Source organism: Astatotilapia calliptera, chromosome 2, assembly GCF_964374335.1.
Source record: "Astatotilapia calliptera chromosome 2, fAstCal68.1, whole genome shotgun sequence".
Taxonomy (NCBI): domain Eukaryota; kingdom Metazoa; phylum Chordata; class Actinopteri; order Cichliformes; family Cichlidae; genus Astatotilapia; species Astatotilapia calliptera.
The window spans coordinates 37,450,489-37,522,577 of NC_137423.1; the positions used below are offsets into that span (position 1 = coordinate 37,450,489).

At 39.2% G+C, this 72,089-nt stretch overlaps 2 long non-coding RNA genes across 2 annotated transcripts; both read left to right on the forward strand.

Annotated features, from left to right (window-relative positions):
- The first annotated feature begins 9,933 nt into the window (after positions 1 to 9,933).
- Positions 9,934 to 15,253, forward strand: LOC145420543 (uncharacterized). Its single transcript, XR_013901867.1, has 2 exons — positions 9,934 to 10,661; positions 14,756 to 15,253. It is a non-coding gene; the product is annotated as an uncharacterized LOC145420543 (long non-coding RNA).
- Positions 15,254 to 38,555: 23,302 nt separating this feature from the next.
- Positions 38,556 to 38,917, forward strand: LOC145420545 (uncharacterized). The gene is made up of 2 exons (XR_013901868.1): positions 38,556 to 38,799; positions 38,882 to 38,917. It is a non-coding gene; the product is annotated as an uncharacterized LOC145420545 (long non-coding RNA).
- Positions 38,918 to 72,089: the final 33,172 nt, after the last annotated feature.

The window sequence follows — 72,089 nt, forward strand, 5'->3', positions numbered from 1 at the left end:
GCAGAAAACACAGCTCAGGCAGATAAGGCTCAAGCTGTCAGATCATCGCTTTTGAAGATTGTGCACCAACTTGAGTTCATAGTGCAGGTGAAGCTAGAAAGTGACTTTTGAGATTTCCTTTTATCTGAGCTTAATGCTTTCCTGGGTTAGTGCGTGCTTTTCTTTAATTCCTGGTATAAAACATTAACAGACAAACAGAAACACTGACTCAAACATGACCACACAAAGCACAGCAGAGCTGAATGTGTGCTGCTCTTATCTTGTGGATTAGAAACTGTATTTGTCCATTAACCAGGTTGAGAACTTGGTCTTTTACACTAAAATGTAACCATATCCAGATTCACACCCATTCCTCTATTTGTAGCTCCAGAAACGAGACCAATAAATGACGTTTTTAGGTACTTTTTAGATAGAAATGATGAATTAATCGAATGCTGATGTACATCTATGATTAAAGATAGAAGTCGAATTCATGCTCAAGCACGTGCACACATTTTTACAATGAGTAGGACTTATAAAAGAGAATGAGGAACACACGCAGCTTAACGAATCTGACAAAAACACTCATGAAGCAAATCCATTGCCTTTGTGCATTTGAGACACAGTTTCAGCTACAGAGTTCTATGCTTGTGGCCTCTGGTCATTCAGGTCATTCACACCAGTTCCATTTCCACCCTACAAGTTTTCTTTTGAGGCAAATTTGTTGTGCTTGTGAGTCCTCAAATTTCTCTCCATATTTTCTTAACATCAAGGTAACCATTAATTTGTGTTTATTTTTACTTGGATATGGCTCATCTTGCTTGAACTATAAATAATCTGTTAGATTAAATCGCAGTAAATGCACCATGTTTTCTTTTTGTTACAGTTACCTTACTTTTGCTGCATAATTCTGTTGATCGCACAGCCTGCCACTTGTACTACGCCCTTGTGCTGATGAGGCTGATTGTAAAATATGAAAGGTGGTTGCAAAACAAACTCAAACCCTGAAGACTGACAACAGGAAAACATTAATAAAGTGAATAGGCTAAGTGTTGCATCTTTAGCAGTAAGATATAGTGTCAACTAATACAGATAAAATTGCAATAAGTCAAATCTTTGAACACCCCACACTGACACAGAGATTCAGATTTCATGGAAAACAGTACATCCTGGTGTTCCATAGTTATAATTGGACTGGATGTTAAGACTGTGTGTTGCCTTTGCTGTTTAATTGCTGCATAACTTCTCTCTCTCCCATGTGATCCATCTTCTACTCCTCCGCCTCACAAGAAGAAGCAATTCATCGCTCTGGCAACCGAGCAATGTTTTCATTATCAGATGCCTCCTCTCCCTCTGTCACTGGGCTAAAGACGGATGTAGGGGTCATCAACAGGAGATCAACCGCAGTATCGCCAGTCTTCATCTTTTGGGAGTTTAGTTGAGCAGCATAATGTCCCTGATAACTTTTTTCATCACTCTACTACTCTACTGCATAATCGAACAAAAATTCTCCCTCCCTGTCCTCTCTCAGCTCCTAAAAAAACTTAATTCCAGTCCTCTTGAGCATAGCATATAGCCACATGCACACAGTGGTTTCCTTTTTCTGCTGCTTTCAGCTGCAGGTGCAGAGGAGATTCGTGGGAAAGGGCAGTAAATTCCATTTCACTTCTCTGTGTGTTCCCAAGTATGGTCCAAATCAGTACCTGTCAATATACCCTCTGCTTTTTGTGAGTTTTTTATGATCTTACAGGTCAACATTGAAACACTGAAGAGGAAGCAGAAAAAAAGTATGTACGCATTTTGTCTTCCCTGACAGAAAATTAGGGGTTCAAGACAGAAAGAGAGCGGGAGAGAGGGAAAAATCAGAAAAAAAGACAAGACTAAATAAAAATAGTTTAAATATTCATGTTTCTTTAGATGATTTATTCATGGGTAGCTGATATTCTCAGTTATTTATAAAACTGCTTGTGTGCCACCATTGTTGACAGAAGTCTAGCTGCTTTGTGTTCATGGAGGAAGGACACAATGGAAAATTGAACATGAAACATCAAGCATGAGCTCAAATGATGCCAGAGTGAAGGCTAGCTGTGACTGAATGTCAGCTGAGGAACACAGGAGCAAATTTTCTTAATGTGTGTGCATTGCATGCCACTGCTTTTCCAGCAGCTGCTGAGTTACTCAGTATTTATTCTTATCCATGTTTCTCTCCTGGCTTAAGATTTTGACCCCAGTTTCAGGCTGATGACGGGCATTGACCCCATGAATCCCCCGATACCGGCTTGGGTTTGGTGAGATCATCCACTGCAAGGACTGTGCAATTTTTTTCCCAAACCCCTGGTAAGTGCTGTTGTAAGTTAACTGATATAGGCATCACAGAAACACTGCAGCCAAACCTTATTCAGCAGCCCTCAAGCACGTTTTATTTAACAGTGAAATAGTAGACATTATCTATCTGTGTCCTTGTCCTCATGCTGGGGCTCAGGACAAGCACATACGCACAGTCAGATACTCTGTGACAACAAAGAGGAAGTGAGTATTCTTTCTTAATATTACCTTCAATACCTGCTCTGCCCAGCAGAGCATGGCCAATCTGCATTGTGTAATCATCACGAAGGAAGGGAAGAGAAAAATTAGAGGTGGTGTTAGGATGTCTTAGGATGTGTAGGCATGCAAATGACCTTTATGAACACAGGGACCACATGGACAACTATCTACCTACAAAGGAACTTGGATCATCCAAAAAGGTGAATGTTTGACCCTTTTTTTTTTTTTACATAGGTTTTAAATATTGCACCAACATCTGAGGAGGATGGTGGTTTGTGGTAACTAGAAACTTTAAATTCAATGTGAAATAAAAACTTTTACACTTTATTTTTTTTCAAAATTCTTGTTCTGGTATCTTTGGCCTCTACAGGTGCAGAATGGTAACTGTGTAATCTTTTCATTATGTTATGAAAGAATAGAAGATTTCCGCTTGGAACACAGCAAGCTTTCCACCTGAACCTTTTATAACCAGGAACATATCGCTTCTGCGATTTAAAGATGGACAGCAGCACAGTCAGCGATGAATAAATAATAGCACAAATACAAACAGCAAAATAGTGAAAGTAAGCGTCCAAAAAAGTTAAACGTCAAAGCTAAGAAAGCACAAAGCTTCAGATACAAAATGCCACACAACAAAGTGAACAAAGACAAAAATGTGCATTATTGTTGCTGAAAGCACAGCTTGTTTTGTATGCATAGGAAACTGTAGTTGTCTCCATTTTACGAGCGTGCCCCTATCCCATTAACAGTGACAAGCTGCGCATGGCAATTGTGTATAAACCTCTGGTCTTTGATGGTGAGCTGGTGGGACACCAGCGTGTGAGCCAACCTGCCTTACACTCACTTTCAATGCTCAGGTATGGTCTGCAGGTAACATTAGCAATTAGCAAGTAAATGACCTTCAGTGATTTTTCACTGAAACAGATGAGTTTCCTCTTTCTAACCACCTTGGCCAACATGTGTGATGTAGATAAGCTGGAGTGTGTAAAAGTTGTTAACAACACTTTTAGTACAGTACATCAGCAAGGAAAGCTCTGACGGTGATTGAAAGTGAACCTCAGCTCTGACCATGTCCTGTCTAATAAAACAGGCAAGTTGCCAAGCTGCAGGCTCAGCAGCGCTTTCAGATTACCGTCGATGAGAAATCACTTGGATGACTCAATGTAATAAATGTAACCAACTGTTCAAAAAAGAATTTTTATTCCCCCTAATAAATATTGACAGTTAATCATGTCACACACGGTTCAAGTCTTTTAATTTGTTATTAACGTATTTAAATGAAATGTCTCGGTTTGCCTTTCTGTATAGGTCACTACAAGCCGCTCGAGCTGACTACTACAGTCTCAACAACAACATCAAATGAAAGGGAGACTCCAGGTGATGGCAACATCAGGGCAAATGTTTCACATTATATTAACACATTTTCCCTTGCAAAGAAATGAAATTAGAAAGTAGGTGATATGAAAGTACATACTGGGAGCGGATTTCTTATTACGGTTCATACTAATAGCTTTAATTTTTAATATCTCTGACTGTACAGGAACATTGATAATAATATTACAGAAGCAAGGTCAAGGCTGCACAATTGGAAATTAGGACCTCCGAGTCTTACATTTTCCCACTTTTTGTCATTATTTGACCTTTACACTCACTTATTATCTGTATGGAAATTAGAGTTGGACAACTGTTTCAAAGGAAATTTCAAGTAGAAGATAAGATAAGATAAGATAACCTTTATTAGTCCCACACGTGGGAAATTTGTTTTGTCACAGCAGGAAGTGGACAGTGCAAAAGTTATGAGGCAAAAATTTGAATACAATAAGAATAAATACAGTACACAGCTGTACAGAATAGAATAAAATACTATATACAGTAGAATACAATAAAATAAATATACAATAAGATAAAAATAGAATACAAATACAAATACTATATACAACTGAGTAAAAATACAACGATGACAGAAAGGATTATTGCACTTAGTATTATTGCACATGTATGTGCTTGATCAGTTAAAGTCTTTATTATGGAGTCTGACAGCAGTGGGGAGGAAAGACCTGCGAAATCTCTCCGTCCCACACCGTGGGTGCCGCAGTCTCCCACTGAAGGAGCTGCTCAGTGCTGTCACAGTCTGCTGCATGGGGTGGGAGATGTTGTCCATCAGGGATGACAGCTTAGCCGCCGTTCTCCTGTCACTCGGTCGGTGATGATGCTGATTGTAACAAAAAAATTCAAGAAAAGAAATTCAAAACCAGTATTGGTTTGTACTGTAACTTGAATTTCAGTAAATATTTCAAATTTGTTCAATATCATATAATTAACTCAAAATCCATCCTGAAAAAGCATTTCCTAAAAAACACATTCTGCACTCACGCTTTTCTTTCACACTTGCATTCTGTAAATAATTCAGCGTAATCCTGTTAACTTCCTCCGGGAGAAACTTTTTCTCTACTGTCTATCTGAGGGCTCCTTTCAAGGCAGCCTCACACGTCAGATGGAGAACACATTTCCAACCTTATAGACTATAGTGAGAGCGCTACACTACAACCAGCGTGGGAGTATGCCTTTGATACCGATGTGTTTGAGTTTGGTGTTCACCCCTGGTATAAAGCATCACTGACATGGTTTAATACAGAAAGAAAAATTTATTATACACTATAAATAAATTATAAATTCTTCACTCTGCACCTTTACACAAGCACATGGATAAAAGTCACTGTAACTTAGTAGCTTATAGACATTATTCTATCAATAAGACTGGATGAGAAGTTGAGCTGCTAACTACTCAAAGTCACAACACTAGAACCTGTCACAAACGCTCACGGTGTTAGCTTGCCTTTCTTTACCCGGGGTGAGTACTTTTACGCTTTATCTCCTTTTTTCCCTTGATGTAGGCTTGTACACGACCATATCCATGCCAAGTCATCAAGACCTCTGTTGCTAAGATAGCTATTCTTGAATTCAACTCCATAAGAGTCTCTTTAGAGTGTACATGACAAATGAAGTACAAAAAATCAAAAAGCCTAGACGCTAAAGAGAGATTAAAAAAAGTTGTATCAGGGATTCAGATGCAGTTCAGTGTGGACAGATGGCACATAGACTGCTAAGGTTGAGGACTCCATCTCCAAAGGGCCACTCACAGTAAAAATGTAAGTACTCGTTCTACTTGTAAAGCACTCTGGATGAAAGCATCCACCCAGTCATGTGTTAAGATATAATGCAGCACACCCATTAGGTTCCTGAGCAAATCTCTGATGTTAACCCTTCCCTCTAACTTCAGAAATAGTTTTGATATTTCCTGCTGCAATTTCATTCCTTCTCACCTTTCCTTATCATACCACCCATTTTTTTCATCCCTCTCCCTTTATGTCACCTTTAAGGCAAGCAGTGCCATAGATGAGAGTGGGTTGGCTTCAGAGGAAGCCAATTTACTTGGAACATAAAAGAGTAGCACTTTTCTTTTCATTTGAAAGATGCCGCTGTTGCATTCTACAATAGACTGGAAGGCTGTCAAAACTGTCCTTTGAAACCAATAAGAAGACATTTCTCAGTAGCAGACATCTTTAATGGGAAAAAAAGGAAAAAAATCAGGCTAAATATATGTCATTTCAGGGTATGGATTTAATGCAGCAATTTTTTTTTCTGAACAGATGGAAAAGCATTCACCCAGAACCAAACAAAACTATCTGAGGAGATTCTTTTGGCTTGGTAGTAGAGTTTCTGCTATAATTGAAGCCATTGAGGATCTTTAAAGGGGGTCACAGCGTGATAAATCCTCACCAGTGAAGACAAGTGCAGGGGTTCACAATTGAAGCTGACATGTAGCTTTCCTTAAATATACCTTTCAGAAGCAGAATCAGAGAGTATTTGTTCATGGTGGTCGTGTGAGGATACAAAAATAGATCAACAAAATTGAAAACAGACACAAAAATGTTGTTTTCAAAAGGATGTTTTTTCCCCCCATGCGCTCTGTTGTTTTTTTTGTGAGGACGATTGTGAGTCATTGTGCTATTTCCTAAGCTCTTGGTTGTGTGTCCAGCGGGCAACATCGGTGTGTGCTGGGAATAGAGAGCTGCAGGTTACATATGGCAGCTATCACAGGAAGCAGGACCCCTAGCGACTCCACCTGGAACATTACATGCAGCTTCCTCCTCACTGACCTTTAACTGCACTCAGCATCCCGCGCTCTCTTGCCATCAGGCACTCTGTGTAACTTTACCCCCCCCCCCTTAGCTTTGGTTTTCTCTTGCTTAAACAAAAATAATTTTATAAGAACTAGTAAGTTTAAAAGAGAAATGCTATTCTGTCTTGCTCATTCATGCATCCCTCCATCCATCCATTGCACTTATTCAGCTGAGGGTTGCAGAGGGGCCTGTCATAGGGCAGGGGGGGTTCGGTGAATATTAAATTTACCTTATGTGAATTTCACCTGTCATCACTTGAAGTGTTTATTAGCCTGTTGACATAGTTTTTTTTTTTTTTAACTTGATTAGACTTTAAGGGTGAAATGCCAAAACTCTATATAGGTTTCAAAAAATAATTGTACTGAATACAGCATGGAAAGCTTTTGAAGCTCCAGTGGGATATATGTGGAGTCTGATAACAGCTTGCATGATTAATAATGAGAAAAACATATACATCTTGGCATATGATGTTAGAAAAAAGTGGATTCTCTGACCTCTGTACCCGATCTCTCATCTCTGAATGATGCAAGTGGCTTGAGGCTCCATTATAAGGTCTTAACAAGCACATCCAAATACCCAACCTTACTATTGTCAGTTGAGTTGGATTGCAGGTAATGTTGACATAGAGTTTAAGAGAAAAGAAATATGACAAGTTTTTTAAAAAGACTATAACTACTTCTGCTGTATCCTTTGTTTTGGTTTAGACATGGACACGGAGAAGCTGCATTCAGCTTTTATGCTCCATATATCTGGAACAAACTCCCAGAAAGCCTCAGATCAGCTGAAACACTCAGTTTATTTAAATCCAGGTTGAAGACTCACCTGTTCTCAGCTGCATTTGAATAAAACACCAAATCCACACTTTAAGCTTAAATTTCAAAACTTACATTTTAACTACTGATTTTATCTACTGTTCTGATTTTATCTACTGTTTTTAATCAATTTTAAATCATGCTTTTTATTTGTTTTTGTTCTTTAATGTCTCTGTAAAGCACTTTGAATCACCTTGTTGTTGAATTGTGCTATATAAATAAACTTGCCTTGCCTTATTTACAAGACCAACCGTGTTGGTGAACTATTTTATTAAGTAGTTCTAGTTTTATATTTAACCTCCTAGGACCTGGAATCCACATATGTGGACTTCACATTTTGGGTTGTCTCGACCAAAATACTACATTTTGCTCTACAAGGGCCTGATATCCACTTACGAGGATGTTATACTGTCACTGTTCTATCGAAATTTAAAGTGAATGTCCCCATATGTGGATCTCATTTTTGTCACAAACAAACATCAGGTTAAAAAAAAATCAACAAAAAAAAAAAATCACGCAATTTTTTGGTTTTTACATTCGTCAGGTCCCAATCAGCCCAAAGACAAATTAAAAATGCATGCCATGAAAGAGTTCGGGTCTTAGGAGGTTAAAGTTTATTAATTATAATAAATATTGAAAAAATACACTAACTAGTTAAACAGTAACAGCAGGACTTCATTAAGGCAGTGATGAAAATGTGAAAGTACAAAGAGCATGCTTTTTGTCTTCCTTCGTCTACACGGGAGAAACATAAGGCTTGTTCAAACATTGTCATTGCATCTTTTTTGTTTTTGTGTATGGCGCGCGCACACACACACACACACACACACACACACACACACACACACACACACACACACACACACACACACACACACTTTTCCACTCTAGCCCTTTAGTGCTGAAGACCTACATTTCATTTACTGCATTGGGGAATTACACTGAGTGTCTTTAATGGCCCTCACTTCCTCTGGCTGCCCCCCCCCCTCATACTTTTTCTTGTCAAGCTTGTCTGCTTGTAATCACCCTCAAGTAAAAGCCAAAGATGCCCTTTGAAACCATCTTGACTATGTGCCCCTAGTATGGATTTCATCCTACTTTCAAAGCCAAAAGTTCAGTCACACTCGTAGTGTGTCTGAAAAAAACATTGTATTTTAAGTTGTCTATAGAATAAAAAAGTCATAAAATGTGATATTACTACCTTCTTGTCCTTCTATATTGTTCTCCTTGCTCAGACAAACTTCTCAGAATTTGTAATTTAATGCTGAATCGTGCAATAGATAGCAGCATGTTTTAGCTGACTGTAAAATAAAGGCAGGCAAAGTATCACCTTGCTGCTGTCCTAGAGCTAGTGTGTGTGCGTGTGTGTGTTGTGGCTTTGAGTATGAGGCCGAGAGCAGCCGTTAGTGTGTGCATGTTTCAGTTTTAATGCCATCATCATCTCCAAGGTCAGTGGACGGAGGCATTTGGGCCATGCGCCAGAGCAAGCTGTGACATGAGTAGGACAGAGCCATAAAGTACATTTGATGCCTTTTACCATAACTTTGCTACAGGCTCTTCAGCACTAAAGCTACAGGACTGGATAATAGCTCCTCTTGGGCCCATAATTCAAAATTTCATGTCCAACCCTTTGAGTACTGAATGAAAAATGTACTGCACTTTTTTCTAATTTAGGAGATGACTGATGGAAGGCTACAGCTTTACAACCATAGGGAAGCGATTTTAGTTGTGTACATGAATGAGTACTTCATTTAAACTCTGCTTGAGGTACTTTCCAAATAACTGCTAGATCCAGTTTTTCTGTGTGTGTCAGAAATCAAGCATCAAGTATAATGTAATGATGGTTGCTGTAATCATGTCATTTTAATTTCCATCTTGTTTGCCTATGACACATGTATACAGTGCAATCAACCATAGTCATAAGAACCATTTACGTTGTTATATTTCAATCCTTTTCTTGTCTAAACCAGTTAGAATTTGTTGTTACCACTGGCATGCTTTGTGTTCATGCTGCCTTTTAAAAAATGAAAGAGGTGCTAAGATGATGTTATATAGTCTGACTTTAAACTCGTTCATTGGACAGTGGTGCGTCATTCTGCGTCATTAGGGCCACGCAGACCCAAATCAAATTCTAGTGACTCACAGCAACTCATGCAGCACTTTATTGTGCCTTCTGTGTTTGTTTATTTTCTCCAGAAACAGCTCATGAAAAAATAATGTGGGAAAGAGCAAGGACTGCAACTGGACCAAATATAATATGTCATAAATAATGACAAACAGGACAAAAAAAAGGCATACTGTGGCTGAATAGTTACTGTTCGCTTGATGTGTTCGACTCGGTTTTTTAAGATGGCGCTTGACATTTTGTAGAAAGCCTCATATTAGACTACACGCCGTTGGAGCAGTATGGGGCGTCTGTATCCAGTAAGGGTCCTAAGGCTAGACCCCCTATGCTAAGCGACATGAGCGAGACAGATAAATATGAAGGCATGCCGGCTCGTCGCCCGGATCAACAAGGTCAGTGTCAGGTGTTGAGGAACCAGGGCGCCTTGACGAGAAGGGTGGAACAAGAAGGCATCGGTGGGCAAGAGACGAAAACAGGGCGTTGTTGGAATGCTACTATGCAAGTAACCCTGGCGGAAGGGGCTACATGAATAGGATGAGGGACCTATGGATTCCTCGATACCCAACATCCACAATGACGGCGAAACAACTAGTAGCTCAGTGTTCCAACATTCTTGAAACCTGGACCCCCCCGTAGCCGGTTACCAAGATTACGTGAAGTACCCTCAGAAGATGATGCAGCACTACGGACGATACCTACAGCCACGATTACCGACACTAACAAGCTGATCTGCAATACGCAGCAGTGATCAGTGAGATGCTTGGCTACAAGTTGAACAGCCACAAGGGGCAGTACCCTCCATGGAGAAGGAGGCTAGAGGCTAAATACAGACAGACAGACAGACTATGCTGAGGTGTGCTGACCATTTTCTGAGTGTTGCAAATGAACGGAAAATCAAAGACAAGCTAACCACGAAAATGGGTTCGTCAGAAGGGAAGGAAAGGAGGTGGAGAGGGGAAGAAACTGAAAAAGGAAGAGGCCATTATCAGAGATAGACATGTAGCTACATACTGAAAGGTAAGTCTCAGACACCAGTTTAGACAAAAACATTGCTAAAATATAATATGTTCAATCTCAGTAAATGTTTTCTGTGACACTTGAATGTAAACACAATTTAAACATTTCAGAAAAGAATAGCAACAAAGAATTAGAAGGCATGCATTTTAATTAAATAACAAAGCAATACTTTAGTGTCCAACAGTCAAAGGAAAAAATACAAATTATTGCATAACATGGCTGAAGGACAAAAAGTCTTATAATCAACTAATTTGTATATAAGTCATTATATCATAACATGATGGTTTATATTATTGGCTAAACTTTTCCTGAGCAGTTTCATTTCATAATAAATAACTAAACCAGAAATATCAATGTGACTCTTTTTGTCCAGCCCAGCTTGTTTAGCATGCAGTTCATTCAATATAGACTTAACCAGCCCCTCATATCAAGCATAGCAAGCCTGATCTCTCCGAGATTACATCAGTCCACTTTTATCTTTGCAAACTCAGTAATGTCCTTCATGCCTCTGACCGTCAAAATGAGAGGACCAACCTCTCTCCGACCGGGAGGATTTGATTTTTATGCTAGACATGGATCAAGGCGATTATGTCTGTAATATAAAAGGGATAATATGAAAAAATATTGTTTCATGTTATTGCTCATACTATATTTCAATCATGATATGGTTTAAGGGAAGTCTTTTATAGAGGGGGGCTAACAGCAGATTAATAAAGTATTCTGATTCCTCTGCCACGCAGGCTGTCATTGTCAATGCGGAAATAAATCATGTCATGAAAACACATTTCATTCATCTTAAATAGTCCTTATATTTGCATAGAATATTCCTTGAATGTGACTATTGGTGACTGTTGTATAATTTCATTGAGCTGTAAAGTGCCTGATGTCTTTGTTTGTTTGCAGTCTTCCCTGTTTCCCTGCACCTCCTCCCAGCCTCCCGATCAACCTACACACTTGTTTTCCTTGTACTCACCACAAGATCATCTGTCTCCTTGCTTATAATAATAATCTCTTAAGCTTTTGCTTAATTTTTGAATCCTTGTGCATTTTATCTGTTCGATTAACTGTCCTGACATGCTATTCAAAGGTTTGCCAGTCTGCCTTGCTCTCCTCTACTCCAACCTCCTTCTCCAGCTCTTTCGCTCAGCCACAACTCACCCAGCCTGCCACGTACATTTCCTGTCCTGTTCCACTCCGCCACCTGCCTGCTTGCCACTCAATCAAAAGCCTCTCTCCCTCTCCAGCCTACCACTCCTCACATTCTTCCACCCTTAGCGTCACTCAACCCTATGCCTTTGTCAGAGTCAACCCTAATTGCTCCCATTCCCTCATTAGAGTCTAACAATAGACTGTCATTACCTGTCGCCAGTCTGAGTCTATGCTTTTCTTTTAACCTCCACCAGCTAATGACAGCATGACCAGTTTATGTAAAGCAACTCAGGACAAGCTCTTACGTGTTTTTTGTTTGTTTGTTTGTTTTTTGAAGAGTTTCTATTGGTTTACCTATGCACTTATCACTTTCAGTCATTAGGAAGTGATAAACATTGGTCTCAGCCTGAACATGGAACCCAGAGGTGGAGCACAAAAAACACAAAACAAAACAAAAAAACAGAACTAACCGTAAGATTTAATTATATTCACTTTACATGGTTCTGTTTGTTGGGCTTTTGTCTTTACTAGATTTTAGCAAGGGCTTGGTGGTTATCAAAAAATATCAACGAAAGACTTTAAAAACATAAAAAGCAAACAAATGAACTTTTTTTTAAAGTTCATTTGTTTTAAAAAACTGAAGAAATGAAATACATGTATATAAAAACGAGATGCTAAGGACAGCTAGATTTAGAAGATCGATGATAACCTTTCATTTCAACCTTTTATATAAAAACACATCAATATATACACATTCACATATGTACACATATGCATGTACACATGTATGTACACGCAGTACACACATGTGCTTTAAGAAAATAAAGAAAAATCTCAATGACATGAAATAATTACCTAATCATCAAGTCTGAGATGGAGCAGGAAAAGTATGTACATTCTTATTAGTCCCTACCCCACGCTCAACACTACTGATTTACCATATTCCTCATTAACCCCACGTCCCTGTATAAACTACCCCCACATGGATGTCATAGATATACAATAATTCAGATATAAATTAACATAATTCATATTCTTCCAGAAGCAGGTTTCTTTTTTTTGACTAACATGATGTTAGTTTGATTTGTTTGGTTTTTTGTTTTTTTAAAATCTAAATTTAAGATTTTGGACCGTTAGTCAAGTATTTGCAGTGGGAATATTTTTCAGAGATAATCTAGAAAAAACAGTGAATGAGACATTTTCTGCACTTGGCCAAACTAGAAACTTGACAAAGTTGTATGAATGGCACAATACTACAATACTAAAAAATAATACAAATATTTAGTCATGCACTCATTCATCTATTTTGATAACATTACTTTCAAAAAACAAAAAAAAAAGAAAAAACCTAAAGATGCTTGATATGTTTCTGAAATCATTACTGGCTGAAATTACATGGTGGCAGTGACTGAGGAACACTCATGTGTATTACAACTCTTTTTAGTAAATTTCCTCAAGCAAAATTAATACTGTGTAAGGTTTTAACTACTGTATACTGTCAAATCTGAGGAAAAAAAGTTAAACTGTCAGTTTTATTTACTTTTTCTCGGTTTGACAGTGCCTCTATTCACAAGGGAATGTCCTCCAGGCTATACGAGTGCATTTGCTTGTGTTCTTTATGAAAATGCCACTGAGCAGGTCCTGGAGCTCTCTGAACAACAATATCACTGTTGTCAAAAACAGCAAGAGAAATATCTGCTAAGTTTACTGTATGGCATTACTAGTGAGGTTCTCACTTTCAGTGGTGAGATATTTTTACTCTTGTGTTTGCAGTTACTCAAATAATCTGGTATTTGTGATTGTCTTATCACTAAACACTGGAAGTTTAATGCCTCGTGATCCAACTGTCACACACATGCTTTTTAAAAATGTATTTACTTTTTATAAAAAACAAAATGCCCACTGATGCACTACAGTCCTCCAACAAAACCTGAACCTTGTTTTTGGTATGTAATGGTTTACTTTAGGTCAGAGGATAACAGCTTTCTTTCTCCCTCAGATAATATTGAATCTGTAGAGGCCACTTGTATTGTCAGTCTATTGCTATCAGTGCACCCAGCGATCACTCTGTGTCCCAGCACTCTTTCACCTTAGGTAGATGAAGAATGATGAGCTGTTAACCTTTACTCTGATGGAAATGAAAGGGCTGATATATATCAGTGAGCACCACAATTCTCCAGCCTCACACATTCACTCAGAATGGTTTGACAGATGGATAAATAAATGATAGATGGATGGACAGATAGGCTAGTGCACTCCATGCTGATTGTTTCGACATGAACAACAGTGGATGTACGCACAAAAAAAAAAAAAAAAGAAAGAAGAAGAAGGTCTTGCTGCTCAGGAGTCCAGAATAAGGGGAAAAATAGACTCAGGAATAACAGGAAATTACGTTACTGTATATTATTGATATTTTTATTAGTCCATATTCATCCCGATGACAAATCAAATTTGAGCAGTTGCTCACCGTCGTGTAAAAATACTCTTTCATAATCAGTTATGAGGATTTGTGAACAGGCATTTAGCTGAAGTTGGTGATGAGGCAGGTTTGAGAGGCATGAATGTAAAGCCAGGGCCTTCAGCAGATCTATCCCGTTTAAATCATTGCCAGTTTGCAGATCACACTGACATCCATCAGACACGTCTGAGTAGGTAAAACTGAAAAGACGAGCTTGCTTTTCCCTCATTACCACCAGTGACTCCCTCATTACACAAAAATTGGATTCAAAACTATGCCCTTTGTATGAAACTACACTTAGTGTGAGCAGACTTCTAATAAGGAAAGCATTGCTTAGCAACTCGATGAAATAGGTAATAAAGGTTAAAAATATAAATTGTGCTGCTTTCAGCCTTAGTATAAAGCAACTGCCTGTGTAGAAATTTGTGTGACAAATGAAACATGCCACGATAAGTTGCACCGTTTTCCTGTTGCTTTTGTCTTTCAGATGTCAGGCCTCCACCTATGTGCCAATTAACTTTGAACTGGCCAGTGTCTGTTGGCTGATCTGGGCACAGTAGCCCAATCGCTCGCCAGTTATTGTTACAAAAGAACAGCTCTCTGGCCAGCTGGGTGATTTCGGAGGCCAAAATGGAGAGAAAACGATGCGTTTTCAAACAAAAACACATTAGTGTGGACATAGCCTGACTCTCTCTGAACTTTTGTGTTTGGGTTTGTGGGGGAAGGCTGGACAGGTAAGATTGGGGTACCCCATACAGATGCAACAGAGCTAGCTTATGGTTTTGTATGTTTTTAACAGCTAGGCAGACCTTTTGTTTTGCATATTGTTTATTTAGACTTTTGGGAAGCTGTAGGTCTCTTTTTGTTTTAATCATTTCTTTGATTCAGCTCAACTGCCTAGTCCTCCTCCCCCACGTTTTTCTTTTGCTAAGTTTATTATTGTCGAGGCATGGTAAACGATGAATAAATATTGCCTGACTAGTAACCTTGCTGTTGTCCCTCTCTTTCATTAATTTTGGTTGTCTTGTGTTGTTAATTGTGCATAAAACACAGATCACCAAAAACTTTAAAACACCAGTTTCTTATTTTTGCTTCAAACATCTGTTGTATGTTCTCTGTAGTACATTTATTAAAATGAGTCATAAATGCGTTAAAATCTTTCTCTTGAAACTGAAAAGCTGAGGTTCAACACTACTAGTATTGTATCACATCAAAACAAGAATCTAAAATATATTTAACAAAACACATGATTCAAAACGTCAAACACTTCTATAACAGAAAAATGTAAACTCAATTTCATTGAATATGAAAAATCTCAAAAACAACACAAACCGTGGACCATGCAATCATTTCAAATGATATTTAAAAATGAGCTAAAATTAAGTCACTGAACTGAAACTCCAACAACATTTGTAGTGCTGGTGCTTTTAGGAGAATTCACATTTAGCTTTGTAGTTTTATATCACATATCATATGGCTTGTTGTGCAGATAATTGCATTAACAGCATTTCCAAGCTGTATATGATCAATATTTTAGGGAAATTTATGAAATTGTAGGATTTTATTTTTACATTATAACCAATTAGCAAATATCTGTGACTTTACGATATATCCGTATATAGTCTTTGGATGCACTTTGCCTACCAAGCTTGCTAGCATTATCTGACAAGTACAATCCCCTGTTGAAATGAGGATTACAATCAAATAGTCAGTTTTGCTCAGCCTAGTCCTGAGTAACGTGAACAAGATGATTCTGTGACAAGCAAACCAAATAAGAGCTATAATGAAAGATTGTTCAGTGGTTATTGTAAGTCCTCCAGCACAAGAAAGGAGGCGATTCTATCCCACTGTTCACAGCAAACAGGTCACGTAAGTGTTAATTAACAGTGTGTTTTCCCTTTCATGTTATAAACAGCTGATATGTTTCGTGCGTTTAAAAAAAATAAAATAAATATGAACTTCATGCTGTTTTTTAAAAATGTGCTTGTTATTTTCACTTCATAACTTAAAAAAAAAACACCTTATTGATGGATACTCTAAGCTGTTCCTTTATTCACATGGGGTTACCGTAGCAAATGTAACCACATGTTTTCTTTGACAGCGTTTTATGTCAGATGCAACTCTCGCAAGGATTTGTGTCTCCTCCTGGTTGAGAATCAGGGAGCTTTCCTCATGTTAGTCAAATGTATTGTTAACCGTTACCTTAGGTAGCCACTAGAATACCATGTATACAGATAATTATTGACATAGACAAATTGACTTTAAGGCTTGCCCTTTAATCAGTTTCAGTCTATTGGCTGTATTCCTCGTCGTTATTATTATTATTATTTAAATCGCACATGAAATTCTAATAATGGTGTTTTACAGTATGGGAAGAAAAACATGAATAGATGATGAGCAACATATTTCAACATGACAAGCATTTTGTTTCACAACCCAACAACTAAAACTTTTTGTCAACCTTGGTAATGAAATTCTTCTTTTTATTTTGACGAGCTTCATGAAACTGTACTTCTGGTGCCAAAAATCTACATGAAAATTATTCATTGTGAGGCTATTAAGTAGCCTAGATGCTAACCTTTAGAGTGCACCATGCCATATGCGTATGCCTGTGTATAAAATATTACACAGTAGAATATCACAGTGTCATCATTATGCAGTTATATTTTTGGTACATACTGTACATGTTTTCCTCTGAAACAAGGTCAGGCGACTGTACAAATAATTTGGCATGTTTTTTGAAGTCCTTCAGATCTTTATGCTCTTTATGTGACCCCCAGCTTATGATTATTTTTTTGTATTATTATTTTATCTCCACCCAGCAGCTTTTTCGGCACAGACGCCTCAAACCTCACTGTCAATTGTTGGCCATATATTCCCTCTTCCCAAAGCTCATTCAAAACGCAGGCCTCTGCAATAATACCATCTGCATTATTTAATGTGTGCATAAATGTGTGTGTGCGTGTTTTCTATAGAGAGACTGGGGCTCTGTCCATATATTAGCTATCGGACAAACTTGCAAAACTCTCTCATATATCACCGTTTTCTGTGAACTTCAGCCTCTTCTTTCCAAGCACATTCATACACAGATAAACATCACTGAAGAAAACCAAGAATCTTGAGCAGTAAGACTCAAGAAGCAACTTAAAAGAACTCTTGGTTTTCCTCTGCTTGGAGCTGACATCCAACTTTATCTCTGGTTTTCTTTGTTATGGATGTGCAATGATATTGTATTTGGACAAAAGTGTGGCTCAGGATGTTCAAGCTTGTTTTCTTGAGTCAGACTTCACATAGAAGTGTAAACACAAAAGCATCTCGCAGATCATTCACACTAATCAGTTAACAAAAGGAAATGTTAGGCCACCATAATTAGTGCCTTAAAAATAAAGCACTGAAGTGACTTTCAAACGGAAGTTATTTCAGTGTTGAAGCTTTTGCCTGTCGATCTGTTTATAACTCTCAGGGCTTGGTATATTTACACACACACACGCATGCATAAGTGATTCTGTAAATAAACCGGCATTTATAAAATAAAAAGCAGATGCAGCTGACATGACGTGGTGGGAATTATGCACATGGTACTCATAGTACAACAGTGTTATTGTTTTATTGAAATCTGCATGCCAGAATCTGAAATGGAAATAAAATAAAATGTTTGTCTTTTAAAGTCTTTTTCAGTATGAACACTGAATAAATTCACATTCATTGATGAACCACAGCTCTGAATTATGGTCATGAAAGTTATGACATATATGACAGCTGCTGTGTTACTGATCGTTACAGATGTTACTCTTCTGCTCTTGTCACTGACACGTCTGATGATAGCTAAAGCATTCTAAGGCAAAGGTGCAAAAGAGCACACATTCATCACATAGCTAGAAGTACAAATATGTGTATGAGTACTGATTCAAGTATGAGTGAATAAGTACAGGATCTGAAATACACAAAGTCAAAAGAAAATAGTACCCTTCCTTTTAAATGACATTTCTATAACCCATTTACTATCCAGCTTAACTGAATATAATGTAATTAATATAGTATAAAAATAACATTAATATAGTGGAAAGGAAATGTTATTTCAATTTCAACTTAACCTGTAATGAATTTAGTCAGCTTGAACTTCCATTATGTAGAACATGAGCAGATAAAAAACAAACAAAGGGGAATTTTAAAACGTAGCTCTGTTTGCCGTTAGCTACCCATCTACTATATGGGTACGTCTACATATTTAAACACCATATTGGGAAGATCAGGTGCAGTGTGATGATTCATTTTGAAATAAGTCACAACAACGAGCTCCAGTAGATTTGGGTACAGGATGTGATCAGCTGACCTGTGCTGCTGCACTTTGTGGATTTAACCAGGATATAAGCAAATGTTACATGAGCTATAATTTTCATGATGCTGGTCTGATCATTAGTTTAAATATAAATTGATGTTGGAAACGTGGCATATCCTTGATGTTACCCAACACTGACCGTGAGCACCATAGCCGCTCCGCACCAATCCAGCATCTTATATAAAGTGCTGCAAACTAACTAGTGTAAACTAACCAGTAATTTCATGCAACCTTAGAATAACACAAGGGTAGTATACCTGCAGGACGTTTCACAATATAAACACCTAACCTCAGCAACCGGTGTCCTGTTTTTCAAACAACTTTCTCCATCATCTATGATTAGCTTGCAGACAAAGTGTGTGACATTTAGGTTTGAATTGCTTTGATGCTTGAAAACACGCAGTAATGCAAAATAATCAGTAACTTCCCTGAAAAGCTTTAAACCTAAAGGAACAAGGCTGTTTAAAAAATGCAAAGTGTAGAAAGTAGAGATTTGTGTGCAAAACTTTGTGGCGTAAAAGTAAAAAAATTATAAGAAAAAAATACTCAAAGTACAGTTAACTAAGAATTCTATTCAAGTACAGTAATGAAGTATTTGTACTTCATTACTTCCAACTACTGCTCAGGTGTTAATATGAAATTGCAAGTTAAAGGCTGTTTTCACTTCAGCTTATGGAAATAGAGGTAATAGTTTCACAGTGATTAATATTTGGCAAACAGAATCAAGTGTGTGGTTTATAGATCTGACAAAAAGAATACTCTATATTTCACATACATACATTTTAGTCCATATACCTACAGAGGAATTTAGCCACAAGTTTTATGCATCTGAACCCAGGAGCGTTTCAACACACAGGTATGGACAGCAAAAGAAGATTGCTTGTTCACTCCTGTGTGCAGGAAAATGAGGACAAGCTGATCGATTTATCCTTTTGTATTCCTATCAGTGGGATATCTGCCTATCGGTGCTTTCTCCTCTACTTGTTCTTATCTCTATCTGCTGTGCATCAGTGTAGGTGTGAGGCATTTGATCGAAAATGATATTTAATTTGGTTGACTTTTTTTTTTTTTTACACAGTCAGTGAAATCTCTTGTTAGATATCATTTCTCAGTTTTATCTCCGTTCTCTCCTAAAGTTACTGTATGTCACTGGGCTGTAATTCAGAAAAATGCCTCTGGTTCGCACAATGTTAGCTTTTACCGGGACCTTTTTTATAGACTTGACATTGCAAGTTTGCCAGAGAAGAGAGTAGCCAGCAGGATCGCCTCTGGCTGTCCTCCCCTAGCCCTGACCACTACTGTGAGCACTGATTTGGGATACAAGATCAAAGGTTGGTCCAATAGGACACGTGCCAGGTGTACTTCTACATGCAGTATAGAACAGAGTAGTCAAAACAAGCAGTGAACGAATACATGAAAAGCTTCTTGTGTGTGTTTTTTTGACAGCTGAGACTATTAACCCCCAAAACTCTTCAGTGGAAATTGTAATAATTTTCAAGCAGAGTCATCAGGAGGACCAAATAGTGAAGAAATGAACAAAAGTGAAACATAATTCATATTTCAGGAAGTAAAAAGATCACAGTAAAACATGGTTTATTGGTTGGACCTGTGGTCTGAGATAATGGAAGCTGCCTGGTGCAGGTGAGAGGCTGAAAAGCATTGGGGAGATTGGCTAAAGAACAAAGCTGTGATGAGTGAAGGAAGCGAAGAGCAAACTGGTGGGTGTTCAAAAACAAGCATTAGTCAAAGCAGAGTTCAAAAAAACAACACAAGGAAGACGCAAGTCTAACACGAACACGGCTGTAGTGCCGGAAAAAGTACTGAACAATTTGTCAGACAATTGTGAAGGTATAAATCCTGCTGGGTCCTAATGAGTGGATGTGCTGGTTAGGTATACCAGATGATTGGCCAGAGAGGCAGGAACGTGGCACCATGCTTGGACAGACAGACCTGCAGAGAGAGACAAACAGGGCAATAACAAGGTGAAGCACAGAATAAGAATAAGACAACCCGGATTACATCTTAGATTTGTAACTTGTCCACTAGTTGTATACCTATTAATTGTACTTAATGTCTGTCTTGCAATCATTAGTATACATAAGCATAATAAATGAAAATGGTAAGTATAGTCTTAAAGATTATGGTCAGCTTTTTAACATTGCCATTGTGGCCATGTCAGCATGTTAGCAGTTAACACAGCTGAGCGTACATCGTGCTGCTTTTTGCTCGATCCTCTGATTGCCAAATTAATAAATAAGCCATTTCAACTATAGTGAGAATTAATTAAATCTACATCGGCTGTAAACCTCGTGCTTAACATACATCTGAAATTTGTTTTGTTAACAGAGTCAGCTGATTTTTATCTTCGTGAGTGTTCTTTAAGTCTTCCAGGATTTTTCTTATTCGAGTGCTTCCTCGTGAAAATTTAAAGTGACTTGATACTCATGAATCATTTTGACTTCAAGGAGTTTAACTGTAATTTTCATTTTCAAAATCCCTTGTGTGGCCGGGTATCGTTCTATTCAATGTTCAGAGCACATTTACAAAGAGGGTGGGTAGGAAGGCCCTCCGGGATGTCAGAATATGTTGAGCCTTGTGGATTTCTAATGCGTGAAACATCTGTGGCGACGTATTCCTCATTGATCCTCCGTGACATTCCTGTCCTTAACCTTCTCTCTTTACTTTAACATCAAAGTTAGAAAGATTGAATTTAAATAGCATATGAGATAGAGTTGGTGATTCTGGTAATTCCTTGGTAGAATTTCTTTGTTAATATTTCGATAGCTGATTTATCTGCTAATTGACCATTTTCCCACAACTTTGTGTCCACAGTGGGAGGCATCAGTGGATGATTTCACAGGCAACATTTTCTTGCCTAAGTACATCACCATTTACCAAGCCATTTCACACATTTACATAGTCTTCCTCCTACAGCAGTTCAGAGCTTCTTGGGGTTGACTGTATTTATCCAATGGCACAGTGGCACATGCAGACAAATAGCACATTTTTTTTGTCTTGGAAAATTGACGTGTTCTGGATTCTTTTCTGCAAGTTTAATGTGACTCTTCCATCTGTTCATTGTCAGAATTGCAGCAGATGTGTGGATAAAAAGACAAATATAGAAAGACTTGGTAGCAAGAAGTTTGGGCTTTTATTCCTGATAAGCCAAGATAATTCATTTTGATATAATCTTATTGTGTATTTATGTTTGACTAAAAAGAATGAGAATCCAAATTTCTCTGGCCTCTGGCCACTGTCAATGATTGAACACCACTAATATTCATCCAGATTGTCTATTAATAACGCTGCTGCAGGGGCCATGTATTATTAGACCTGACTCTGCCTATAAACAAACAAACACCTCAGGGATTCATGAGATAACACCTTGATTCAATATCTGTAGCTGTGATAGATCATCATTCATGCAAGCCATCTGATGGACCACACTCTGTGTATGTGTGTGTGCAGGAGAGTGAGCGAATGTACGAGTGTGTGGCTGAGGGTGACAGAGAGAAATTGGGAGCATCAGCAGCATCAGCCTCAAATAAATGCAAACCTCACCTGCTCCTCAATCTGTAAAGACTGTAAGTAAAATGTGTGTGTACAAGATGCACAGGATGTAGCTTTGTGTGGGTTGTGGAGGTCTGAGGGAGAGTGCACGTACACACTCCCACGTCTGTCCTTCTTATACCTCGCTGACTTGTAAGCAGATCATCGAAGCAGCAGAGGACAGAAAGAACCCGCAGAGGATTAACAACAATAGAAATCTATAAAATATCTTGACATCATCTGATTATTCACGAGACAAAAAGAGACTGCTGAACAACAGCATGCACTCTGAAAACGGCAGCTATGTAACACAGTGCTCACCTTTGATGCTGATACTCGTTTACCAGAGTTACTTATAGAAAATATGTTAGCCGTTTTTACCGCAATCTGTTCTTCTCATTTGCCCTTGAGTCTTTTATATTTAGCTTATAGAAATGAATGTCTTTATCCTCCTTTAGTCATTTATTTAATTTGTTCAGAAATGTTCTACATGCTCTACATTTACTTTATGTTCTGTTCCATTTGAAGCAGAAAGTCCAGAAAACCAAGTTATTAAAATTTTCAGCTGCCTTCAGGTTCACTTTAATCCACTCTACTATCCATGTAAACAGCAGTAACAGTACAGAGTTCTTAATCTGGCCTATCACTGTAGTATAGATTACTGATTAGACTCAAGAACATGTTCCAGTAGTATTTTTAAGTGAAACCCACCCCCCAAAACACAGGCAATGCGTTGTACTCCAGGTATTGCTACCAATGTCTGCATGGCTCTACCTTGCTAAAAAGCAAAACATTGCCTCCTTTGGTAATTTTTCTGATTACTACTACTGGAACATGCTCTGATATTTAACTTCTGAATGTCATCGTATATTATGCGGTAAAAGGAACACTACACTCGTTTAAGTTCGATTAAGAATAGCATTTCTCTTATATTTGTGGATCCCTAAGAATATAATTTGTACCTTTCCACATAAACTGTTAGTGAGCTGGTGACAGGTAAAGTTTTATTCTCATGCATAATTCATAACTTGTTTTGGGGAGTCCTGTTATGCAATTAACCTTATATGGGAAGGCTGTAGCGTCCTGGGAGTTGTGCTGAGGTTGGTGTTTGTTTAAGTTATGTGGATAACACATTTTCTCCGGGTGTTTGTTCTGGCAGGTCTGTAGGGCATCTTCTCTCTTGGGTTTCGAAATTGGACTGTTGGCTTTAGAGGTATGGAGCTAAAGTGAGTGATACAGAGACACTGAGTAAACTCAGAGCTTAGATTTGGGCAGAAAGTTAGGGTGAATAGTTTTGTGTGTGTTTTGTAAAATGTTTTCATTATTTAGGTTGATGCTGAACTTGTAGCCCCATCTTTTCCTTCAGTGTTAGATTTTTATTCAGAAGAAAATTTGCAGATACAGCTTTCTTGGTCATGCATTGTGTCAGATGCGCCCTTTCAACTGACACAATTTTAGTTGTAGAGGCTGTTCTGTTGTATTTCCATGGTATTGTTCATGGGCTGTAGTTTATTTATCTTTACCCTCCAGTTATATTTAATATTTTCCTTCTACCTTGTTCAGAAGACTGGGAATTCTTAAAGTATTATGTATGCACATCTCTCTTTCACAGAGCTTTTCTCCAGATGATAATAAATACTAAATATTGACTCTATTTATTATACTATGCTCACTTACTTACTTCCTGAGGCAGTGTGTCCATTCATGACCTGGTTCAAAGATAGGAACCCCAAGAGTCTCTACTCTGTGTTTCAATCATCCAAAAGCATCTCCGCCAGCTGTTGAATGAGAAGAGATGGCAGGATAATAGTGGGCTTCTTTCTAGTGTAATGTAGATCTTCTGTATGTTCTTGTGAGTTACGTATTATCCTCTTTCAAACGATGCAGCTGTAAGACTCAAATACAGCTAATATATTGTCATCAGTCTTCCTCCTGCATCCTCACCAGTTTGACATAAAAACTGACATCAAGGTTTGTTGATAAAACAGCACTGTGCACAATGTGTCTATGCAAACAACAGAAAAGGCTGCTGGCAACCAAGTTTGGCAAGCTCTAAGACACAGATGTTACGGCTGAGAGGGCCAGGCTGTGGGTGTGGACTCAAATGCAGACACAGAGGGAGGCAAAACGGGCGTGAACACAGTGCTTTATTTACAGTGCCTAGTTAACTTACAAAGCAGGAAACTATGAATGCTATGAACTCTGGAAGCTATGAGGTCAAACTATGAACATGAAACTGAGTGCTATGACTAGGTGCTAGATTTCATGGACGGATCCTGGGAATGGAAAAAGGGGCAGCGGCTTGATTGGAAGTACGCAGTCAGTGTTGCAGGTTAAAGTGTCATGCGAGGAGGGGTGTCCAAGGGGTTTCGGGTGAGGAGTGTCCAGAGAGGGTCCAGAATATACTTGGAGCAAGGGCCTTGGCAGGGAGGCAGGCAGGTGGAGTCTAATGGTAAATGGTAAATGGCCTGTATTTATATAGCGCTTTACTAGTCCCTAAGGACCCCAAAGCGCTTTACATATCCAGTCATCCACACATTCACACACTGGTGATGGCAGCTACATTGTAGCCACAGCCACCCTGGGGCGCACTGACAGAGGCGAGGCTGCCGGACACTGGCGCCACCGGGCCCTCTGACCACCACCAGTAGGGAACGGGTGAAGTGTCTTGCCCAAGGACACAACGACCGAGACTATCCAAGCCGGGGCTCGAACCGGCAACCTTCCGATTACAAGGCGAACTCCCAACTCTTGAGCCACGATGAAAAGGAAGCAACCAGATGACAGAACCAGCGTTCAGGCGGAGATGTGAGTAGTTTAGCTTGGGAAGCGTGACTGCCAGGTGGGTCCTAGGACAAAGAAAACACAGTGAGGAGAAATGCAATTGTTAAGGGCTCTCACAAGGGCTTGGTGGCCTAGCACTGACGTGAGTTAGCAGAAGATCTGGCAGAGGTCTGTTGTGAGTGCTTGTCTTATATGCTGGTGACTTGATTGGAACCAGGTGTAGAAGCTGATTGGAGTCTCTGCCTGAAGGTGGAGCCCAGCGGAGTGGAAAAACCCTGCACTCACCCGGGCCATGACAACAGATAAACACAGTTAAATATTATTTTGATGGGCCTGAGTGCGAATGTACTTAAGCCTACTTCCACAGACAATAGCCAACTGCAGATACAAGGTGGAGGTCATTTAAAGGATGACTGCAAAGGGTAGAATTGGTTTTTTGCTTTGGTAGACCAGTAGGAAAACTCTGCCTGTCATCCGTTTCAAAAACAACAAAAAAAGGTCTGAATGAGATTTTTCAAGTTCGTCTGAACACAAGAAGACTGCTGGCCTAGGAGATACAATAACTGCACAAATGTAGTCCCATATGTCTAAAAATAGATTTTAAAAAGATCACTAGAATTACTAGACACATACTTAACATTTAATGAACAAGCCTTTGATATTGGATTTGAATGGAATGAGTCTTTCAGGGAAAAAAAAATTAAAGAGCCTTAGAGTCATCTAATGCAGTTGTTATGCACCAGTCCACATCAAGTAAAGAGGCCAACTCAGGACAAGGACATGTTGGATGCCTGTTTAATCCCTTGTCTGGAGTTTAACATAGTGTGTTATAATAAATTTAGAAATATATTTATTTATTTCCTGTATTTTCACTTCCTAGTTTTTCCCTTTCTGATTTTGAATAATGGTGAACCTTGCTGACCTTTCTAAATGTTTAGACACATAAATTCTACTTTTTCTGTGGTCTCCATGAAATATATTACCCCTGTTATTATATACCATGAAATATATTGACTGTTGCAAATCCACAATATCTTGTCCTTTTCTAGCTTCACTTACATGCAGAGCTGTAACTGGTCCAAGCACTCACAAACCTTTGGTTATCAAGTTGATCCAGGGTTTCCTAATCTAGCTGTAGGAGTACTTGGAAGATGTGCAGATGCAAACATGTTAAATACGTGAATGTATATAACGAATGAAGAGCAAACTTTAGTTTTGTTACAAAAAAAGAAAAAGAGAGGTTAAATATGCATTACATGAATTAATCCTGTAATTCTGGCCTAAGAATTTTTTTTTTCGTTCTTTCAAGTTTTTAACATGTTGAGTGACAGTAAATCTAACTGTGAATATAAATTCTCACTGAAAGAATCATGAAAAGATAAAGGCTTTAGATGATCCCCAAAAAGATCAGACAACCCGGACCTTCTTACTATGTGTGAACATCTTAAACATAGGTGTGCCACATAAGTTACCTGGTAAGAAGTGAAACTCTTTCAAAACACTGATAATCCAAGGTTTAACCTGAAGTCACCTTGCTAAGTCCCAAATCTTGCTTTGTAGTACAAGTTCTCTGTTCTCACTTGCTCCCTGACAAAAATCTTACCACTTACCCGTCTTAACATAAATGCGCGTCTGGTCCCTTGTCACTAGTATTTGAGAGGGATATTACCAGATTTATAGGAGCTTGTGGACTCTCTGTGCCTTTCTAGTTCACACAGACACATTTGGTAAACAATTCATCTTAAGTCAGAACCATCCTACGGAATTTACCATTCACTTGCAACACTTGGGTAACAGGTGCAATCGACCATGCTACACTGCTGTAATTACCATGGCACTCTGCAGTCTGCCGTTTCATTACAGGTCACTGCTGTATATGCGACATATCTAATGCTCAAATACCCGGCAAGAAATACCATGACATAAATAAGCGCTAACCCACACATTTTCACAGATACACAGATTAACGCACACAAGGGCTTTCTCTCTTCCCCTTTTCTCTCTCTGTCTTTTACACGCTTGAATTCAAGTAAAACATTACAGTAATTGTTTGTCGCTGGGAACATATTTTCCTCGAGTAGCTGAACTGAAGAGCTGAAGATTTACTGAGTGACAAAAATAAATCTGTACTTGTATTGGCAGATGTATTCACAAATATAATGACAAAGGAACTTGAGAAAAAGGTGCATTGACTCTTGTCATGTCTTCAATGCTTCTACTTCCATGACAAATATCTGCAACTTTGTTACCTACTTATGACCATTTATAGAGAATAAAATGTCAATGATGATTTGAGTGATTTCTTCATTTATTAAAATATGAATGACTACTACTGCATCTTTAGACATGTGAGCCAATGAAACAGCACATATTTGTTCCATTTAAAAGAGATAAGATTAAGCTATTATTCTCAGTTGCTGTAGGCAGCTGGCATTTAAATTTGTCTGGCAAGACTACATGAATGAATCTTGTATTCGTTACAAAATGATAAAAACATAAAAACAAGTCAATGATACAAACAAGACTGGTGAACCATAGAATAGTGAATGTCAGTACTTAACTTAATCAAGTGCCTTTCCTTAAAGAGCACTGGTTATCAGCAGCATGATGTGTTTATTGTTGATTGCCTTTATGAACAGTGTGTTCAGCCTAAATGTAAGAGCAAGGATATTCTTCTGTAACTGAGGCCACATCGTCCCTGATTTCACCCTTTACGTGTTATTGTAGCAGAGGGGATTTATTGTCTCGCACTGTGTGGCCAAAGTATTTATGTTTCATTGCCATCTTGATGGGATTGACAATTTCTCTTTTTCGTTTACACGATTGGCTGTCCAAGGTATCCTCAGAGTCTTTCTGTATGGCCACGTCTCAAATGCCTGCAAATTTAAAATATTTTTATTTAGGAAAAATATAAAATATAAAATAATAATAAGGAATATTTTGCAACTTATCTGATTAACTGACAACAGGTCAGTAAGGTGACTGTGTTTGGAAAGAGCATCTCAGGCAGAGTTTCTCTGAAGAAAAGATTGAAATCTGGAAAAAACTGCACATCAGGAAAGATACCAGTGCTGAAAGGTATACATGGGGTTTAGAAATGTGTTGCTGCCATTACATTTAAAATGATGATTTGATCATCCTGATTTAAGCATTTCATGCATTTATATGCAGTCGTTGTCTATTGCTTATTGTGCTGAGACTGATCAAGTTTTCTTACAAACAGGGTTTGATTGCCTTTAATTTCCCAGATTCTCAGATTGTTTATCTTCATATTTTCTTTGTGTACTACATGTTCAGTGAACATGTAGTAACACTTGTGCACTTTAATTGTTTTTACAGAGGGTAAGTAGGTTGCAGTCTGCTAGGACTTTGCCTTCCTTTCATTGCATGTTTCTATATCAGTTATGTTCACTCATTCTTGTCTTTCTTTCTCTGTTTCACTCTCATTTAGGGCCATTCACATTCAGTACAATAATCCATACAAACACTTATTTCTATTCATGAGTTTGTCTTCGTCTCTCTGTAGTTCCACCCATGAAAATGTCAACACTGAGAATGGTCTCCCATGGGGTGGTTTTATGCACCACACCTGTGAACAAAAGGTGCATGCACATTTACCAGACTCTGCTTTTGTTAGAGCTCCACACTGCCATCCATGGACATCTTATTACATTCACATTTCTGTCAAAACCTCTGGACATGTCCTTGTTCTGACTATTTAAAATCAGTCATTTTACTGAATGCTACATCAACAAAATATTTAATCCACTAAAAAAAACTGGCCTTTGACAACTTTATGGTCGTTATCTGTTTTCTGTATAGAAAAAGGCTTGTGACTGTTGTTTTTGTTCACATTGCAGGCAAAAATCTAAATAAAGAAAATCCCAAAACATCCTGAGACTAATATATTTCTAAATCATCCGACTCTTTAAGACAATTTCTCTTTGAACACAACTTATCATTTTATTTGATAAGAGGTTTTCTGTGAGGAGAGCCACACTTAGACTGAGATTTTGCTCTAATTTATCCGTCAGGTTTTGCCTATATTCAGTGAAAAATATCATGTGTTAGTCTACGTTCCAAGATTTGGCAAATGCTGTAAACCCCTTTACCTGAGAATAATGTATAATTCCCTGACAGGCAGATTAAGCCAAAAGCATTTCTTTTCCCCAAAATCATAACAAACAAGCACACTGTCCCAGACCCGCCACTACCTCTGAGACACTCCTGGGTTTGATGTACTGCTGACTGCCCATTTTGTACCATGTTCTGTTAACTGGTCAGGGGAATCCCCTTTTAGCAGGGGAAATGAAAATCCTGGCCAAATGTGTTGCTTTGACCACTGTGGGCACACCAAAGGTAGTTTTTGACATATTTTTTGATAGCATGCCTGTCTCCATCAAAAACACAGGGTAGTTCTCCTGGGTAGTTCAGTTTCACCAGCGGGACTGCTTCACAACTCAGTGCCTCCAGAGGAGGAGGGGGGAGGGGGGGGGGGGAGTAAAGCAAAGCGTGATTTTTCTCAGCTATTTTACTTTTATTCTATTATCTCAGCATCTCCTGAGAAGGTCATTTCTTCTACTACTGCGTTAGTTACAAGTTAGTTACAAAAAAACCTCCAAAACAAAACCCCAGCAATAATAAAAATATAGATATATACCACCATCTCACACACACACACACACACACACACACACACACTATTTTTAAAATCATTATTTGGCAAATTTTTTGTTTGGTAAAATTGAAAACCTTCTATTTGAACATGTAAAAACAGGGAATCTAAGTAGATAAACACTTCTAGTACATGTTTAGATGATTAAATTTCTGATCAAAATCCCATTACGTTTGCAATAAACTGTAAATCACAATCCACACAACGTTAACGCCGCAGGCTAATGATGGAAAAGTCTCCAGCATCACTAAGGTGCCAAATCTTGCTAGCCGACTGACCAAGTTGCACACAAGTGTGGCTGTGCAGTGGGAATTTACCTTCACAGCTGAAACGTTTGCTGGATAAGATGCATTGTTTATCTACAGCTTATGTATTTGGACATGATTTTGAGAGATATTTGCAAACAGTGGAGTTAAGATAACAAACACTGGAAATATCGGAAAGTCCAGGCTTCTGATTGCATGATTGCTTGCCTGTTTTTGTGTGCAGCTCGATTTTTCAGCTTGTTTCTTTGGCCAGCTTTTTGCGTAGTGTGTTGATGTAGCTTCTTGTGTTTTTTACGTTTTGACTCGTTTTTGTAAAAGACATAACACCACACACTATATAATTAACACACATGCAGGAAACGTGTGATATTATTTGAGGCGCAGTTAAAGGCGGCAATAAATAAAATACATGCAAACAGAATTACAAAACTCATCCAAGTTTTATTACTGGTTAAATCTGCCTGTTATTTTCTTGATTAGCTAACACTAAAAAGCTTTAGCTGTCTTTACTGTATATGCAGTAGAGCCTTTGCAGTTTATCTTTTTAAAATTTGACACACATCTTTGGGATGTGTGTCAAATTTGCTTGTTCCCTTTGTGCTTTCATAGGCTCTCTCAAGGCACCTCAGATTCCTCCCAGAGTCCAGACACACGCTTAGTTTAATTGGCTAAACCGGCTCTATGTGTGAATGTGAGCACCGAAGGTTGTCTGTGTTAGCCATTGGAAAGACTGGTGACAGCAGGGTGTACCCTCTCTTTCATACTATGACAGCTGGGATAGTCTCCAGCACCCCTGTGACTATGAAAATGGATGGATGAATATATAATAGTAGAAGTAAGACTAAAATGCTGAATCACCTGTGGATGCCTTCAGATCAGGTAATGATTTTATACATATAAAGAGCACAGTTCTGTTTTAATTCTGGCTTTATTAGGATATGTCATTGCACTAATTAATGAGCAAGCAGCAGTGCCTCCTCTGCAGTGACTACCTGAAACTGCACAGCGACAAAGCAGTAGATTAAAAGTTCTGCAGAGTAGCTGTTCATTGTGTTCTTCCTTTTCTCATTGATCAATGAAAGTGAATTGCTTTAGGAATAAATGCATGATTAATACCGATACACAGTTCATACGCACTTACATTGTTCCAAGGTTACACTGTACTCCTTCAATATAATGAGAAAACCTTGCAATATGTTTACACCCATAAAATAAAATGCAGGCACCTTGAAGGGAAATGGCAATGTCAATACACCATAATCTATCCCGGTGCTGATGTTGTCTTATCCCTGAGGATATCAATACTATAAAGGATTCAGTAGACTGAGCTCTACATCCGGCTCGTTGCTTTTTTCTCGTGAATGATGGAGAGACTCAATTCAGATGTAATGCCGAGTTCACCATCGTCAGCTTTAGTCTAACAAGACAGGCTCAAAGTACCATGACGGGCTCTCCAGGGAAGGAAGTCAGCAAAAACCATACAAGTTTCTTCTTGGCATAATATAAATTCCAATGTGTTTGTCATTTTAAATTAATGCTTGGCCAACTATTGTCACTGTATTGGCTGCTAGCAGTGAGTAGACTGAAGACTGATAACAAAGCAACTGAGGATCCTTTTCCCCTTGTTGCCACTGCATAAAAAAACAAATTTAAAAAAATGGATTAGGTGTAAACAGAAATGTGTCATTGTTCACATAATTAAGTCAACTTATAATCTTTGATGTGGTTTCCCAAAAGTCAGCCTAATCTCACTAAATTAATCAAATAAGTGTATGTATTTTATATAAAGTAACCATCTGTCAAATTCTAAGGCTTTAAATATGTCAAAAATGTTTAATAAGGGTAAAAATATTTACTTTTATGCCATTTTAAATATGTCAGTTCTTACTCAGAGAAACGTTTCCTTCTTAGATCAAAACTTTTTTCCTTTTGCTGCAAGAAACATCCGTTTTTGACAGTCACTCAAAAGTTAAAGAACAAAACAGAATCTTTCAACACTTTATGCTGTAAAGTAATCTATATTCACATTGTAGAGAATACCTCTGTCTCTAAAGGGATCATATCTTGGTGCAACAGAGAAAAATAATCAACGTGTGTGTCAAGTATAGAAAGTATAATTTAGTAATAAATTACTGGTTTCTCCAAACTAATAGGGTATATGAATTACTGGTCTGTATGTCAGTGGATTGTCTGGAACTTAGAACTGAAACTGCAGTGAAACATGACGGTTGTTGCTCCACTCCTTGCATTGATAACTAAGAATACATTATACATAACTACCATTAAACTTTAAACACTCACAAAATCTCCCGTGGTCAAGTTATTCGATCCTGTGCACCTGTTAAAACTTCTTTTCTTCATTTAACAACTATGCTGTAACAATGAAACAATTAAAAAACCCACAAAATCTTGTCTCTGTATAATTTATTTTATTAAGGAAAGGTGCAGATATATTCTGAAAATATTCTTTTGGGAAGTCTTTTTTCTGTGCATATAGTTTAACTTGCACTGTGTACCTGAAATTCTGCATAACTTATATTTTCTTCACTTGCCACCAAATGCCATCCATTCATCCATCTTCTTAAATAGATATCCAGCAGGAATAAGGCTATTCCAGCTGCCACAGGGCAGAGAGCCAGCTGAAGAGTTCACCAGTCTAATCAAGGTGAGTGTAATAGTACTTTATACTTTACATATATTAATAGTTTCATTAAGTTTTATCTTTCAATCTGAAGCAGCATAATTTTTTCTGGAGCTGCAGGATATTTGTCGGTTCTACAGCAAGGCGACAGATGAGTTAGCAACACTCTTAAAATCTGAGAAAGATAAGTTTATTGATTCCTGACAATCCTGAGAGCAGAAAATCATTAGGGTTGGAATAGTAGATGATTACCAGAACGTTCAGTCAAGCAGAGATAGCATCACATATAGATATAGGAATTGCTTGACTTGATTTGCTTTCACAAGAAGCAAATGAGAACACGTGTGTAAATGGAGTCATAGTTATCTCCCCCGAAATAGATCAGACTAGTGTAAATGTGCTTTTAAAGTCATGCTGCATTCGTTTTTTATGTATGAGTCACTTGTCTGTTGTCTGCACTAAACTGCTTCACCATTGCTCTTTTATTTGAAACTTTGATTTTTTCTTTTTTGCATTGGTAGTTACTGTCAGACAAATGCCACATTTATTATAATAACGATAATGTCTGTTTTTTAAGTGTAGCAGTGGGGTTAGGTCTGATGTGGAAGTGATGATAATCATAACTATTATGACTAATGCCTAACTTTAGCCCAACTCCAATTTTCAGGCTAAAACCTAGTGTCACTGCTTGAACAGCCCTTAAATGAAGCTTGAGTTCAATAAGTAAGATCGGTTCTTTGCATGACTACCGTTTTCCCACACCGTTAATCTCAATACTGACAGCAGTACTCTAATCCAATCATCTTCTCGCCCACCTTCTTTGAGCCAATCGGCCTCTGCTTTGCATGGTTTAAATCTGTGCTCTCCGTCATTCTCCCTTCCAGCTCAGCAAAGGACCAAACCCATCTGTTCTCTGATTGGACTGTTAAATTTGTGATTGACATGACATTGACCAATCAGCTGAAAGGAAGAAAAATCAGGTCAAAGTTTGTACTTGTAAGTTGAAATCAACAAGCAGCCAGGAAACCTGAGCACCAAGTCTTACAAACACAAATCAGGTTTCTTTTCACACACACACACACACACACACACACACACACACACACACACACACACACACACACACACACACACACACACACACACACACACACACACACACACACACACAAATTTTCATCTGTAGATGCACAAACATAAAACTTTCAGATATTTTGGTTTACAAGGTTAAAAAACTCAGTACACAAATACACATGTGATTTACAAGTTCAAAATATTTATGACCACAATTTGAGCCCATACACCTCGTCCCCATCTCAACCGCAGACACCTCAGCCAGAGCTCTTTTCAAGCCTCAGTCTGCATCTCCACCACCAGCATCTAGATTCCAGAGGGTCCTGTCCTAAATCCCATTGCTGCTGGGATTCTGTTCTGCCATGATGGGTCATTGGACTCTAATCACCAAGTACATTCATTTCTCAATCTCAAAAAAATCATGTTCAATTCTTCCAAGTCATCTCTTCTTATTGAAGTGTTTAGACCTGCAGCGTTTAGTCCGTTAAGATCAAACTCTAGTTTTCTTCACCTGTTAGTGTGGTTGGTTTATGCTGATATGAATACAGTAATCACACTTGGGTGGTTCCAGGTGGTTCCAGTCTTTACTTTTCTTGCTCCAGGCCCAAACACATCTGGCCACTGAGTGGACTGAATGTTCTCACGTGGTTTGTAATGACGCATTTTGGTTCCAGTGGAGTTCACTTGAAATTCTTTTTTGTGTGAAAAGAAACCAAATTATGGAAAGCTATAAGTAAATGATCTATAGGTGAATGCACACACACACACACACACACACACACACACACACACACACACACACACACACACACACACACACACACACACACACACACACACACACACACACACACACACACACACACTATGCATATACTGTGGTTTACAAAGAACACGGCTGCAGATCAACTGTGTTACAGCTTGTAACTGAAACATATTTTTTCCTGATGAATGACAATGAGGGCCTGTTCTTTCTGAATATTCATGCACAGTAGCAAAAGAACAGCGTTCATTCTTTTCCGTCCCCTGCAGAACTATGAAAATGCTAATAACTTTCCTGAAATAGATCTGTGACATTAACAAGCATTCAAAACCACTACCGGGAGCTGTCCACGATAGAGAGCCGATACATTAATCACACTTTACACTTTAACCCACGAATATTGATTTGCTGTTAGGTGGGGCACCATGCTTCACATTGTTGTTCAACTCCCCAGTGTATGGCAGTCGCTTTTGTATCAAAGGTTGAAGCTCATAGGAGTGAGTGTCTGCTTAGATCCCATTGTTTGTTAAAGCTGCTGCTTAAAAGCCTCGTGTTCACTGTAAAAATGTGTAAATCAGCCTCGAATTATTGTTGGTGCCTCAGCCACACTAGGTGTTGTTTACATCACTGTATCCGTAATGAGACAAACTGCCTCACCATCTGTACACCAGACACACCACAGCAGAAGTATCTCTTTTAAATGCCTAAATGAAACAAATGAAAATAAAATAAATCTTTATTTCTGTTTCTCTTCTTTTCCAGTTGGAATCAGCATCTCTGTTACCAGCATGTTCAGCTGATCCGAATCGGAAAAAAGAAAAACAGGAAAAATCTATTTCAGGTTCTACTGGTAGACATGGTTATCGAAGGTAACAGTGATTTACTTTAACTGTTAGCATCACACTTCTGTTATTAGTACACAGTGGAGCTGAGTTCCTAGTTGTGGCTGTCCTTGCTCGCTGTGAGTATGGCAAGCTCTGAGGAACATGCTTGTGTGGGATTTTTTTTAAATGCCTTTAGAAGATGAGCCTGACAATGCGTGATGTTTAGGTCACTAGGATATAGTTCTAGGCAGCACGGTGGCACGGTGGTTAGCACTGTTGCCGCACAGCAAGAAGGTCCTGAGTTCAATTCCACCATCAGGTCTTTCTGTGTGGAGTTTGCATGTTCTCCCCGTGTTTGCGTGGGTTCTCTCCGGGTACTCCGGCTTCCTCCCACCGTCCAAAGACATGCAGCTTGTGGGGATAGGTTAATTGGATAATCAAAATTGTCACTAGGAGTGAATGAGAGTGTGAATGGTTGTCTGTCCCTGTGTGTTGGCCCTGCGACAGACTGGCGACCTGTCCAGGGTGAACCCCGCCTCTCGCCCTATGACAGCTGGGATAGGCTCCAGCGCCCCCCGCGACCATGAAAAGGATAAGCGGAAGCCAATGGATGGATATTGTTCTAGCTAGAAAAAAATGCAGACCCGTATGACCTGTTTTACACCTGCATAAACGAGAGAAGGAACAAAACGGTCTAGGAAGGACCTTGATCCTTGCAATGTAAGAGGACAGACCAAATCATTTGTGTGTGTTTACAAAGCAATAATCATAATATGGTAAATATTCAATGAGACACGGTGATGTCCAAACCACAAATTAATATTTTGACACAATTTGATTTTGTCTTTGGATATTGTGTTGAAAACCAAGCAAAACAAACAAAGATTTTGGATTACAGAACATTTTGGAGAAGTAATGGGAAGTCCCTCATGTATCATTATGATATAGAACATAAATAGCTCATACATTTTTAAACAAAGTAAAAATTGTTGGCGTAAGCTTTATTATGTAAGATAAGATAAGACTTTATTGATCCCACAACAGGGAAATTTTTGCATTAAATATTATTTGTCACAGAATATCTTTGGATGCCAAACTAATTATTCTTCTTAAAATACAAACAAGGCCTTTGAAAATCTGACAAAACAGTATGAAAGGGAAATGTGGCAATAGCTTGGGCTGTCAAACTGCAGTCATTTGGTGTTTGTGATCGACTAAAACACTGCGGGTCATTTTATTTCTCACTTCTAGCTCAAATGTGAGTTTGTTACCCTTTTCCTCAGGTGCAGTCTTGACAAATGTGGAATACATGTGTGCGCATTTTGTCATTTATTTGACTCAGTCCAGGTGTGTGCTTATATTTAAAGATTACGTGGCTGCATTTAGGCTATTGCTGACCTTGAGCTTAATCCCCAAGGACGCTAAACAGATGGCTGTGTGCAGGACTTTATGCAATGGTTTGCACCAGCGTGCTCGAGTGGATGGCAGCAGAGTCTGCATAAAGTGTAGATATTTACCAGGTGCCAGCTTTTTGTTTTGCTGAAGACAAACATGTTAAATGAGCAGGGCCCTGTTTCAGGAAGCCGGTTTAGAAAACTCAGAGTGAAAAACGACACTCACGGTTGAGTAACCCCGAACTGTCCAACTCGGAATATTCGGTTTCAGAAAGGCTGATAACAATTAGTTCAATCAACGCGGAGTTGCTTTAACCCCAAGTTAACCGCGCGCACGAGGATACATAAAGCCCTGATTAGTGGAGCACAGATTAAGCGAGTCACCATGGAGACGGAGGGAAAGAAGGCACGGTCGACGTATTTCACAGCGCTCGAGGCGGAAATTCTGATGGCAGCATATGCCGACAGCATGCACATCATGCAGAAAAAAAGTAACACAGCCGCAGCTGCAAAGGAAAGGGAGCATGCATGGCAAAACATAGCCGACAGAGTCAATGCGTGAGTGTTAATTTAAACATTGATCGAGGGATTTCCACCCATATAACACGTTATTTTATCATATGTTATTTTATCATATGTTATTTTATACATTTTATTTTGTGACATGATGTGAGCGCAGGTGCAACCCAACAGGCCCCAAACGTTCCTGGCAGCAAGTAAAAATGAAATATAAAAATATAGTCCAAACAGGTAAGGTGTAATTGTATTATGAGCCATAGTGCTTGGTCTGTTTGTCCCATGTAAATCAATTGCAGTTAGAGGCTACATTAATTTTCTTTCTGTAAGCACTTATTGAAATTATCTGAGCACATTACAAGTACATATTTGCTTACTCTGTATGCCCAAATGTGACCCGTTATGGCCAACAGAAAAAAAGCGGAGGCCCGAAAAACAGGTGGGGGTCCTCCACCACCACCACTCACAGAGGCTGAGCAGTTGGCCCTCAGCCAAAACAGTGGGCGCCCTGTGGCTGAAGGCATCTCTGCGGGGACATCCTCTGAGTCAATAACCCCGCAAGACACAAGTGCCTACATAAGGGGTAAATCCAAAACAATACATGATGTGCATACATCCATTCTGCACAGTCACCTTGACCAAAATGAACTATGTCGTAGTGAAGTTACTGTCCTACTGACAGAGAATGACAGTCATCAAACAGTTAGGTGAATAAACAACACTGAGACACTTGGAAACTGTTAACGTGCTGCACGGGTGAGGGCCCAGGGAGAGACTCACACACACACACACCGAGCTGCAGTGGTACGTCTTTATTATGAGCATAGCAGTGTCCTTTAATTTTGCATACATGCGTGTGTGTGTGTGTTAACCTCCCACAGGGTGAGCTCCCTGTTCCCAGAGACAGAGCGAGTAGTACATTCCGTACCTTTCCCAATGAGTGTAACATATGAACATATACCTCAATGCAACATAAAGCTCATAAAAGCGTTTCCACCCTGACACCTACTGATTTTGCCTCCCCTCAGTGTCGGTTGTCTCTGAGAGCATACTGACAATGAGGTGTATGGTGATTGGTATGTCTGGTAATTGCCATTTGCGCCCACATAAGTCATGAGTGACCTGTATGAACCCCATATTCTTCCAGTTGACGGTGATGGTGTACTGCATCTGGTGCAGCCCCCTGTTGAGCCAGACCGACATGCAGTTGTGAGTACTCGTAATACTCCACAGACTACATGTGTCAACAGTAGAACAGCAATGTTGTTAAATGTCTCCACCACAGGCACATGATGACGACACAGTGACAGCTGCTACAGAGGAGGCCGCAACAGAGCCACACTATGAGGTATACAGTGTACAGTGGAAAATATAACAACTGACGACAATGTGGTACTATGATGACACCATGGACTTACTATGTCCCCGGCAGAGTGATGCTGGAAATGAAGAGGAAGAGGGTCCAGCCACTCCTACAACGAACCTTTCTACAGTGGGTTGTTCAGCACTGATTTACAACCAACCTAAGTAGGCATGTACTATGGATGCCAATGCTATGTCCCTTGTTGCAATAGCTCCCTGTGAAGCAGCTGTATAAGACATATCTGGCCAGGAAGATAAGAAAGTGCGACATGGAAATGGTGCACCTCCAGCTGCAGATCCAAAAGTCGAAGCTGGAGATTGTACTGCTGGAACAACAGTTAAGGGTGGGTGGAGTGATCATAGATGGACGAATCATGTCAGTGTTTGTACAACATACTAATATACGCATTTATTCTTTGTGTACAGGACATACAGGGTGACCAATAAAGGCAGTTGACCACAGTATCTGTGTATTTGTCTTGTAACATGTTGGGTTGACGGGTCACAGGAAATGATTGTGACATATGGTGTCTCTGACTGCTCGCCCATCCTGTACGTTCGTGGGTGGGTCAGGATGTTCATTGTGTGGATCACTGCTGTTGTCTGGTTCAGCTGGACACTGTTCACCTCTAATCGTGGCAATGTTGTGTAGGATCACACATGCCACAATGATGTCACATGCCCTTTCTGGGGTGACCCTGAGTCCACGAAGGCACTGGAACCGGGCCTTGAGCATTCCGATGGTCATTTCAACTCTGGCCCGTGTCCTGCAATGGGCCAGATTATAACGCTGCTGTGGGCCCGGTTCAGGGTCAGGGTAAGGGGTGAGCAAATAGGGTAGACATGGGTACCCCCTATCACCAAGCAGGTGGCCAGTGAACTCTCCTAGGACAGAAGAATACATGTCAGTGCAAACGTCCCTGTGGCAATTGGTCTCTGTATATTTCACAGTTACTTCGACCCACCATGTCCAAATTTGGTGCTCAGTGTACATTCCCGGAAGATTCGTGAGTCATGGACAGAGCCTGGCCACTTGGCTTCCACATTTGTGATGATGTTGGCAGCATCACATATGATCTGCCCAGTGCAGAGAACACATATTAGCATCCATTACCATGATGCCATCACTTGTTGGTGTGAAATGCTACAGGGAATTATGTACCTGTACATTGATGCTGTGGACGGACTTCCTGTTCACATAGTCTCCTTCATTTGCTGAGGGTGCAATGATTGGGATGTGAGTGCCATCTATACAGCCAATCACGCCTGGGAACCCTGGAAATTTATGTACCATTTGAGTGGTAGTTCACGTATCACCACATCATGCATTGAGTTTTGTTCATCCTGATACCTGCAATTTTGTGGAATCCCTCTTTGATAAATCTTGTGGGTCTATGACCGGGGAACACCACAAACGAGTACAGGAGACGTTTCAGTGCAACTGTAACATTCCTGACTGCCCGACAGACGGTAGCCTTGGAAACGTGCTCAGCGTCACCGATATTGTACAGAAAGCTCCCGTTTGCAAAGAAACGGAGTGCGGTACAAAGAATATGTAATGGACTGAGCGCATGTCCGCGATGTGTCACATGCGCAATATATGGCCTGAGGATGTTATCCAAATAAATTATAGATTGTGCTGAGAAACGGTAACATTCGCACAGGAAATCATCAGGTAATGATAAGATGTTCATACGCGCTCTGATCACTCTCTCCCGGCGGAGAGCTCTGCGGAGAATTTGGGCTTCAAGATCTACTGGCTCTTCAAGGAAGGGACACGCCATGTCTGACACTTCCTGCTGTCAGGTTTCCGACAAAGAGGCGGGGTCAGTCAGGGTTAGTTGAAGTAAACCTGCTAGGGGGCAGGTTAGCTTCACGGCGTGTGTCGTCATAGTGACTCACTCAGGCTTCAGCTGAACTCTCTTTGTGAAACCGAAAACCCAGAGTTTTCGTTAACTCAGGGTATACTTACTCAGTTTTTCCACTAAACCGGCTTCCTGAAACAGGGCCCAGCTAGTGAAAGTCAGGGGAAAAGAGGAGATGACGCTCTCCTAGGATGACATAGGTGTAGCATGGTTGTGCAATCAGCAGCTCAGTGGGTTCCGTTACATTTTATTTTATCAGTCAATTCTCTGCATTTCATGACAGTTTTAGCATAAAGATATCTGTAGTTTGGGAAACAGTAATAATAAATAAGTATAAAGCCTCCAAGGATCATTTCAATTTGACCAATAAACAGCTGAAGTACTGAAATAGGAGTACTTAAAGTACTATTTATAAGCTTGGGTACCCTTAATAACACAGTGACTTTCAAGACAATTTCAAGATGTAATCATAACGTTCTATTCCTCTGTCCATGAAAAAAAAACCATTAAATAATAGCATTCCTGCTATTTTGCTTTTTTTTTTAAGCTTATTGTTAGGTGTGGCTGTGTGCAGACAGGAATAGGACCCAAGGTGCAGACTCCGGAGACAGTCGTGAACTCAAAAAGGCTTTAATTTGGTACTCAAAATATAACATAACTGAAAAAACTCAAAACAAACTTAAACTGGAGGAATGACAGAACACACAGCTAGGAAAACAGTAGATCACGACACAGACACAGAGAAACACAGGGCTTAAATACACAGAAGGAGCAATCAGGGAATGGGTAACAGGAGGGAAACACAGCTGGGGCAAATCAGGCCTAACGAGACAAGGGGAAGCAAAACCAGACACATTAACATCAGACATGGACTTTCAAAGTAAAACAGGAAACATAACACAGACTCACAGGCAGGCACCACAGAGGGAACAGAGACGTGGGACCAGGGCAGACACAAACACTGACTGAACACGGGGATATAGGAACTAAGGACACACAGAGACGTGAACTAGACAAGGGGATACAGGTGATAGGGGAGACAGAGCAACTAAAGAAGACAGAGACATAAACCATAAGACAGAACTCAAAGAAACCAAAGACTAAAAAGTATAAATAATATAATAAACTCAAATACCCTGGGTCAACGACCCAGGCATCCTAACACTTATCCACCATTAAATTGTTTGTCGGGTTAAGAATGTCAGTAGTTTGTTATGTTGCAATAGCCTAAGGCCTTTGAGTAACAATTTTTTTACCAGGTTTTTGACAGTATTCACCTTTTACTAGTCCCAATAACCAGATTTGACTCCCTGCAACTTTCTAGGTCTCCTTCCCCAAAGTTCTATTGAAGTTAAGGGATTGCTTGTTTGGCACACTGAAGGAGAATTAACAAGTTCATTGGTAAGAAAGGAACTTCCAAGAGGAGATTGTTAAACTTTTCACTAATTTATTTTACTTATTGTGGTGGAGTTGCCATACACTTTCGCTGTAAATTCATTTACACTCTAAAGATTTTTTCTGTTGAATTTAAAATAACAAAACTGTTTCTGCTGCTAAATGAATTTTTCGTGGAAACTCTCCCAACACATTTAAACTGACTTGGCTGAAATTTCAAGGTTTACAGTTTAAATTAAAAGTATTGTTTGACTCACAACATAATTCAGATTTCATTGTTGCCCCACAGAACTGGTCCACAACGTCGCCTAACGCAGAAGGCGTAAACAAAAAAGGTCAATCAAGTTGGCTGTAAAAAACACACAAAAAACCCCAAACAAACAAAAAACCCCGGGTTACAGCTGCTTGTGACAGAGGATATCCTCCAAGGCAAAAAAAAACCAAACTACTCACATAAACTGACACTGAACAAGGGACTGCATCTGAAAAGAATTTGCAATCTGATATAAGAAAGAGGGAACACAATAAGGGATAAACAAGCTGTGCAGAACAGGAAATAGAGCTAATCTTTTAATCTATTTTTCTAAAGGAACGCTCTGCCCTTTAGGCATCATATTGCGAAGAGCTTTGTTATTATTACTGAAGTGAATCCCTGCACTGATGTGTGACCAAAGAACAGAAAATTAAACAGGGAATAATGCCAGTGTTGCTGAAGCTTATTCTAATAAAAATATGTACTACTGGGCTATGCTTGTCAAATTTGACAAATTATGTATGTAGAGTAAGATATAAGTAAGGAAGGTGAGGAAGACATCTCTGATAGGAAGCTAAGTTTGGGTTTTCTGTCAGAGACAAGAGATGAATGGGAGAAAGGTTTCCTACCAGCATGGTGTATTTTCGTGTATACTTGTACATGTGCTTGTTGCCGTTGGTGACACAGCGCAGAGGAAATTGCTTTAGCAGAGAGTTAATAAAACCAATCAAAACCATCTTTAGTCCTTTCCTGCCTCAATGAATACTACTGGGAGAAAACATATAACCTCTGTCACATAAGCTGGGGTCTTCATACCACTTTTCAAATTTCCAAGAGTGAGTAATTTAATCATGTTTCCATACATAGCTTGAGAAAGAAAAAAACATTACTTTCAAATTATTATTCGACATTCATAGAAGCCATGAGAGTGTCTATGCAGAGTGGACAGGGAAAATTAACAGTATATTGTTACCATTTAAAATGTGACGCTCACGGTGTAAATAACTAATATCATTTCATTGCACACAACAGGTTGTACAAGCACTGCCCAGCCAAATAAATAAAAGTCCAATATTTTGTTGAACCGACAGTTTTCTGTATTAAAACGTTGCAGTTGTCCAGAACATTTAATCCAGTTAGCAATACATAGTTCCTGAAGCAGACTGATTTGTGTGGTAGACCAGGTGCTACAGGTATATGGCAGGACACTGTGATTACATTTATTAGAGGAAATAACAGGGAACAGGGGAGGCTTTGTGGTCACAAAACAGTTGAATTGATTCAGGCAGCAGCTGGAAGGCTTAGACTGCAGCTGGTGAAATAATTTTAACTTCAAGTATACTTTTGGACAGAAGTTTTTTGAATGTTCAGGCCGGTTTCATAACAACCATGATATGCAATGATCAGGTTGTTTGCTCTCCAGGCTGGGCCGGTGTGGTTCTTCTACAGAGACAATGTCATTTATATACACTCAGCCACAGGGAATGGGAGAAAAAAGGTAATTTAAGTGACTTTAAACAGGGCAACGCTGTTGTTACAAGATGGACTGGTCTGTATATTTCTGAACCGGGGTTTTCTTGGAACCATCTCTACAGTTCACTCAAAATTGGCCTAAAAAGAGAAAGTATCCAGCAGTTCTCCATATTGCTGATATCAGAGGTCAAAGGAGAATGGGCAGACTGCTTCAAGCTAATAGCAAGGCAACAATAACTCAATTAACCTTGTGTGAAAGCCCAAGCATGCAGAAGAGCATCTCTGGAAGTGCAATGTGTCACTTTCTTGAACATTATACTTAAATGGCCTGCAGAGCCACTGGATCTAAAATAGAGCACCTTTGGGGTTGGGCAGTTCATATCATGGATGTGCAACAAATACATCTGCAGCAACTGTGTAATACTGTCACGTCAAAATGAACCAAAATCAAATGTTTCCAGAACCTTGTTAAAACCAGTGTCACAGAAAATTAAGGCTGTCCTAAAGGCAAAAGGGGTTCAACCAAGTACTAGCAAGATGTACCTAATAAATTGGCTGTAATTGTATGTGGAAAATGTATCTTGTCCAGTATGTGTCTTAAAAGAGGAGCAGATGTTATTATTAATATCTAACCAATGAAGGTAAATTCCTCCACTTTAACACTGCCCGTTTCTTAACCATAAAAATTGATAACTCCTACCCACGCAATTCAGAATTAAGATTGCATTAGAATTTCAAGTCTTTGTTTGTCAATGTAGCTAAAATCAGATTTGGGGCATTTATTAATATATTATCCGTGGAGTTGAGATCAAAATCTGTAAATTGGCTTTGTTCTGCTTTTAGTCAGACTAAGGTCAAAGTGAATTAAATCTTTTCAGGAAAGTTAATACAAAAAGTATAGAACAAGAATCCCATTGAAGTCAAAAGCCTATTTAGAGATAAAAGGCACTTTTGACATTTTTTTCAAAGGGATTGTTTCACTCCCTGCATGGGAACATATTTCTTAAAGACTCCCATACCCTACACTTGGCTCAGACATGTAAAAAGGAACAAAATGGTTCTTTGTCTCAAGAGAGTTTCTTTATACTTCTCCTGTTTTCGAGTTTAAAAAAGAAGTAATTGTGCAGTAGTGTTATGAAAAAATGTGATACCATTGCTTAATGCCTCTGTTTGATATTTAGCTCCAGGACAAAGTCTGTAGACTTGAATTGACAGATGTTTCATTTTGTAGTCATTAATCAGAAGTTACTGAAAATGTCAACATTTCGTTTAAACCCTTGTGATGGGTCGTTGTTTGCTTTCCTATCATATAAATGTGAAGGTATTTTCCAAGCAGCAATCTTAAAGGAGAAGAACCACTGCCTGAGCTGCCAGCTGGACACCTACAGGAATAAAGTGGAGCGGCTCAAACAGGAACAAGATAATAATACCTAATCAGTCAGGAGTGGAGAGAAGAGCACTCGCAACAGCGTAGCTGCCTACAGCTGACTCTGAACGGTATTATTTGTAGCACATGAATATCATGCATCAGGCTGAATGTTTTGGAGGAGGAGGGAAGACATCACCTCAAACTGATGCATTTTATTATTTTTGTTTAGACAACAACATTAATGAGATGAGCTTACCTGTTAGTTAAGATAAACTATGAAGGAACCAACAAGAATCAGTTTTGTCAGTGAACTTTTTTCATAGCAGCCAGTTTGACATGCCAGCGTAGGAGAACAGTTGTTGCTAATCAGATTAATTAAGACTCATTAGCACTTAGGTTTACCTAAACCACTTCAAAATGTCCTGTGTGAAAAACAATTTAGCTTCCTACCAGAGTATTTATGCCATTACCTCTGCACTACAGCTGCTACAGCAGGGGTGCCAAATGTACGGCACACGGGCCAAAACCAGCCCGCTAGCGGATTCAATCCGGCCAGCTGGATGAACTTTCAAAGAAAAAGAAAAAGAAAAAGTCATAAATGACATGAGCGAAGTCCATAATAAAATGCAGTTCCTAAATCGTCCGCAAGGTTGTTAGTCAGGAGGGAGGGGCGCACTGTGCTAGTAAAGGGGGGAGGTGCACTCAGCAACTCAGTCTGAACAACAGATGGTTGCAATGCAGCTAATTATGGTGCAGGCTACCTTTTCTCTACTCACCTTGACGCCCTTATTAGCCAAAATGTCTTTCTCAAAAAGGAGAAGAGTGGATACCGAGTGTAGTGTTTGGACCGCTTCCCATTTATTCACAGAGATAAATGGGAAACCTGTGTGCTTGGTGTGTAATCAACAAGTGTCTGTAGTGTCGTCTGCTGTCGGCAGCATTATGAGACTAATCGTGGTGGAAAATACAACATTTTGCAAGGACAACTGAGGAGTGAGAAGATAAGAATGTCAGGTTAAGACATTCCTCAGACCCCCCTTGCTGGCGGGTCTGAGGAAAGACCAGTCAATTCTCACCTGCAGCCAAGAGGTCAGAGAAGCAGCAGTAAAAGCCACCTACGTAATTGTTAATGAAATAGCATTAGCATCAAAGCCGTGTACTGACAGTTAGTTCGTTAAAAGATGCACGATGAAAGCTGCAGAACTCATGTGTCCTGAGAAAAGACGAGCAATTGCCAACCTTAGTCTGATGAGAAATACTATGGCAGAGAGGATATTGGAACTTTTAGACAGCCAGTTGAAACACAAAGTCATTTCTTGTATTTTCTGTTGTAATTGATGATATTTATTCGTGGAGTTGATGAGACATTGACCGTCACTGAGAAGTTCCTTGAGCTGGTGCCTATGACCGACACCAAAACAGCGGAGGACATTTTTGGCTCTGTGGCGCCGGACAAAGGCAGGGTGGGCTGGTCCCGCGTCGTCAGCCTGGTTACAGATGGTGATGTTACAAGCCGCTAATACCGGAGGTAGTTTCTGGACATTTCACTGTATTTTCCAGGAGGCACTGTGTTGCAAGCCGTTAAAAATGGATCACGTCATGAAGGCGTTTGTCCGAGCTGTTAATTTGAATCATTGCCAGTTTGAGTGCCTTCTCAGTGACGATCACGTTACTCATACCCTGCCATACCACACTGAAGTAAGAGGGTTAAGCAGAGGTGCTGTGCTGAGGCATTTCTTTGATCTACGTGAGGAAATCGGGCAACTCATGGAGAAAAAAAAAGGAAATCCAGTCATGGAATTACAGTGTCAGGAATGGCTGCAGGATCTTGCATTTCTGGTGGAAATGAGCACTTGAATATTCTAAACAAAATGTTGCAAGGCCGCAAAAAAGTTGTCCCACAGTTTTATGACAGCATATGTGCATTCAAATTGACGCTGACTTCATGGGAGACACAGCTGTCAAGTGGTGACCCTGCACATTTGCCTAAGAGAGGTATGTGCAACAGACATTAATTACATGAAACTGTATAAAGACAATATTGCAGGATTGCTGTGTTAGTTTGTTTCAGATCTTTGGTGAACTCGAGACAGAATTTGCAGTTTTTTGCTCACCCTTCACACTCAAAGCTTCTGATGTGGCCATCCACATCCAACTAGAGCTAACTGATTTGCAATGTGATGCAGATTTGAAGGACAAGTTTCCCTCAGTAGGTTTGGACGCATTTTATAAATATCTGTTGCCAGGGTACCCCAAATTAACAGCACTGGCTGCAAAAATTTTGTGCATGTTTGAGACAACCCACCTTTGTGAACAAGGTTTCTCAATAAAACAAAACTCAAGGCTCACACATAAGCACTTACATGACATTCTGACACTGGCTGCTAGTTAGGACATGACACCTGATATTGATGCACTTGTGCAGACCAAAAGATGCCAAGTTTCAGAAGCAAAAACGAAGTATTCCAGAAATGACCAACTCCAACTTTAAATTGTTGCTTCAGACACCGATTACACTTAAAGAACACAGCTCTGTGAAAATGAATTCTTGCTGTATAAACAATTAAAAAATATTCAATTTAATGCAAGTCAACAGCTTTCCTACAAAAGAGTTTTGTTTGGTGGAATCCTATTATTCACACAATGTTATAAATGTTAAAGTACAATACTATATTTTTAGTTTCAAATGCCTTTTACTTAAAGCTTTGTTTACGTTTGTGCAAACACTTCATTTGAGGTTGAGTTTTGCAAAAATATATTCAATCAAATATGAAGATTTTCTAATGTACTTCTTTGCATGAAAACAAAGGGAAAAACATGGACTTACTATTTATAGGTAAATACGCTTGATATCCAATTAGGCTGTATGTGGCCCCTAACCCAAAATGAGTTTGACACCCCTGTGCTACAGTATTTTTTTAGTAATCTGTATTTATTTTACTCTTTTTTTTTTTTTGTATAAAACTTCTTTTTTATATAGTTCATTTTATTTTTATCTTATATGCAATTTTGTTTTTCTATGTGCACTTTGAGGGGACTCTGAGCCTAAGATTTTCAGTGCCAGTAGTGATGTGCCATTGTTACCTAATATATGACAAATAAAACTTAAACTGTATTGCAATTTAAGATAAGTATTCAAATAATGCCCTTTCTTTCGGTCATCTTTTTCTTTTCTTTTTTTAACTTTCCGGGTAACAAGAAGATCAAAACAGCATCTTTCCAATGGTGCCAGTAATCCTTTGCCCTCTTATGTTCAGCATTATTGCAGCTTATGTGAGCTAAGGGCAAATTTCTTTAAAGCATTGCTTTCTTGCACTTCTGTTTGTAACCCCTTGGGCACTGAGTGGACTTTTTATGTATATCAGTGCAGGTTTAGTTCATCACAGTTGATGATAATCAGTGATTTAATCAAACATCAAATCAGCCTGTACTTCACTGATCCAAGAAATTACATATCTTCAGCTCTCTGGCATTGCAGAAAGCCTTGAATGTGCACAAGCCGATGTGAGCCTTTTCAAAGAAATCTGTTTACAAACTGTGTCACATTGACAGTTTTTATGAGTGACTTTCTGGATGACACTGAGAAAAATACAATTTCTCTTTCAGGCTACTGGTGTTGTTCATGTTGGGTCACAGTGACTCTCATGACTTCGTGGAACAATGGAAGAATGGCCCTACTGGTAGTTTTTTGCCAAAATGTTTGATTAAAAAAAAAGCTATGAGATTTCAGAACTGTTCACTATAGCATGTTTCCTCTACAGTAGTGGCAGCAGTAATAAAGTTCACTTCTTGAATCTTTCTGTCTAGTTAAAGTTTAAATTAGATTGAAATGGAATTTTCAAATTGGAGAGGAAAATACTGCCATAGGGTTAAGGTCACATTAAGGTCACGATTTAAGCCACACAGTCTGTAAAAACAAAAGGCACCTGGATTATTTTGCTCAACATTAAGAAGAAGGAACCTCCGCTTCGCTGGAATCCTTATTTCAGTGTCTCGGCGAAGTTAAGACCTGGATGGCCTCAAATTTTCTTAATTTTAATGAGGAAAAAACTGAAGTGATCATCTTTGGACCAAGCTGCAATTCTAGTACCTCAGATCTTGACCTGTGCAGTTTAGCACCTTTTGTTAAACCACATGCAAAAAATTTGGGGGTTATTCTGAATAGTAAGTTTACCTTTGAGAAACAAATTAACTCTGTTGTACAGCGGTCCTTTTTTTTTAAATTGAGGCTCTTATCCAAGGTGAGATCCTTTTATCTTTTAAAAACCTAAAATGGGCAATTCATGCTTTTATCTTATCTCAACTGGACTAATGTAATTCTCTATATGTAGGTGTTAGCCAGTGTTGCTGCAGCTCGTTTCCTGACACGTTCAAAGAGACACGAGCGTATTTCCCCGGTGCTCACCTCAATTCACTGTCTCCCAGTCCGCTTTAGAATTAAATACAAAATTCTGTTAATGACTTATAAACCGCTGAACGGTCAGGCTCCAGAATATCTGTCTGACTTACTGCAGCCATATATACCCCCTAGAGCTCTAAGATCAAGTGATCTCTTGCTCTTGGCCAGGCTGGTTCACAGAGGTGACCGGGCATTTGGGGTTGTGGCGCCGAAAATGTGGAATGATTTACCTCTCCACATTAGAAAGGCCCCAACCGTCAATCCTTTCAAATCCCATCTTAAAACACATTTTTACTCATTGGCTTTCAACACCGCTTGAGAATTACCTATCCTATCTATTCACAACCCCACAAACTTGACGAATTGGAGCTACAGATAGCCAACACAAGCTTTGCACGTAACTGCAGCATTATTCTTATTACGGAGACGTGGCTTCACCCGCTGATTCCCGACGCTGCAGTCGAGTTAGCAGGCCGCACGCTACACCGGCATGACAGAAACAGCAACTCAGGTAAAAGCAGAGGAGGGGGGCTATGTGTTTACGTGCATAACGAGTGGTGTTGTAACAGCAGGATCATTCACACACACTGTTCTCCTGATTTGGAGGTTCTGGCAGTCTCGTGCAGACCTTTTTACATCCCGAGGGAGTTTACAGTAGTTATTGTGATAGCTGTTTATATACCGCCGGATGCTAACGTTAGCACGGCTCTCAGCCTCTTGCTCAACACCATAAACAAACAACAGCTTGCCCACCCCGATGGGGTTTTTATTGTCGCCGGCGACTTTAACAAAGCGTGCCTAAAGACTGTGCTTCCTAAATTTGTCCAGTTCGTGGACTTTGCTACGAGAGGAGAACACACTTTGGACCATGTCTATTCAAACATCAGGCATGCTTTCAGAGCGACACCCCTCCCCCACCTGGCTGGATCTGACCACCTCTGCATGTCCCTCACCCCCACCTACACCCCCCTGCTGAGATAAACAAAGCCCCAGACAAAGACAATAAAAAACCTGGCCTGAAGGAGCCCTTTCTCAACTGCAGGACTGCTTCTCAACAACTGTATGGGATTTATTCTCCAGCCACAACCTCCAGGAGTACACGGACACTGTACTCTCGTACATCAGGAACTGTGTTGACAATGTCACCGTCAACAAAAGGGTCAGGGTGTTTCCAAATCAAAAACCCTGGATGAATAGCGAAGTGCAATCCCTCCTAAAAAGCCGCAACACTGCCTTCAAGTCAGGGGACAGGGCTGCGTATAGGGCGGCCAGGGCAGACCTGAGTAGAGGCATCAGGAAAGCTAAGGCTGCCTATAGGAGGAGGATTGAAGATCACTTTGCTGACAACGACCCCAGAAAAATGTGGCAGGGGATCAATCACATTACCAACTACAGAAGCAATAACCAGGCAACATCTAGGACTGATGCCTCACTGGCTGAGGATCTAAACAGTTTCTTCGCCCGCTTTGAGACGACCAAGCCCTCAGCTGCCACACCACTTCCACCCGCCCCCAGCACTGGCACACTAACACTTAGGGAGCACCAAGTGAGGTGTGTTCTAAGGTCAGTGAATCCCAGGAAGGCGGCAGGTCCTGATGGAATACATGGAAAGGTTCTCAGAGCATGTGCTGACGAACTGACCGGAGTCTTCACTAAAATCTTCAACCTTTCCTTGTCATCAAACACCGTCCCGCCCTGCCTCAAAACCTCCACCATCATCCCCATCGCCAAGAAGACAGCTGTGGCCAGCCCAAATGACTACAGGCCTGTTGCACTTACGCCTGTAGTGATGAAGTGCTTTGAGAGACTGGTCTGTCAGCACATCAGGGCCGGTCTGCCTCCCACTCTGGACCCCCACCAATTTGCCTACAGGACAAATCGTTCCACCGAGGACGCCATCACCATAGCGCTCCACACTGCGCTGAGTCACCTGGAGCACCGAGGAAGCTATGTGAGAATGCTCTTTCTGGACTTCAGCTCAGCATTCAATCATATCATCCCGGAGATCCTGGTCCAGAAACTGTCTCACCTGGGACTCTCCACCCCCATCTGCCTCTGGATCAAGGACTTCCTGACAAATAGACCACAGTCTGTCAGACTCGGCCCCCACCGGTCCAGCACCATCACACTCAGCACCGGGTCTCCACAAGGATGTGTTTTGAGTCCCCTCCTGTTTACGCTCTACACATCCAACTGCTCCCCTACCCATCTCTCAAACACCATCATAAAGTTCGCGGATGACACCACAGTGGTTGGACTCATCTCAAGGGGGGATGAGTCGGACTACAGAGATGAGGTCAACAGACTGACTGAGTGGTGTTCAGTTAACAACCTCCAACTGAACACCACGAAAACTAAAGAACTTATCTTGGACTTCAGGAAGGGCAGAGCAGACCCGGCCCCACTTTACATTCACGGGAGCTGTGTGGAGAGGGTACACTCCATGAGGTTTCTGGGCGTGAGATATCTGATGACCTCTCCTGGACTGCAAATACTACAGCGGTGGTTAAAAAGGCCCAGCAGCGTCTCCACTTTCTGAGAGTGCTCAGGAGGAACAACCTGGAGGAGAGGCTGCTGGTGACATTTTACAGAGCCACCATAGAGAGCATCCTAACGTACGGCATAACAACATGGTATGCAGGGTGCTCAGCTGCAGACAGGAAAGTACTGCAGAGGGTCATCAACACAGCCCAGAAGATCACTGGCTGCTCTCTGCCCAGCCTGGAGGTCACTGCAAACTCTCGGTACCTCAGCAGAGCTGGCAATATCATCAAGGACCACTCTCACCCCAGCAACCAACTGTTTGAACTATTACCGTCAGGCCGACGGTACAGGTCACATAAAACCAGGACAAACAGATTCAGGGATAGCTTCTTTCCCAGAGCTATCACCGTAGTAAATAAGCACAAAAACAATTGAACCTATTCCATACCGTCACTGTCATTATATTATGCTGCTATTCATACTGTCATTATATTAATGCTGCTATCCTGTATATATTGTACATACTATTGTTTGAGTACTTACGATTGTTTTTTTTGTACTTTTTATATTTTACATTTATATTTATTATTGAATCTTGCACCAAGGGAGTGGCACTCCAATTTTGTTGTACTCTGTACAATGACAATAAAGGCTATTCTATTCTATTCTATTCACTTAGTCTTCTGTTACCAGGTATTTGTTACTGATGTTATTTGTTATTGTATAATTTGTTATTTATTTATTTTTATATCTTTGTACAGCACTTTGGCAACATTTTGTTGTTATTAAATGTGCTATATAAATAAAGTTGGAAACAGAAAAACTCCCTCCACACATGTGCAGATATTTTGACTTGTTTTTGTTCCCGCAAAAGTGTTTCCCAGCTGTAGAGATGAAACAAAGCTAACAACGGAGTGAAGGAAATGTCCATATAAGTACACATAAGTACTTACAATATTTCAGCCAGATTGAAAGGGTGTCAGTGAGCAGGGCGTTTGAGTCTATTCAGTTGTTTAAAGCCTACTATTTTGTAAAATGAACATTATAACCTTTAGATGTTGATATTAAAAACCTTTGTCATTTAATCAACATTCAGAAAATGAACATGTATGTGTGCGCGTGTTTTAGAATTTCAGATATTTTAATACAAAACAAATTTCCCACGTGTGGGACTAATAAAGGTTATCTTATCTTATACAAAAAAATCTAATCTGTTCTTCCAATGGGAACATTTTCTGCTTTATGTTACTGACTTGCTTTTCTCTGCTCTTGTTTTTCTTTACCTCTCAATTATAAATTTCAATACCACATACGCACCTCTCATTGCATACATATCCATAACATATACACTCCATACTTTATTGCAAGCTGTCAACAGTAATTTTGCTTAAAGAGGTAAACACATTCAACATTTGCACCTGCTGACTGGATCCCTTTCTGCTTTAAAACACTGTGCTGTATTTAGCTGTTATGGTTGTGGTCAGTAGTTTACATACACTCATCTTTAATAGGGCTGAGCTTGGGGCTTTGGGGAGTCTATTCCAGAAGCTTAATGTTAGCCTGCTTTATCGGTTTTAAACCTTTGAACTGAATTTGGGATCATTGTTTTGTTAGAGCAACAAAGTTTTAACTGTCTAGATGCTGATTTAAGGTGAAGTTGACAACGACTACTACTACTACAACTGACAGCAAAAAATCCACAGAATATGTTGCTACCATCAGCATGCATGATGGTGGAGTGTTTTTAGGTTTAAAAGCCTCACTTACTCATTTATGTTTCCAAAAACATATCTTTTGTCATTCTAGTCGAATAACTCAATCTTTGCCTCGTCAAATGATAAAACTTTTCCCCAAAAAGTATTTGGCTTAAACGTGTGGGTGGTGGTGAATTTCAGTTGAAGGTGTCAATTTTGGAACAGGGGCTTCTTTCTTTGTCATGGTGAAACTTGCTTCACTGTGGACGGTGTTCCAGCAGGTTTCACTTCAGTTTACATCAAAAAGCAGGCTTTTTGATTTCTGGCCTCTTTCTGAACAGCCTAATAAATAAATTTATTCTCATGTGAGGGCAACAGGTAAATCTATAATCATCCATCTTCCTCTGCCTTCCCATTGTATTGGTCAGTCTAATGAGTGCTGTCAAAGAAATTCTTTCTGCGCTAGCATAGAGAAATTACCAGTTGTAGTCATTTATGATCACTAATAAGTTAATGTGGTTTGGCTCTGTCAGGTTAACACATTGTAGAGCGTAGAGTCTTCAGCACCACTTATTAGAAGATTTAAGGGAAACGAAGCAAATATTTGCACCTGCATGTGCTTGTGCATCCAATTCTTGTTTTTGGAAGTTATTAAAGATGTATCCTGTATATCATTTTACCATGGAAAAAGAACAGTTCAAAAAAAATCATTAAAAACTCTAAATTTCTATGACATTCTTGCCCATATGTAAACTTCTGGCCACATTTGCAGTTGTTCTAATGTCAAGAATTTGAGCTCCTTGGAGCAAGTTATCAGTAGCTACCAGAGGAAATAAAAACACCATCACATTATAAAAGCAATAGCACATTAAGGCAACCAGTGTAAAAACCAATTGAATTTTTATTCTATAGTTACTACATTGTGATGTAACTGGAGATTGGACAATGGGGGTAAAATTGAAACACTTTTAGGGAGGCTGTAGCTCAGGAGGTAGAGCAGGTCACCTACTGATTGGAAGGTTAGTGGTTCGATCCCTGGCTCCTCCAGTCTGCATGTCAAGTATCCTTGGGCAAGATACTAACCCCAAGTTGCTCTCCGATGCGTTAGAAAGTTAGAAAGCACTAAGCATACTGTAGATAAAGTGCTTGTGAGACTGGGTGTGATTGGGTGAATGTGGCATGTTATATACAGAGCTTTGAGAGTAGAAAAGTGCTGTATAAGAAACAGTCAATTTACCATTTTAGTTCAATATCCTCCCCATACTCGGCTCTTAAGGTAGATTTTTCTACTATTTTGCTTTAGCAAATCAGTCTTACTTTAACAAGCACACAATACTTAGCTATGCCGATTTTCCTGTACAACCATGTTTGTAGCTAAAGGTGTGTTTGCAGAGAGGGAAGAATGAAACAATCTGTTGCGGTTGTTGTTTATTTGATCAACACCATTTGCCATTTTGACCAAATGTTTTTCTTTAAATGGCTAAAATGGAAAACAAAAAATCTTTGTGTCCTGAGAACCATATTGAGAATCACATCTTAAGGGCATATTTAATAAAATATTACCTTTAGGAACTTAATGAGCCACAGAAAACAGTTCCTCAGGCAGCAATCCACTTTTCATATCACCTGCTGTGTTGTCAAATAGCCCCAGCTTGCAGATACTTTTTCCAAAGTGAAGAGATGCCATAGAAAATATTGCTTGCAAGAAATAGTTTTTCTCACTTTCCATCTAATTTGGCATAGCGCTTTCTAATTATCTTTGTGAAATGTGTCAGCACCACATGAATGAAAACACGAGTTGACAATTCAAACCTTCTGCTTTTTTTTCCAGTCAGAAATGCTGTTATTCTCTAGTTTTGAAAAGGCTGAAATATTCTGGGCAGATAAATATGTCCTGTCGGTCCCTTCATGATGCCACTTGAATGATGTGTGGGAGAGAATTGATGTTCACCTTGAAACCTAAAAGACATTTATATCGTGTTTATTTCAGCGTATTCCCAAGTACCTTTTGAGTGATACCTTGTAAAGGTAACTCTTATTTTTTTTAAAGGTTTTTTTCACACATTGAGCAATGTGTACATCAGGCAGCTGCTATATAATGATATTATTTATCCTTCAGTTGCAAAACCTTTGTCAGTTGGTACATTTAGCTAGTAAAAATCTCAAAAGTTAGAGTTTAAGATTATCTGAAAGATCTGGTGAGCATATTTGTCATTTTTCCTTGATGGTCATTTAGTAGTCATGGTAAAAAGCTAGCACACCCTATTATAATTCTGTGGCGCCCAAATGATCAGCCTACAACTGTTTTTGATAGGATATGAGCCTATCAGAGTCTTTGGGTTTGTTTTTTTTACCATATTTGGTGTTTGACCAAACATCCCCCATTGTTCCTGATAATGTTCAGATGCAGTTTGGCAAAATGTGTGCTGCCGTGTTCATTTTTGGGGAAAAGAAAAACAAAAAGACCCTTTGTCCTGGCACCCCTTCTCAATAACCCATACTTGTTCAGTCTTTTTATGATTATACTGTCATGAACTTTAGCATTTAGCATGCTAATTTAGGCATGATTTAGTCCAAGATAAAGTTCTTTGGTTCGACCTTGGTGAATTTGCAGGGATGTTCACTCCTGGGAATATTAACAGTCCTGAATGATTTCTAGTTGTAAATAATAATCTGTCTCACTTCAGACCTCAAATTAGTCAATAGCCTTATAACTCTTCCCTCCTCTAAAATCATTGCTCCTTCAAGCTTTTATAGAGGTGGTCATTTGCTGATGATCACTCAATTAAGTGCATCTGATTATCACCATCTGGCTGCTACTTACCCTCATAATTCCAATGAAGAAGTAATGGGTCCTTAGATTTTCACACAGTGCTTCTGCATTTTGGCCTAATTGTTGTTAAGGAAATAATGACACCTTTTTTTTGTTGTTGTTGTTCATCTAAGGATCCAGCCCCAAATAAACACTAGAAGATGAATGGATGGACGAACATGTTTAAGAATGTCACATATTAGCTTCTGATTTTTAACTGTATGATCCAACTTAGAATTCAGGCCAGGAAGCTATAAAATAAAAACAGAATTCGATATTCTGAAAATCAACCCAATACTTAATAAGAGTATCATGCAAAGACAACATGTTAAATATATATAATATAATGAAACTAATATCTATATTTGTTTTGTTGATCATTAATTTGTAATCATTAAATTAGCAGATTTATCAGCTTTTGATAAGGTAAAAAAGGGTTTACTTTTACCATAAAATGCAATATTATAAGGAAAAAATAATAATACAAGTGGCTCTATAGGACAAACACATTTAATACTGTATGAATGAGGCCCTACACTTCCAGAGCAGCTGCCTTATTAAGCAGCACAATCACTCCTGGATGCTAGTGTACAGACCGGTACTCAATTTTCACCTCACTTGACGCACTGCACAGCACTGTAGCTGATGAATTGGTCCGCATTGCAGTGAAAGAAGCTGATTAGAAGATCTTAGGTTGGATTTTTTTTTCCTTGATTCACCAGAGTTAAAATTGGACCCCCCCCCCTTTTTTTTTTTTTTTTTAACCCTGCATGATATTAACTATTTCTCCCTTTCTTGTGAATGAAAGAAAATGTGAATATCACTGCTTATCTGCTCTTTTTCTTTGTTTATCAATCAGAGAATAAGAGATGAGTTAAAGGAGAGCGAGACAGAGAGAACAAGTGGCAACTAAGAAAAACTAACACACAAAGTTAAGGCAGGACACACTTTTGTTCGTGTTTGAGAGTACTGAAATGGAAAAATCTCAAGAAAAAAAAGCCTCATTTGTAGTGTAGTTATAAAGAAATTACTTCATAATGGGTTTCCCTGCATGATGAATATTGCATCTTGGGAAAATGATTCAACACACCACTGCCTACATTTTTGCGACGATTTTGGTGCATTTTAAGTAGTGTCTTTTAATTTGTCCCTGAATCAAGCCAGCACCATAAACGTGGGGATGGAAGTTTGCCCTACAGGCATGATGCTGAATACTGATTAAGAGCTTTGGTATTGAATGTGACCTTACACACAGAAAATTGAAAATGACAGCAAGAATTTTAGATTCAAGCCAGATAATGATAAAGATATCAGATTATAGTCCCGGTCAATTTGGGGACACGTGTCATTGTTGTAGTCAGAGCCATTGTTTGTTATTTCTATGATTATGGAGCAGGTGCTCTCTCAGTATCTATTCTTAGCTCTACTACACAATTATAGCAACCCCATGTTGCTGTTTGGAAGTCTTTACTATTAACAGCATGAAATGTTTGGTTTGCCACAGCAAACTAATTTAGGTAGAAGAGAATATAAATTACTGAACTGCTGCGTTTACAGAAACCAGGTTATGACAGTGTATGTAAACACATCAAATCAAATAAACCTGCAAACAGTAATACTGATTACATGCTTCTTCCAACTGTGTAAATTTAAAAGCATTTGACTTTTGTGTGAGAGTAGCAGTAACCAATGAAAAAACTTACTGCATGAAATGAATAATTCGAATAACAGTAAAATGTTAAAAGGGAACTACATTGTGTTATTGGAAGCAAAACTAAAGGTGGTTATAACTTGTACAGACGTATCTCTCTCAGTGTCAGACTAAAACCAAGAAACAGCCTGGAAGTAAGTGTGTGTGTGTGTGTGTGTGTGTGTGTGTGTGTGTGTGTGTGTGTGTGTGTGTGTGTGTGTGTGTGTAGGCAGGCACTTGAGGACACATAAAATCTACAAATAAACTTTTACCGCACAGCAGAGATTTATTTTGCCAATCTGAGGCAAAATATATTTGCATATCTTGGGAAAATGACCCCTTTGATATTGCTGTCATGCCTCCATTCACTTTCTGTAATGCTCTATGTTGATGTTACATCATAAAATAAGAGATGGAACAAAGTATTTCCTTCTCAGTTTTTGTACATCAACAGGAAGTTGGAGGGCTTTAGAAAAGCAAAATTCAGAAAAAAATGTTTTATTTCTAGGCCATGTTTGAAACTTGGTTGCAGTGTGAGTGAGTAACCATTAGAGTTATAGTGCATTTCATTCTATTGCTTTTAAATAGTTTTTGCATCAACCCTGCACAATAAAACCTCTTTTGGCACTGGTGCCACTTAAGCTCCATCCAGGCATTAGGCAACACGATCTCAGTGTTTTAATGGGTTCTCTTGTTTCCCAGTGTGCTTTGTACACCTAAAGACTGCCATGACTGACAACTCCAAGACAGGTGCCACTGTGTCAACCAAGAACTGTTTACAGAGCTGAACGTTGAGCAATGTTTGGTTTCTGAAAGCAGAAAAAAGCTCTGATTCTACTGTGTAGAGTAAAGCCTTCATGTCAAACCTGAGGAAAGCTCTACAGTTTTTAGGGGACTCTTCAACCTTAAAACATTTATTAGAGACAGTTCTGAAAGGTAATTCAACTTAAAACATTGGTCACAGATTATATTTTTAAACATGGAAACGAGTAATCTTAAAAGTATTTTTTAAGTTTAACAATAGCAGTTAAGGTGGCACACAATTTTAATGGGGCTGCTCAAGGCTGACAGGCAGAGAGGTTTTAAAGAGAAAACCAAATATACATTTTTGAACAAATGTGTAGCACAGTTAATGTGTGCCATCCTAATAATTCTAAAGACATATTACTGCATTGACTAATACTAAAATTTTACAAAGATGTAATTTCACTGAAAACTACAGACGTGAAGGTGTGACGATGGTAACATCAAGGTAAGCTAGCATAAGAATGAGCTTGCAGTTCAATCAGCTATGTACCCGGCTAATCATAATACTAAAATAGTGCTGACAAATGTCTCCTGGTGGCCTACTTTTTCAGTTCCATGTCTTCTTCAGAGCTGCTAAATCTGTATAGTTGCTCTTCTTAGTACCCCTGAGTTGCCGAGGTTAAGAGCATGACTCCCACCCGCCACTATTCATAAGATGTTTCATTACCTTTTCTTCCAAGCTGTACACTCACCAGGGATTTTAGATGCCTTGCGTGTACCATGTTGGGCACCATTTTTGCATTCAGAACTGCATTAATTCTTTGTGGCACAGATTCAACAAGGGGCTAAAAAACACTTCTGAAATCATGGTAGTTGCTGTAGATCCTTGGGCTGTATACCCAGTCCCCATAACAAATTTTTCTTCAGTTACTTTTGTCTTACTATCACCTTGAAAGAGTGTAGCCATTCTCCTCTGACCTCTAGCATCAACAAGGAATATTTTTCCAGGGAACTAGCGCTTACTGGACATTTTCTCTTTCTCTAAAGCCTCTGTGAACCCTAGAGATGGTTATGTGGGAGAATCCCAGTAGATTATCAGTGTCTGAAACACACGCCAGCCTGTCTGGCACAAATCTTCAAAGTCACCTAAATGACCTTCCTTTCCCATTCTGATGTTTTGTTTGAACTTCAACAGGCCATCTAGATGTGCAGATGCATAAATTCATTGAGTTTCTGGCCTATGATTGGCTGATTATTACATTCACATTAACAAGCATTTAAACAGGTGTACCTAACAAAGTGTCTGGTATATTATATTGTATAATGCTATATTTTATTAGTGCCTGAATGTTTTTTTTTTCCTATATAGTTATTAAAATTCCATGTTTCTCTAGGTTAATATTAAAAAACAATGCAAATTCCATTCAATTAGTGTAATTAATTATTGTTACCATGTTTAAACAGAAGCTCTTCTTGCTCATTTACCTCTAATCTGGCAATTCCCACCTCCCTTGTCCAAACATCTCACTCATTCATAAAAATGTCCACACAAGCAGCTAACATTGTTTTCTATATGTCATTTACCCTGATTATTTTGCAGCTAATTATACAGACATACTCAAAAGGTCTCTTTTTGTGACACTGGGTCTCAGCAGATAATAGATTTGTGTGTACTTTCTGCTTTTTGGTCTTCTGAACCAAGTCTATATAATAACTTCAGAAAAGCATTTCTCCAGTGTTGATTCCAAGCAGGTAACAGGCTTTAATGCCAGCTATTCCCGACTCTTTCATGAAGCAGCTGCAAGTTTTTAATGTCACTGGAGCAAATATCAGTGCAGTGTTTCTTCTTCTTTTATCATGCTTCTCCAGGTCAGTGCTCTTCCTTGACTGACCTTTGTGAGCCTCTCCAGTAGATGCAAAAGAAACATGAAAAGAAGTACATTCACCTGGTAATCGTGATGGCAGGGTATAAAAATTGCATTCACTGAGCTAGTGCAAGCACAATGTTAATTTAAGCTATGAATAACTTGCACTCACTGCTCTGTTTTAATTTTTAAATAATCCAGTGACATGTTGCTGCGACCTATTTTTCCCATGTTTTTTTTTTTTCCCCCCCCACTATTGACAAAACCTGCAAGATATATATGTCTAGGAGATGCTGTCAAGAAAAGGGAAAAAATGGACCCTCTTGCTTTTTCATGACTATTTTTCCAGTGACTGACAAGTATCAACATGAACAGTGTCACCAGATATGTTGTGTTTCACATGGCACTTGTCAAGCCACAGCTTCATCACACTCCCCCAGCCCTCTTTGGTCATTGGGAACACTGCCCTTGAGAAACTGTGTTGCAGCAGTACCTGAGCGTTCAACACAAGCATCACACTCCAATCAGCCTCCACCAGCAATTTTTCTCACAGCAAACAATCAATCATTTTCCCTTACTGTCCCCTTAAATATGTTTCAGCCACCACCTCTAAAAAGGTTAAAGTGCTTGTCATCCTCCTGATCTGTCTCAGCCATTGGAAATGTTACAGCTGCTCGAACAGGGATGATGACTTTGAAGAGCTGTCCCTACTTAACATATTTCAGGCAATTAAGCATCTCCAACGGCCAGTGAACGGCATTTTTTTAAAAATAGAATTGCAAATACCCCTCAAGCTGAGTTTCCATAATCATTAGTTAAAATGGTTACATTTACATTGTGTTCGAGTACTTGTAATCACAGGCTGAGTGAGAAATTGTCCAGGCCAATATTACTTCATATCATAAATGTACTACATATACAGTTGCTAGCCAGTAAGTGATGGAAATTTGTTGTACAGAAAATTACATGTCAGCAAGACAATGGACCTGCCTCTTCATCAGAACTCTGCCAAGAATGAAATACAGTATTTTTTTATTAAAAGTCTACATATTCCTCCGGCTGAATGCTGGATATTAATGTTACATACATATATAGTTGAACATTGATGTTTTTTTACCCGCTTTTTAACATCACAAGTAAGGGTTTCTTGAGTTTGCCTCAGGGTTTAGAGATCACCACTTTTGCACTGGATAAATTTCCAACCATTAACTTGTTAAACTATTACTTCAAAGTTCCTGATCATGGCACTGGATCACAGTGGCTTACGCAGCTTAACTTGATCACACTTAATATATAACTTAGCAGGATATTCATTATTATAATGCTCCGTTTCTATTTAGAAAAAACATTTATGTTCTCATACATTGCAAAAACAAATGTATGAGAACGTAGCCAATGTCTGAAATTGAGCATGTGCTCCTGAAATGGTAAAGATGATTTTCTGAATGAAATGTCCCCTTTATGAACCTTTTAATCATAAGGTTTGACAACTGAACTTTATTCAATTATTTCTTTTTAATTTTATTCTTGTGAAATATTGGATGCATAAAATACATTAAGGTTCATGCCAGCAGTGTCCATCAAATCAGCTCCCTTTATCAGAGTTGGCAAAATATACGCATTCTGTACTTAAGTAGAAGTACAAATACTACAGTTAAAAAATACTCCAGTAAAAGTTGAAGTACTGATTCAACTTCTTTGCTCAAAGTTTAAAAAAAAAAAACCTTCTTTGAAATGTATTCAAAGTGAGAAAGTAAACGGTAGGTCTTTGGTTGTAATGACTCAGTGTGGGGTAAGGAATTACAAGTCACAATAATTTCTACTGAGAGCTTCAGTAGATTTTCTTGGTGTGCAGGCTTGGCACAGAATAAACGCATACCAGCAATTGAGGTGAGGCTTCTGGGAAATAATCGGCAGGTGATCTCCACAGAACACCAACCAACAAAAGTGTAGCCAGGCAGCAGCGACATGAACGCAACTCCCACCTGGACCACGAGGAAAGTCAAGTGACCGAAGCCCGGATGTGTTTGGCAACAGGTGAGCGAGTCAGGGATACTCAGATGGCAGCTACTATTAAAAAAACAAAAACTAATGTGATTGGCTCACTAATCACTAATGTGATTATTGAAATAAAACATTCATTCTGCTACATACTAAAATAAAATACTAGCATGAATAATACTAGAATAAAATAGTCGCTGCCTTTATGCTCTTTAGGGCTGGATGCTGAAGTACCACAACCGTCACTTATGAACATCTGCAGTCGTTCCGGTGTTGTGGCAAACAAAACAACAACAACAACTAAAACACTCCTTCCCACTTTTAACCTTAAGTGATTAATAAATGAACGAATTGTAAATATTGTAAAACTTTTCTTCTGTCATTTAATGGTCGGGCATTGTACAGCTACAAGCATTTCACCCCCATGTCATACTGTGTATGGTTGTGTGTGTGTGACAAATAAAATTTGAATTTGAATTTGAACAGGACTGCCCTTCATGTGTTCCTGTTTAGGCATAGTTAGGCTTGATGTTTGGAGGCTCGCAATGACGAAATAATGACTCCCTCTAAATCCGTTAAAGCAAAAGTAACGAGGCTGTTCTGAAAATGTAAAGAGTAGAAACTACCGATCTTTGTTTAAAAGTATGGGGAGTGAAAGTCCATTTAAAACTGGACCTTGTACTTGCTGTTCTTGCTGCTGCTGAAACCACTTGTGTGTATGTGTGTATGCCAGTGTGACTCAGAGAGGGATGGAGAGCAAGTTTTGGTGTGTCTGATTGCATTAGTGTGTGGCTTGTTTTTCATTGACGTTTCCTCTTATTTTTCTAATTTACCCTAGCTGGAGACGCTAAAGTGGAATGACAGAAAGAGTGAACAGAGTGCTAATCAAGTCAGGATAAGACGGGGTGAAAAAAAATAAAAAACCTACCCTGACAAAATGTTTGTTTTGCCCCTTTTTTCTACTTATTTCTCCTCTCCTTTCTTCTCCTCTCCTCCCTTAACTCCTCCACGGAAATGACATATCATTACAGGCCAATCTTCACAGGGACTGTACTTGTCACTGAATAAATCATCCAGACACAACTGGGTTAGAAAAGGAGGCCTGTGCCCCAGCATGAAAAGATGCATGTACAGTAAATGTGCATACTCGAATACATGCATGCAGAAACTGTCATGGTAGACGAGTCAAGACCACTGTGACCTGATTAGAGCAGAACTTGCAATCATTTTAGACAGTTCAATCAAAATATATGTCATTGTGAATGATGCAAGCAAACACCTTGATTTTCTTTCCGATCCTCGGTTCTTTATGCAAGGGTGTCAAAGGCTGATCAAGGTTTGATCTGTAGCAGCGTTAGCACTTTGTGTTGTTTTGCTTTGCCTCTTTGATGCCGGCTTAATTCTTCTACTGCCTCATGTCTATTTCAGGAAGAATTCATTTGTTTTCTCCGTGGAAAAAAAAACACGTTTTCATTGTGATGCAGCTGAACTTCAGCCTTAGTTGAGAGACTGCTAGTACCTGGTGCTTTGTCTAGGCTGTATTTTTCAGTAGCATGAGTATTTAATTGAAGTGCTGAAATTTTAACAGCTTCATGCGAGCATCAGTGAGTCAGTCAGTGAATGTCACTACTGAAAAATGAATTCATGAATTGTTGAATACATCATATCTCCCAGACACTGCACCCGAATCACTTTACCTCCAGCCTCACCATCAAGTCAAAATTTCACCACTTTTTCCAGTTCTCACAGTGTCCATAGTCTACATGGTAATGAATATTTGGAAAAAAACATGGAATAATGAAAGATAAACTCAAGGAGGTATTTCTCTGAATGTTGCATTTAGTCCTTAGTAGGATATGGCTGCAAGAATTAACAGTAGTACGTGGAATATGTTCACTAAAACCAATGGATCAGCACCATTTAACTCCTTTCGACCTGGGCACAGTAAGTAAACTTTCAAAGGCAGAAAATATAAAATCTCAGAGATGGAAACTCCTTGTGAATCACTTTTAGGACTACAGCTCTTTATACATTAACATCATTTTTTAAAACTGCTCCTTGAACAACTTTTTGTTGTCTTGTTGTTCAGCTTATGAATAAATCTACTACTTGACTTGTTCTCCATCTCCCCTGCAACATCCATGTTTTTGCTGCCTGCCACCGAGAAAAGAAAGCATCTAAAGATCTTCACAATCCACCTACTTCACCATTTTATTCAGTAAATTACATTTTGATCTGTTCTTTATTGCTCTGAATTTGTGATCAACTATTTTTATACCTCCATATCTTTGACAACAATGCAAGTTGATTTTTTACCTTTTAAAACACTGATGATTTATATTTAAATTAATTGTTTTCCTACCGATATTCATACAATGTTTACATCTCACACAACTGAAACCAAATTCTACAAACCTCTTTATCTGTTGGTTCATTAATTACAGACAAATTAGACGGTAGCAGGACCTCAAAGATCTTATAATTACGATTCCCTATTACATAGTATAGACAGATTTGAATCAAATGTAGGTCCTGTGCTTTACTTGTTTAATCCTAATTTCTGTTTAAATGTATTACTGGTCCAAAACGAGCTGTTTCTGTTTTCAGTTTCATTTTGTGCATAAGACTAAAGTTGGAGTTAAGGGGCTCATTTTTTACGGTTTACTCCATATATTTTCTACAGTTTATACACGTGAATGTCTAAATGTGTTCTTTACTTATGAACTTAGGGTTTTGAACCTGAAGCTGTTTGGGGACACTAAAATCATAATCTACATTTCTCTTATATTAAGTGATTGTGCAACCCTGTAGTTCATTGTCTGAAATGACATCTTTCAGTCTTTAAAGGCCACTTTCCTTTGAGACAACTGTCTTCTGAACCCAGCAACCAGCAAAAACAGAAGATTAAATCTTGCTCTATGCCTGAGATGATCAGAATAAGAAAAAATCACTGACAAGTGGGGCCAAGAGGAGGAAACAGCCTCAAACATTATGGTTATAATTTATGGTTTAGATTCAACCATTTTTACTTTTTTGGCATTACATCGTGCTCCCTTTGTCCAGTCATCGCATAACAATTTCATGCACTAACAATACTTCGTCTAACATGGATGGATTTTCCAGATTTGCTTAGGTCACTTTGAGCTAATGGCTATGCATAATTACAACAGTATTACACCAATATAGGAGAAAGATATGAAGAGAGAAAGAGGACCATTTACTCATTAGATTACATAGCACAATGTGACTTTATGATAATGGGGAATATGCCCATTTGTCTCCCGAGTGAATAATAAACCAAATTATTTATAGAAGTAAACAAAGCCTTTTTCACATGTTAATTGTCAAGTACATCCGCTGGCCCAGAGCATGAAACATAAAGCTTGCTGTGTCTTGTTGGGGAAGAAAAAGGAAATGCAAATTATGCTGGATTTCACTGAGTGTCGTATCTATCTATTTGGAGCCAGATTTCCTGCTCTTATGTGCATCCACTGTGTCATAGTAAAGTGACTGTGTGATTGGCTTACAGGTAGTTAGGTAGCCAATGGTGCTTGTCCTCTGTTCAAGCCCACTCTGGCTGTTTGCTGAGGCACAGATGAGCCACAGTTAAAGATCCTGGCACTTTTCTATGTCAGATTCACTCTTCTTTACGTCTTGTTTGGTAAAGTGAACACTGGAGGAAAACAGGATGCTCAGCTCTGAGGGAAAATGTTTCATCAGAAAACAAAGGGTTGAATCTCTTTGCCTTTTCACACCCTTCACGCAGTGACTGTAGATGAACACAGTTTCATAATCTTTGAACTGATGCCTTCAAGGAAATGAGAAGCAACAATATACAAGATGAAAGGGCTTTGTTTGAGTTGTTGAGCTGCAAAGGCCTTTTCAGGGCAAAACTGAGCTAAATTAAAATCAGCTTTTAAGAGCGGCGAAGTGTTGAGCAGATGTGTAACTGTGTGATGTTAATGCTTCATCGTGTCATCAAATCCCACACATTTTCAGGAATAAGATTATTACTGAAAAGAAGCTTAACATGTCTGCAGATATGATTGTTGAGATACATGTAGTGATTAAACAAACTGGAAGGTTGCTAGATATAATGCTTTGATTGTGCTCAGGAGTGGTTTTTACTTCAAGTTCATGTGTTTCAAACATGGATACTAGAACCAGAATGACCCTGTATAAAAGACTAAATAAGACTTATGGCAGATAATATCTTATAATCCATCTTATAATGAACTTGCTGCATTCTTAAGTTGTTTTTTTTTCTCAACAGTCTCTATCCGAACCCCCAACAATGCAATGCCCTGCAGACCAGACCACCAATAACCTTGTTGGCACAAAAGCAACCACAATTCACAAAATAATGTAAGGTACTCTCTGTGGCAAAAGATACTTATAAATTCAAATGCAAAACTAGACCTTGGTTTATCTCGTGTCTCCGATCATCTCATGATTATGTTTAAATCCTTGTTGCCCTGCCCTGCTTCTTCCCCATCCCAGCCTCACTCCTTAGCTCAGTGCATAAACCCAGGAAGACTTTTCTCAAACACATTCACACTCACTCACACCTCAGCTGCGCTGTCTTCCTGTACTGACACTCTTTAATGCCTCTTACTATGGCACTGGGGACTATGTCGCCCCCTTCAAATTAAAAAGACTTAAGAAAAGCACCTGGTTAAATGACTCCACCTGCTCCCTAAGACAAGCATACAGACGGGCTAAGTGGAAATGGAAGTAAGACAAAGTCCAGGTGTCAAGAGAGGTGACTGTGAAGAGGTGTGACGAAAGCCAAGGAAGATTATTGAATAATGAAATAATGAATTAATGTGGATGCCAACAGACCTAAAATAGTTTTCTTTGCTATAAATCTGCTTGAAGTGGATTTATTCAGTGGTGGTCCTGCTCTGTACATCTCTACTGAATCATGAGAGCATTTCCTGAGCTTCTTCACCGACAAAATAGAAAATATAAGAGCTAGCATCTCTCTCCCTGGTTCTGGGTTTGTAGAGCTTCATCCTTCAACATTACCATAAGCAGTTCCAGCCTATAACATCCTCACAACTATCAGAGGTGATCTCACTAATGAACTCTTCTTATTGACCCCTAGACATCTTTCCAGTGCAATGTTTGAAGGAAGCTTTTTCTGCTCTACTCTTGAATGCCTTTACAGAGAGCACAGAATCGGCTCTTGTAAGGGTGTGTAATGATATCCTTCTCAACTCAGTTCATATGCAGTTTAGTCCTACTAGAACTCAGTGTGATTTTCAACACAACTGAATATGACACGCTCATAAGAAACCAAGTGGATGAAACTGATCTTAAGAGCCCAGCGATGAAGCGCTTGAACTCTTATTTAAGAGAAAGAAGCTTTTCGCTCAAAGTATGAAATTGCTCATTTTCCCCCAGTTCCCATTAAATGTGGCATCCTCTGAGGCTCCACTTCAGGACGTCTTCTGTTTTCATTATACATGCTTCCCCCAACTTAGTTTTTGAGAAATATACAGTAACATGTAATATTACTACTGTGCTGATTATGCAACACTTTTCGTCTTGTAGCTTCTTCTCATTTGCCAGCCATTAATTTCAGAATTCATTTAGATTTTTCTGAGGACTTTTAAAGCCCGTTCTGGGTTTAGATCAAAATATATCTCAGATACTCTGACACCGGTTGTAACATGAGGTCCTCAGCCAAGGGTTTTTTGGTCATCCCACAATCTCAGCTGAGGACTGGTGAGTGACTGGTATTGGTCCACTTTTAATAATTTCCCTGTGCCTAGACTTCAATGTGCGTGTATGTTGTTTTTTATAATGTTTTATCATCGCTATGATTTTTCATCTCTGCGCCCAAAGGACAAGGCTAAAAACAAATATTGGATGCCCATGATTGTAGGGGCCCTCTGGTATGGTTCTGGGAGTGAAATCACACCATGGACCCAGAAACACCTCCAGAAGTCACTGCCTGTGAACACAGTTCACAAATGCAGGTTAAAGCCTTGAGAACAGGCCATATGTGAACAGCATCCAGCCATCTTCTATGGCCAGAGCTCATTTAAAATGGACTTTGATGCTGTTTTCCTTGACGTGTACTTTTGGCTATATTACCCTATTAATGCATCTATTCCTTAAATGTATTCTTCTTTTCCACTTTATCTACATTGACTGCACAGGGTCAGCCCCTGCTGTGTTATGCAAAAAGAGTTACTTGAATTAAAAGAGTTTCTCTTACATAACCTTTAGCTTCTCAGCTGTTTTGTTTCAGGAGTACAAGTTAGTGAACACATTGAGGTCAGATCATCATAAGCGTTAACATCAATATCTCAGCTGGGTGTTCGTGAGTTTCGTGTTTCTTCAGTCGGCATTTTCGGTGCTTTAACTTCTAGCAGTGGTGGAGGATTATCTCTCTCCAGGTCCCATCAGACTGCCAAGAACAGATGGTTTGGTTGAGCTTTTGGAGAGTTTCTGTAGCACGCAGCTTTGATGAGTGACAACAGCATCAATGCCGTCATTGAAAACCGCCTCTAATCTGGAGTCTCAATACACAAGAGGCTCTTAACAGTGCCGGGAGTCAGAGAAAAAGCCACTTGATGCATCTTTGCATGTTTTTCACTCAGAGAAGAGGAGGAAGAATAATGCAAACGGATTTCCTGAATATTTCCAAATCGTCTCAACACGTGTTTGATGGAAATCATAAGACTACCGGTTTTCCACTAGGTATGCTTTTGCATTTGACAGTTTAATTAACATGTTTGCATGACTAATTTGTTTATCTTTAGGGATCATTTCAACCTTCATGCACCTCCACCTATTTTGGGTCCAGCATAGAATACATCTGTTCCTACCTGCGATGTTTGGACACCAAGGTAACACAGGCACATGTCCTAGACATAGTGACATAGATTAAATTTCCCTGCAGGGCTGACATATGGGCTTGCTGCATGCCAGGGTCCTGCTGTGCCATTTTAGACTCCTGGCACACAAACAAGCCTCCAGCACTGATAAAAGCCATCATTTACTCTAAGATTTTTACAGCCTTCATTTATCTGAGAAAACTGGCGTTTTTGTCAGTTCCTCATAAGCCAGTTTTTAGGCTTGGCGTAGAATATGAACTGTTATTTCAATCACTGGATAATGTTCTGCATGGAACAGCTAGCAAAGTAACAAAGTCAAATAGTTTAAATGGCATTTAAATTATTTCCTCTTTTTCTGCACTAAAAAAAAGATATTTGGGGAAATAAACTACTTTACTATGTTTAGTTAAGTTAATCCACAAGCTTCATACATGTTTTTTATTTATCTACTTTTTTTTTAATGCTGATGCAACCTAAAGCAACGGTCAGCATCCTGCTTCTCAACTTTCTAGGGTTTTTTTGCATCGAGTATGACTCCAAATGTATTAATTTATATATTTCTTTCCTTCAGTATTGCCTCTCTGTGTCGTTTTCAGTTACCACCTTCTGATTTTATCACATATCCAACTCTCGCACAGTTTATTGATAAATATATTCATGCTCAGCGTCTGTCTGCTGCTGCCTGCTGCTTCCAGTTAAAGCTGTTAGTCAGCCTGATTTCTCTGAATAGTGTGACATGTTTGAGTTGATTTCTGGTTTATAACCAAAATGACAGGTTGTTTTTTTTTTTATATAATCGTCCTTCCAGGAAAGATGAAAGTCTAGCTCTCAAGCTTCATATTTTAAATTCAGACAAGAGAGTGATATTGATTTTTGTCACCTCTCTAATGTGTTGTTTTAAAGTAGTAAAGTATTGTTTTAATTATGAGTGACATGTGGGTTTTGTTTGTGTTTGCTGATGACTGTTTGCCCATGTATATGTTGCTACAGCGATGACTCAGTGCATCAAGCTGCCGACTGCCTGGACTCCTTAACAACACGTCCAGTGCGCTCTACCAATCTACTAGCTCCACACACAGAGTTCTCCTGCCTGTAAAGATACTCCAGCTCTAACTCCATGATGGACCTTAAAGCATCCTGACATCTGCACCAGGCTTGAACAACCTAGTTATTAATGCAAGACACTATAAGGTTGTCTACAGCAGTCCATGCAGTGGATTTCTGTGTCTTCTGTCACCTCATCTGCTCTGATCCTCCCTGACCTACAGAGTGTAAATCCTGTCATGCAGCTCATGTTGTCTTGATGCTTGCTGTGTTCACAACATTTAAGTGAAGGTGTGAGAAACGAGTGTGAGCGTAATGAAAATGAAGAGCAGACGTGTGAAAAATGGAGGTGTGAGTATGTGTTAGAATGTCGCTGCTAATTTGTGTGTGAAAGTAGTTTTTGTGGCATCTTACTATTGGTTTTATTTTTCAGTAGCAGCCAATCAATAAGGTGCACAAATATGGCGCGCACCCACCCTCAAAGCTTAACTCAGAGTCAACAGGCTAAATAAATTATTAAAACCTATTTTCATCCTCTATTTTCGCTGGGATAATCCACACCCCACCTGTAGAGGATCTCCAACACTGGAGCTCGCCTTACAGTTTGAGAAGCATTTCTTCAGGGTGATCATATGGGACAAGAATAATCTTTGGATGCTTGTGGAGTAACCTTTCATGTCACGATCACGGTTATTTCAGCTACTTTCCTGCCCTGTAATCATCAATTTTGAACATCTCTAATGGAGACGCATATTTTACGTGTGATATGTTTATGTTCGAGCCAACCAAATGTGCCATTGTCTCAATATTCAACTCAGAAACGATGCATAACAAAGTTTTACAGTCTCACATAAACTGGGATGCCCTAGCTTCCTCTTGATCCAGTTTCCATCTAATGAGTTGAGTGAATGATTGTTTAGAAGTAGACCTAACAGAAGGAAGCCTGTCTATTCTTAGAGGAACAAACATTTCAAACATTTTGTTTTAGACAAGTGTGAAAGGATTAAACTAGAAGTATCACTGGAATATATTGCACTACTTTGAGTTTGCAGTTTATTCACCTTCCTTCTGTCTACTTTTTTTTTTCTCAACAGACTCTTAGGACACACCTATCCATTAAAACAATATTAGCCACTACCTTTATCTAAGTTCAACAGAAAATCCTATTAGGATCCTATTATGCACATCTCTAGTCTGCTTGGAGTCTGCTCAAAGGTGCTGGAAGTCGCTTGGCGTCTATAACCATTATATTTAACATTATAGACGGAGCTTGAAATTTGATTTACATCACCACCAATGCAAAGTTAATATGTTCTTCTTTTGTCTTTTTTTTGTAAAAACCCTTCTTCTTGCAGATAGGATTGAAGAATTGTGCAGATATGAATAGTAACAGATGGCTTCATAACTAACTGACAAACAGATGCACAGACTTCTTTTACTTTACATTTTGCCCCAACTTTGGTTTTAACTCTGAAGCAGATAAGTGTTACTTGACAATCAGATTAAGATAATATTATTACGTTTTATGGCATCTGTTTTGAAAGAAGCAAGTCTGGAAGTTGCGTCTACTTCTTTCACTCTTGTCTCTCTCTCATAATGTTTCCAGTGTGATTTTCTCAATCTGTGGGTAAGCTTCATAAGAATAATGATCATTGTGTTACTAGCACCCTTTTTGTGCCTATAGCAGCATTTCGA